The 56,561-nt window shown below is 36.2% G+C and overlaps 1 protein-coding gene across 1 annotated transcript; it reads left to right on the top strand.

Annotated features, from left to right (window-relative positions):
* The first annotated feature begins 4,027 nt into the window (after positions 1 to 4,027).
* LOC140136963 (golgin subfamily A member 2-like) lies at positions 4,028 to 50,914 on the top strand. The gene is made up of 21 exons (XM_072158627.1): positions 4,028 to 4,073; positions 4,610 to 4,673; positions 5,080 to 5,151; positions 5,809 to 5,889; positions 7,708 to 7,746; positions 8,899 to 9,055; positions 9,797 to 9,903; positions 10,654 to 10,712; positions 12,111 to 12,171; positions 12,919 to 13,092; positions 17,993 to 18,100; positions 18,864 to 19,085; positions 20,506 to 20,724; positions 34,100 to 34,213; positions 35,693 to 35,851; positions 38,728 to 38,901; positions 41,026 to 41,155; positions 44,596 to 44,784; positions 44,966 to 45,072; positions 46,386 to 46,578; positions 47,400 to 50,914. The coding sequence occupies exons 2-21, from the start codon at positions 4,665 to 4,667 to the stop codon at positions 47,711 to 47,713; spliced, it is 2,688 nt and encodes an 895-aa protein (XP_072014728.1). The 5' UTR covers positions 4,028 to 4,073; positions 4,610 to 4,664; the 3' UTR covers positions 47,714 to 50,914.
* The last annotated feature ends 5,647 nt before the right edge of the window (positions 50,915 to 56,561 follow it).

Here is a 56,561-nt window from a genome sequence, read left to right on the forward strand (position 1 = left end):
TTTGTCAAATGTGTGTATGTGACACAATAGGGTCCCAACTTAAAAAATGTGACCATTTGCCAATAGTATGTTTAAAGTTGTAATTTTGTGTTTTTGATCGCAAAGATCAGATATTTTTGTTCCCGATTTGAATTCTGAACCCTTACAAGGGTGCCGATTTCGCAGAACTTTGACGATAATTTTGCCTTTTGGACACTAAAATGCATTCGATCCTTAATTTTGTTTCAACTGAGTCTTAAATTAGCAAGCACAATAAGGTTGGTACCACTTTTAGGCTAATGAAAGTCGATTCCTTGTTTCCCGTTACCCTACTCCGCTCAAAACCAATTGCTGGCCAAATATTTCATTATTTTGAATAAAACATTGATTTCTAACAAACTTTGACATACCAATATAAATTGTGGTTTTAAATATATCATAAATCTCTTTCTGTTGATTTTCAGGGAGTTTCTTTGCAGTAGGAGCATGGTATATGGTTAATAATAATGATTAATAATGAATACCTACTCACTTCTCTGTCATGCCCTTCTTGATCTGCTCTGATCTCATCATGTAAAAAATATTGTGAAACTTTTGATAATAGTTGTACTTGTAATCACCTTCATGTGGTTGTAAACTACATCTGTAAACTACAAACTGTGATTTATCACATGTATACATGGGTAGTTATTGGTTTACACCTGTAACAGATGCAATAATGAAATGGTATGAAATAATGAAAAATTGTGTAACGGGAAACAAGGAATTGACTTTCATTGGCCTTATATAATACATTGATGACATTTTTAAGATTTTTTTTCAAGTTTCTAACCGGCGCAAATCGTAAGTGTGTATTTCCCATTGACATCCAAAATGGCGTAAGCCAGTCCTTAATATACATAGGTACGGCGTATATAGGACTGTCAAGCGAGTCGAGTTGTGACCAGCTATTCAGATTTCACCTCTAGAGAGCTGTAGGTTAAATATTTTAAAATCATGCAGTCTGCAATGTTAGACTACATTTTTAACACAGAAGGGCATTTTTTCCAGTCGTTTTATAAAAAAGAGATCATAGTTCATGAAAAGGAGCAAGTGGTTTGTGGTAATATAATGTATCAAGGAATACAACAACATTTACTTTTTGGTGGGAAGGGGTTCATCGGACCGTGGTCACAGGTTTTGAACACAAGGGTGCCACCAATGTCCATGTTATGATTGTACCTGCATGTATGTATTGATGGTTTCGATGTTTCTAGCTCTAACTTGATTTTAAGGCAAGCCTACAAAAAAGAGGTCAATTGACGTCAGGTGCAGTGCGGAGGTCCCGGTCGAGTTGGTTCCATTCGCGCATGTCATGTATTGTTACTTTAATAATAGTTTTGTTGTAAGCTGTTTTTGCTTCATCTACTGGCGTTGACACATGCTTAAATATAAATGTGTTGTGTACATCTATTCAAAACTAGAATGTACTTGTCGGCTGCTACATATGTGTCTCTTTGTACACATAGCTACAAATAAATACCAGACTCATCTCAAGTGGAGGTCACTCCAAATAATGTTAGTGATAATATGACATTTATAATTTCCAATTTCTTTACACATTTAGTTGCAGCGATTTCAACAAAAGAAAACACCATCAAATTCTCCAGCCAACGTTGCTGCTAAAACCAAGAAGAGCGCCAGTGAGAGGCCAGCCAAAGTAGCCAAGAAAACTACTGACACTTCATCTCAGAATGCAACACCAAATTCCACGAGGCCAAACCCATCTGTTGCAGCTGCTAGCAAGACCCAGCCTCAACCCAAGACTACTTCCAATTATTTGGTATGTTTTTTGTAAAATTTTTCTGTCAAGGCATTGACTAGTAAGGCCAGCGTCGGCAGTATTTTGCCTTGTTTTCTTGTGTGGGTGTACAGTACACTTGATCACTTTGTGATCGCTATGGAGACGGCCATCTTGAATTTTGCCGATGGTGTTTATAGATATTTTTAGGAAATTGTTTACAATTTTCCTAAAATCATAAAAAAAGAAAGTCCTGGCAAGTTTTGACAGTGTGTGTCGACGTCCAGGGTCACCAAGGGGTCATCTGAGGTCAAATTAATAAAATTGGTCGTATGGACTTGAAACTTGGTGGGTACAATTAACATATGTGACACGATCAAGGGGTACAGTCAACATTTAGAGCCAAATTTTTGAAAGGTTATTTTGGGGTCATCCAGGGTCACCAAGGGGTCATCTTAGGTTAAATTGTTCAAATTGGTTTTATGTGCTTGAAACTTGGAGGGTACAGTCAACATTTAGAGCCAAATTTTTGGAATGTCATTTCAGGGTCATCCAGGGTCACCAAGGGGTCATTGCAAGGTCATTTTGGGGTCATCCGGGATCACCATGGGGTCATCTGAGGTCAAATTAATAAAACTGGTCGTATGTGCTTGAAACTTGGTAGGAAAAGTCAACATTTAGAGCCAAAATTTTGGAAGGTCATTTTGGGGTCATCCAGGGTTACCCAGGGGTCATCTGCAGGGACTGCCTTTTGCGAAAGTTGCAACTTTTCTACATATCTATGGAATTCCCTATACACTATTTCAACCTTATTTATGTGACTAATATTTTTGCCCATATTTTTTGTGTTTGTTTGTTTACCACTCAGTTGACTTTTAGCGTTATAAGATTTGTACACATTTAAATCGCCCCATGGTGGAGGCATCCCATTTGACGCCTTGCGTCGAAAACCGCGACGTTTCTAGTTAAAAATTTATATTATTATGGGCTTTCCAGTTAACAACAAAAACTGGATTTCCAACTCCATAGCTACAAATGTATAGACCAGGGAAGCATCCAAAAGGACTAACTTGAAGTTGCTAGTGCAATACAGACTTTAAAGAGGAAGGCCCGCCAGAGATAATCTTGTCACTGGTAAAATTTGATAACCAGGCAGGTTTGGTTCACCCCAGAAGAACTGCTCTGTTGGGGCTTCCTCTGTAAGCTCAATTTTCTCATAATGGCTAAAATGGAAACAAGATAGTAATAGTATATTGCTCTGAGCCCTCGAGAGCCATAGAAGTGCTGAAATGAATCTTACATATTTATTAATGAAAAATAATTTTATTCCCTTTCAGAATTCAAATAATCCGGTCCGAAGTAACCCAATACCAAGTAACCATAGCAATCATCAAAACCAGGTAAGGTTATCACCAATGTTTAACCAAGGCTCTGACTGTGAAACGCATACCAGCCAATATTTGCATGCTACAAAGCCTGAAAAGCATCCACAGCGAATCACAAAATTTGATGCATGTTTAACCAAGGCTCTGACTGTATGTGTAGCAGCCAATAGAGAGTTCCTGTGTTTTCAAGCGGAACGGACTACAATAGTGTTTATAACGTGATTCGCACCGCCGTATTCCTCATTCCTTTGATTTGGTCAATGACCCTACTGGTGCTACATTCTACAAAATAACATTTGCTAATTATTGCGCGAGTGTTGGTATTCTGAAAATTGTAAACGGAGTTTAGGTTTCCCTCCAAGATGGCGGGTAACCCAAAACACAGGAACTCTCTATACTTGCATGCTACAAAACCTGAAAAGAACCTGCAGCGAATCACAAAATGTGACGCACATACGTATGGAAGCTGCCATTGGGAAGCTGAGATCGCGTATCTGGGGTGCTGAGATCGTGTAGTCAAAGTGCTGGTGACGATTTGATTCGTTCCCGGTGTTAATGACCCACAAGCTTGACGACAAGTTCTGAATTGACTAGCTCCAAGTCTTGCATAGCAGGACATATTATGATTGGAATTTTGAGCAATTTCTCTTGAACAAACCAGTTAAATTAGGCCTCTAATCTAGTCTAAGAACTATTTTGATTGGTTACAAAAAGGGCTGTAAGAAAGGTAGTAGTTTACAACAGATAATGAAATGTTGGGTTCATATTTTAGTCAAAGTTCTCTTTTATCCTATATTTGTTTAATCCATCTTGGTTGAGCTCCTAAATTGTTACTATCTTTATTTTGATAAAGAGTGTTGATATTCTTTTTCTTTTTAGGGTCATCCTATACATGACACACCAACAACTTCAATTGGTGCAGGGAATAGGCAAGTATATTTTCCCACATCTGTACTGTATTATAAAACGTATTGAGTGAGTATACAAATGTACATGCGTGTATAGACCTTACTTGAATTATAAAATGGCCTTGCAACAACTACATGTAGCCTGTGTTGAAGTCTTATCATTTGATTATAACTGAAAATATATGTGTGCGTTTGTAACTCATTCAAACTGTGGAGGTGTGTGTGTTTTGCCACATACCAAATGTGGAGTCTGCTAACAACCGTGGAGCTCCACAGTTGGAGATAACCTCAAAAATGGTGTTTTTGAGCCATAGAGGGGGGGTGGTATACCACCAACCATTTTCTGATTTGATCAACCTCCAAAGTATGGCAGTTGCTGTCAGATTTGTGTAAAAAAATCCCCTCAGTTTGAATGTGGGTGGGTGAATCTCCCCAGTTGGGAGCATTTACAAGAGTGGGTGTGTGTGTGCTGTGCATCCACAGATTTGTTATTTTGACTATCTACTAAGACAAACTCTCTAATTAGTTCTTTAATCTGTGTTGTTTTGATCCCACAGACCTATATCATCGGCTGAGAGTTTAAGGCAGCTTTCTAGGCAACTTAATGGGTTGATGTCAGAGGTAGGTGTTATATTGTGTTAACCTTGGCTTTGAATGCAAACTTTAGTTTGAAATGCAAAGTGTTACTTATCTTACTGTTCTTCTGTACCATGTTACTACAATTAATTTATTCAGGCCTTTGGATGTGTTTGATGAAATCCACTGTGGTGTAGTATTATGCCTTGTTTCACCTTGCGTTCATGTCAGTTTGCACTTCAAGTGTGCCATCAAAGCATAAGTCCTTGGTTCCTATGCACATCTCTTGTCAAATGTTAAACTACATACTATATGAATGTGAATAAAATCTCGAGGGGAAACAAATTGTGCTGGACTCTTGACTTGAGGTAAAATAATCTGACTGACTCAAGTGATAAATCTAATCTTTGACAACAATTTGCAATCTGTTTTTATTCTCTTATATTTATAGGCCTCACTAGTGAATGGAAATGGCGGAGATGAATCGGTTGATTCAGCCAACTCTGGCATTCGTGATCTTGAAGTAAGTAATAAATTACCAGCATTGAAAGTTATAACACAGAGGAGTTCAGAGATAAGATATCAGTCCAGTGTTCACTCTGAGGCCACTTGTTAACCCCATGAGCACTGCTGTCTCCTTAACAGTGTTTCTGATTGGTTAGTTACATGATATTCTTATCTAAGTAACTAATCAAAATAGAGCTTTCTTCAGCCCTACTCACTATTCTTATCATTTCTCTGATTGGCTCAACACATGATAAAGGCCTCCTTGTAACCAATAAAAATAGCTCTATATTGGCAAGTAGTGCCCATGGGTTACTGATTTGGGCCACTATCTTTGCCTAATTGTTAATTTTTTGCCATCTTGGGAAAAAACTTCATTTGTGCACCAAAATATTCTATCCCTCTTTGAAATAATCAGTTTTGTCTTGTTGTAAATATTAATTGAATATTGATTTTAGACTAACATTTCTTTACTGTTTAAATCAAATTAATTTGAAAGCATTTCTCATTCTAATTTAAGCTACAATTAAAGTTGGCAACAACAACAACAAAACCGGTGTCATTCCACATCAATTGGATTTCAACATCTTCGCAAGCTCTGAGACATACTGTATTTTGTCTGATAAAGTAATGTTGATGTGTATAATTATTTGTGATATTGTTTTTTAAATTTCAGACTAGAAACCAAGAATTAGCCGCTACTGTGGACCAACATGTCCAGATCAATAGGCAATTGACGTTACAATTGCAGCAATTGGTAAGTACACATGTAACCGTTACAACTGCTGGCATTTTCACTTTTTGAGATATTGGACAGGTAAATTTTTCTCAAAATATTAGCTTTACAATGATATTGTATGTCGCTGTTGCTTATGCAAGGTAGTAAAAAGCCAGTAACAGTTTGAGAAATCCTTTGTTTTCAACTGTTTTTTTGTGAATTTCAAGTTTTTCAATGTAGTCTTTAAACCCACTGAATAATGAAAATAGGCATTTTTTTATAGTTGGACAAAATGTTAGATTATTACTTTTTCTACTTTCAAATTTGTGTATGTCTAGTACTGTAAATGTGGACATTTTTCGCATGTAATTTTTTGCGCTCTGCCAATTCCGAACCATTTTGTTTGTTTTTAAATTCGCAATTTCAAGCTTCCATGCTTGGAACACATTAAACACAAAAGGAATATATTTGCACATGGTTATTTTCATGGTAGTTTCTTGGAACACCAAAAATTTGTGAAAATAAATGAAGTGCGAAAATTTCCACTTTTATTACTTTAATTGGTATCAGATGTGAATCATGTCAGATATCATTGAAAATATGCCCATGTTATATAACTTCAGGCAAATATGGAAAATATGATCTTATCTACTCAAAATATTTTTTTTAATGAATGCATTTTGGTTGGAAATTTTTCCCAATCAGTGGTAGAAAATTATATTTTTCATAAAATAAAAAAACTCATCCATGGGCATTGCTTGAAATGATACTAACTAAATGCAATATTTTATAATAATCTGGTATCATCATATTTCTGGTTAGTTCATTAATTTCTGTTGCTATATGGAGGAACAGCTGTTACATGATACTGTGTACATACAAAGTGTCAATAGCTTGCTGTGTTAATTTCATTGCTATTCAAATCAGGATAAATTATGATGTGGTACATTTTGACATTGGTTGGGATAATTTGAAACAATTTTTGATGATTTTTTCTTATTTGTGAATATGTGACATGATCAAGGAAATTAGTCACATGTTGACCCTGGTCGAAAATGAGTTTTACATATTTTTCTATAGAGGACATTTAGAGCTTTCAGAAACTGAAAACCCTATGTTGATATGACTTTTCTTTACAAAGTTACGCCAGTTTATCAACCATTGAAAACAATATAAAACAAAAGAATTTTAACGCTTTCTTTGCCAACATCTCAAAATCAATATTAGCGACATCCGACTCATTTCCCTTGATCGTGCCACTTATTTGACATTGGTTAATGCTGCAAAACCAGCTCTTGTACATCTTGAAAGTTATTTAACCACAAATTAGGGACATAAATGGTACCACCACCCCATAAGACTAACATAATTTTGAGTTCAAGTTAGTCCTGGGTCATATATGAATATTGACCAACTTGTATTAAATTTTATTACCAAAAACAGTTAACCAAAAAAGGAAATGTGATGCGATCAAGCTAATGGGCGTGATGTCGATCAAAGTCATAATTCAGTTTTCAGTTTCATTACATGAGCCATTCTCAGACGTTTATTCTGTTGAAAACCTTATAATTAGACTTGGTTCCAGAGATATGGCCATTTTGGTGTTGTTCAGAACAGTAAAATACAAAGGAAGTTGAAAACTATTATTGGCTATATCTCAAAATTAATATTTCCTGACATCCGACTCATTTTGCTTGATCACATCTCAAATAGTTATCAAGTGAACATAGTATCTTTTTATTGTAAACAAATCCATATGATTAAAATATGATCTTATATTACTTGATAAATCTAGATGATTGAAATATAATTTAACTTGAATTATAAATTTGATTTCATTTCACCCTTACTTTGCAGCAAGCTCAATGCAAAAGGTTTCAAGAGCAGCTAGAAAAAGTAAGTAACACACTATAATATGGTAAAGATGATCAAATTTGTAATCAATGCACATGTGTATGTTCACAAGATAAGTGTTTGTATGTTTGTGAGACAGGAAGTCTACTGTTATCAGGAAATAAATTCCTATAACAGGAAGTATGGTTCTCTAAGATTTCTGTAGAAAGACTAACAAATAAAGTGATTTTGGACATAATACAGTGGTAGCTGCTGATTTTAGGGACAAAAGGAAGTGTATATTAGGAAAACAATGCTAAGCTGCCCTCCTTAGTAAAAGGCACTAAAAGTAAAAAATACAGTACCAGATGTGTTATTTACTTGTAGATGCTTCATATTATAATGTGACCTGATTTAGTCCACTCAGGCTAATGTCGGTAAATGCTTGAAACTGAGATATAGCCAGAAATCGGTGCCAGGGGTGATTTTTGAGCCAATTGAGATTTTGATTCAGTGGTGTAGCCATATATTTTATCCTTGCTTTTTAAAATAAAAAAATCACATCTAGCTTAATTCCAGAAATAAATGCATGAGAAGGCATTTACATTTGTCATTTACATCTTTAATGCTCTGTGTGCTAGCATGCATAAAAAGTCCAGAGTTTTGAGATATTTTCTCAAAATATCAAGAGCTATCTTAAGAACCACTGAACCAATACTAGGCTTGTTTGTACTCATTTTAATGCATTTTTCATGCTCATCCCAAATATGGTCATGATAATTTGCAACTCTGGAAATTTTTGAATTAAAAAAAATTGAAACTTGTTGTCTGCAGTCAACATCCACATGGAGAGAGTTACAGATTAATAATTACAAATCAATTAGTTAATCAAAATGGAGACAAACAAATTGCCTCTGTCTTAATTTGTAAACCTCAACACAGTATGTATTTATTCATTCAAAGCCATGTATAGGAAAATGAGTAGCAAAAGAACTATTTTTGGCCCTTAATTTCAAAACTAGAAATGATTCAAAAATTGTTTGTTTGTTTAAATTTTCCAACTTTAATCCTTTATTGTCCAACCCAACAAAGGATTAAAATAAAGCAACATGCCACATTCAAATTTTTGTAAACTTTTTATTTGGAAGAAATAGGTCTGCAATTTTCTGTAATGAAGTAATAAAATTATATTTGAACTTGTTTTTGATTTTTCAGGAAAGGCAAGAAGTAGATATCCGATGTAATCGTGAGCAGGCAGCCTTGAAAGAACAGCTTCAAGTACATATACAAACCATAGGAATTCTAGTGTCTGAGAAGTCTGATTTACAGAGCGCTGTAGCGCAGTCACGATCAAGTCTTAAACAGAAATCAGGTATATAATTAATATTCATAATTGCACTCTAGCTCAGGGGTGGCTAACCGTTTTGTGTCTGTGGGCTACATTGGTAATTCTATTACTCTCATGACCCATTGTTGAATATAATGCACTGTGAGTAGTCAAAACGCGTCATGGGAAAGCTATATTTGAAAAATGTGTTGATTGCATATGGAACGCAATAAGAATGCACAATTCTATGCAGAGCAATATGCAAGGTTACGCAAACAATTTTTCTGTGAAACTTGTTGTCATTTGCGCTGTGGATAATGTGTGCACACTTTACCTTCATGTAAATAACCTCAAAATATTTGAACAAAAAAGTGATATTTTCAATTTAAATTGCACTATTTTTGCAGTAAAGAATATTAGAAAATTTGCTGCCTTATCTTTTACACCCAAATGATGTGTTTTTGACATTAAAAAACGTTTTTAAGCATTTGACTGTCAAAGACACATTTAAAAATAATGAGTTCTGCTGAGCCTCACCCCATTATGTATGTTTTTACTGCTGTGGACACATGGTGTAAGGATAGGGCATTGCCATTTATTTCATAAGTTTATAGACTGCTTAATTGACATATTAGAGTTTTACCAACTTTTGTTTATTCATTGTAAAAAAGGCATTACAGGGAGCATTGGGCGTTGTCGAAGGCTGCAGGGCTCAACTGATTACACATTTAAATGTTGTGATACAACTAATTAGCTAAATATTGTGGGTTGTTTTCCTGTTTTCAGATGAAGCTGATCAATTATTAAGTAGGTTACAGGCATCTAGACAAAGAGTAGCAGAATTAGAAAGAAACCTATCCAGTGCAACATCATCTAGTCAACAATATGAAAAAGTAAGTCACAAATTATAGTTACAAGTCGGATTATGATTTATATTTGGCTTTGAACTGCTTTGTGCTTTGTGATTGCAGATGGTGATGCTGTGATACTATCTTCTACTAATCTGAGACTGAATCGTGATAAAGAATTGAATCTAGATCCTATCTGGAATAACCTACTGATGCCCAGGGAGGGTGGTGCAACATCATCACATCCTTCTATGACGTCAATCATATGACATCATCCTGTCAATCGCATGACGTCAGACATCAGAATGGACTATCTCGATTGTAGACAAGATAGTATATCAGCATCTGCTGGAGATGCTAGTTAGGCTAGCACAAACACATTTCAGGCTAGTTTTAAATAGATTTTCAGATTTTCAATGGCGTATACAGAAGTGAGATTCTGATTGCCTAATTGAATCGTGTCATCATCACATCATTCGCTGGTCAAGCTGCGTAGCAATATGTGTCCTTGTTCTTTTTACGCGATAATTAGACAAGGCAGACGGAATGGTATATTGTAATGTTGAAGTCAAGATCTTTAATCATTTTATACACGTAACTTAGAGGAATAAATGAGTGATTGACTGTGTAAATCAAAAAATAAATCATACATAAATCGGTATACTTGAAATAAACAGATGTAGATGGACTTCAAACTTTTTTCCTTTGTACTTGATTTACTACAACTTATCTATACCAAGCTACAATCCATCATGTCAATAATATAATCATGTTTATGTCTTGTTTATTTTTCAGTCTAGTAAAAGTCTTGACAAGGAAAGAGATACCCTGAAATTAGATGTATATAAATTAAAGTAAGTAATAATCAAAATCAAGATGATATTGTGAAATGAATGTAGGGCTTTTGAAATGTGATATGATTATGAAATTAATCATGGTGACAGCTGAAAGCAGAAAACAAGGAAGATGCATTAAAGGAGTATTTTGTGATTCTGTCATCCTCTTTTTACGGTATGTTTCAGTAGATATTTACACACAAAGCCAAGTCCCAAAATTTCAGTTGATTCGGGTTTTACGTTTGTGTGATACTATGCATGATTATGTGTATTAGATATGCTCTATAGACCACTTGACGTCATTGTTTATCAACAAAGGCGAGGGACAGGTCTCTCGATATGCTTGAACGAACCGCTACACTGTTCAATGGCTTTCTTTTACTAGATATGAAATGTGGTGGGCGATTTCAAATGCATTTGCCCTGAGCAAACTACGATGCGTACGCACACTGCAGGGCAAAGAACAATGTAAATTGCCACAATGCGCGCGCATACTGCCGGGCAATGACGTCACATGTCAAGTGGTCTATAGGCGACTGTGTTTTATAGAACATTAATACAATTTTGATTATATTTTTGCCAAGCGAATGAATCGGCAAGAACTTTTTTGCATGTGTACTTTATGTAGCCAGAGGTTTCCGATGGTATGAAAATCTCAACCTTTTTCTAAAAAAGTGGGGGAATGAGGCTGTGAAAATACCCCTTTGATGATAAATAACAAGTGTACATGCCTTCACATAGTGCGATACTTGATTATTTCTACATATAAAAATGTGGAGATCTAGAGATAACATATTAAAAAAGAAGAATGTGGTGGTTCAGTGGTAGAAAGGTGTATATCCATCACCTGCTAGGAATTCACATAGAGCTCACCAGTGCAAAGACCATGTAAACATGTGAAGAGTAATAATATTTTATGAAAACAAAAACCAAATCACAGAGATCCATGAAAGCCCCGGGCTATCTACAATCATGGGAAAAAATGTTGGCACACTTTGTCTAATGGTATAGCTCTGCCCCTGCTTCCCCAATTAAATGTTTGACAAAGTCATGTTGTCATCCAGTCTGTGAGACCCTTCAACATTGAAAGATTGGGAGTGGGGACAGTTTGGATACAGGGCAGAGTTTCTACTTCAAATTCAGGACAGACCTGTATCACTCACCTCCATACTATATGGTATGACATGCATTTGAATTGTTTTGAGCAAGTGTGCCAACAATTTTGTGTTTACTGATTGGAGATGCAACATGTTTAAGACAGCTAATGGACATACATCTTTGTGCTGCTTACCCATTGAATGTAAGTCTGTGTGAAGTACACTAGGACAGAAGAATGCAAGGTTCAATCAAAACTTGTATGCGAGAAATAATGTCTTGGTTATTAATATGTTTTGAATACCTACGTTTTACCGACAGAAAATCTAAAGAAGAATTATCACAGCAAAATTCTGAATTATCAAACCAACTCAGGGCAAAGGTAGGTACTGGTTAATAAACTAAATTGTATTTCAACTATTTTAAACTATTATAAATATTTCACTATTATATACAACTTCTGAGGTTAATCATGATTTCATATTGGGCTATTCCAGTTGAAATCCATACACCCCTATGGAAAACACAACCTTAATCTCCCACACAGGGGGTGTAGATTTCAAATGGAGTCGCCTATTCAAGTAACCCCATTTGAAATTCACACTCCCTGTGTGGAAGATTAAGGTCATGTCTCCCATAGGATAGGTGTGTGTGGAGTTTTACTGGAATAGCCCATTAGCAGTCCAGTTTAGAGCAACTGACCTTTTCGGTAAATCCCATAAGCCTTTGCTAGTACACCTGAGATGTCGTCATTTGATGTCACGTCGACATGCAATGTTCAGTAACAATGTTCACTAAACGATGTTCTCATCGGTTTGATGCGTACTGACGTCAAATGACGACCTCTCAGGCGTACTCGCAAAGGCTTATGGAATTTACCGAAAAGGTCAATCAGCATGGCGCTAGACTGTGTGCATGATAATTAGAGAATAAACGATATGAATTTTTGTTTTTACTCTTCTTTACCATGTGATAGACGACAGGCAGGTCAAATATTTTGAGTAGTGGATTTCAATGCTTGGTCCCATCATGGATGATACAAGAGGTTTGACTGTAGTTTTATAGCATGCCCTGTTAGCAATATGTAGTAATTTTGTTGTTTTACCCCTCCACCTCATTTTGTCACCAGACCTCAGAAACTAGTAACCTTGAGCAAACTCTAAATGAGTTACGCGAGAGACTGAGTATGTCTGAGTTGAGAGTACAGCAGCTAGCATCTAGTCAAGGAAATCAGCTGGACTATCAGCAACAGCTACAGCAGGTACAAGAGGAGAAGATAGCATTAGAAGATAAATTAAAACAAGTGAGTAGTGTATTTAGTTAATGGTCTTAGTATGTATGATTAAAACAAGTACAGTTAAATGTGAGTTATGTGAGAGACTAAGTTAAGTGAGTTCTGTGCGAGACTGAGTTAAGCGAGTTATGTGAGAGAGTGAGTTATGTGAGAGGCTGAGTTAAGTGAGTTATGTGAGAGACTGAGTTAAGTGAGTTATGTGAGAGACTGAGTTAAGTGAGTTATGTAAGAGACTGAGTTAAGCGAGTTATGTAAGAGACTAGGTTAAGCGACTTTGTGAGAGATTGAGTTAAGTGAGTTATGTAAGAGACTGAGTTAAGTGAGTTATGTAAGAGACTGAGTTAAGTGAGTTATGTAAGAGACTGAGTTAAGCGAGTTATGTAAGAGACTAGGTTAAGCGACTTTGTGAGAGATTGAGTTAAGTGAGTTATGTAAGAGACTGAGTTAAGCGACTTTTGTGAGAGATTGAGTTAAGTGAGTTATGTAAGAGACTGAGTTAAGTAAGTTATGTAAGAGACTGGGTTAAGCGAGTTATGTAAGAGACTAGGTTAAGCGACTTTGTGAGAGATTGAGTTAAGTGAGTTATGTAAGAGACTGAGTTAAGTGAGTTATGTAAGAGACTGAGTTAAGTGAGTTATGTAAGAGACTGAGTTAAGTTAGTTATGTAAGAGACTAGGTTAAGCGACTTTGTGAGAGATTGAGTTAAGTGAGTTATGTGAGAGACTGAGTTAAGTGAGTTATGTAAGAGACTGAGTTAAGTGAGTTATGTAAGAGACTGAGTTAAGCGAGTTATGTAAGAGACTAGGTTAAGCAACTTTGTGAGAGATTGAGTTAAGTGAGTTATGTGAGAGACTGAGTTAAGTGAGTTATGTAAGAGACTGAGTTAAGTAAGTTATGTAAGAGACTGGGTTAAGCGAGTTATGTAAGAGACTAGGTTAAGTGACTTTGTGAGAGATTGAGTTAAGTGAGTTATGTGAGAGATTGAGTTAAGTGAGTTATGTAAGAGACTGAGTTAAGTGAGTTATGTAAGAGACTGAGTTAAGCGAGTTATGTAAGAGACTAGGTTAAGCGACTTTGTGAGAGATTGAGTTAAGTGAGTTATGTAAGAGACTGAGTTAAGCGACTTTTGTGAGAGATTGAGTTAAGTGAGTTATGTAAGAGACTGAGTTAAGTGAGTTATGTAAGAGACCGAGTTAAGTAAGTTATGTAAGAGACTGGGTTAAGCAACTTTTGTGAGAGATTGAGTTAAGTGAGTTATGTAAGAGACTGAGTTCAGTGAGTTATGTAAGAGACAGTTAAGTGAGTTATGTTAGAGACTGAGGTAAGCGAGACTGAGTTAAGCGACTTTTGTGAGAGATTGAGTTAAGTGAGTTATGTGAGAGACTGAGTTAAGTGAGTTATGTAAGAGACTGAGTTAAGTGAGTTATGTAAGAGACTGAGTTAAGTAAGTTATGTAAGAGACTGAGTTAAGTGAGTTATGTGAGAGACTGAGTTAAGTGAGTTATGTAAGAGACTGAGTTAAGTGAGTTATGTAAGAGACTGAGTTAAGCGAGTTATGTAAGAGACTAGGTTAAGCAACTTTTGTGAGAGATTGAGTTAAGTGAGTTATGTAAGAGACTGAGTTCAGTGAGTTATGTAAGAGACTGAGTTAAGTGAGTTATGTAAGAGACTGAGTTAAGTAAGTTATGTAAGAGACTGAGTTAAGTGAGTTATGTGAGAGACTGAGTTAAGTGAGTTATGTAAGAGACTGAGTTAAGTGAGTTATGTAAGAGACTGAGTTAAGCGAGTTATGTAAGAGACTAGGTTAAGCGACTTTGTGAGAGATTGAGTTAAGTGAGTTATGTAAGAGACTGAGTTCAGTGAGTTATGTAAGAGACAGTTAAGTGAGTTATGTTAGAGACTGAGGTAAGCGAGACTGAGTTAAGCGACTTTTGTGAGAGATTGAGTTAAGTGAGTTATGTGAGAGACTGAGTTAAGTGAGTTATGTAAGAGACTGAGTTAAGTGAGTTATGTAAGAGACTGAGTTAAGTAAGTTATGTAAGAGACTGGGTTAAGCAACTTTTGTGAGAGATTGAGTTAAGTGAGTTATGTAAGAGACTGAGTTCAGTGAGTTATGTAAGAGACTGAGTTAAGTGAGTTATGTAAGAGACTGAGTTAAGTAAGTTATGTAAGAGACTGAGTTAAGTGAGTTATGTGAGAGACTGAGTTAAGTGAGTTATGTAAGAGACTGAGTTAAGTGAGTTATGTAAGAGACTGAGTTAAGCGAGTTATGTAAGAGACTAGGTTAAGCGACTTTGTGAGAGATTGAGTTAAGTGAGTTATGTAAGAGACTGAGTTAAGCGACTTTTGTGAGAGACTGAGTTAAGTGAGTTATGTGAGAGACTGAGTTAAGTGAGTTATGTAAGAGACTGAGTTAAGTGAGTTATGTAAGAGACTGAGTTAAGTAAGTTATGTAAGAGACTGGGTTAAGCAACTTTTGTGAGAGATTGAGTTAAGTGAGTTATGTAAGAGACTGAGTTCAGTGAGTTATGTAAGAGACAGTTAAGTGAGTTATGTAAGAGACTAGGTTAAGCGACTTTGTGAGAGATTGAGTTAAGTGAGTTATGTGAGAGACTGAGTTAAGTGAGTTATGTAAGAGACTGAGTTAAGTACAGTTAAATGTGAGAGACTTAGTTAAGTGAGTTATGTGAGAGACTAAGTTAAGTGAGTTCTGTGCGAGACTGAGTTAAGCGAGTTATGTGAGAGAGTGAGTTATGTGAGAGGCTGAGTTAAGTGAGTTATGTGAGAGACTGAGTTAAGTGAGTTATGTGAGAGACTGAGTTAAGTGAGTTATGTAAGAGACTGAGTTAAGCGAGTTATGTAAGAGACTGGGTTAAGCGACTTTGTGAGAGATTGAGTTAAGTGAGTTATGTAAGAGACTGAGTTAAGTGAGTTATGTTAGAGACTGAGTTAAGCGAGTTATGTAACAGACTGAGTTAAGCGACTTTTGTGAGAGATTGAGTTAAGTGAGTTATGTAAGAGACTGAGTTAAGTGAGTTATGTTAGAGACTGAGTTAAGCGAGTTATGTAAGAGACTGAGTTAAGCGACTTTTGTGAGAGATTGAGTTAAGTGAGTTATGTAAGAGACTGAATTAAGTGAGTTATGTAAGAGACTGAGTTAAGTAAGTTATGTAAGAGACTGGGTTAAGCGAGTTATGTAAGAGACTGGGTTAAGCAACTTTTGTGAGAGATTGAGTTAAGTGAGTTATGTAAGAGACTGAGTTCAGTGAGTTATGTAAGAGACAGTTAAGTGAGTTATGTTAGAGACTGAGGTAAGCGAGACTGAGTTAAGCGACTTTTGTGAGAGATTGAGTTAAGTGAGTTATGTAAGAGACTGAGTTAAGCGACTTTTGTAATAAGAGACTGAGTTAAGTGAGTTATGTAAGAGACTGAGTTAAGTGAGTGGGCGTATGTAAGAGACTGAGTTAAGTGAGTTATGTGAGAGACTGAGTTAAGCGACTTTTGTGAGAGATTGAGTTAAGTGAGTTATGTAAGAGACTGAGTTAAGTGAGTTATGTGCGAGACTGAGTTAAGCGAGTTATGTAAGAGACTGAGTTAAGTGAGTTATGTAAGAGACTGAGTTAAACGAGTTATGTAAGAGACTGAGTTAAGCGAGTTATGTAAGAGACTGAGTTAAGTGAGTTATGTAAGCGATTGAGTTAAGCGAGTTATGTAAGAGACTGAGTTCAGTGAGTTATGTAACAGACTGAGTTAAGCGAGTTATGTAAGAGACTGAGTTAAGTGAGTTATGTAAGAGACTGAGTTAAGCGAGTTATGTAAGAGACTGAGTTAAGCGATGCCCATGTTAATAGCCCATTGGTGCGATGGCACCAGTGGGCTATTCCAATTGAAATCCATACGTCCTGTATGGAAGATGGACTTTAATCTCCCACACAGGGGGTGTAGATTTCAAATGGACTCACCCAGTCATGTAACACTATAGGCCTATATTTAAAGTCACATTTCTTATGTGGAAGATTAAGGTCATTGGAAATTGCCTAATACCTGAAGAAATCTACATTTTATTATTATATCTTTAAAAGTATTCATTGTATGAAATAAAGTTTAAATTGTATTTTCTAATCTCAACAGCTTTATCAAAATCTCGAAAGAGTAAATTTTGATATGTGTCTGGTTACGACCTTTGTGATATAGAATACTTCAAACAGAGATATTGGGCTATTCTATTTATAATCCACACTACCCCTGTGGAAGATTCAGCTAAAGCCTTCCACAGAGGGAGTTTGAGTTTCGAATAGAATAGACAATTGGGTAGCTTCCATTTGAAACACTCACTCCAGTTGTGGAAGATAAATGTAAAGTCATAATACAGGGGGAGTATGGGTTTCAAAATGATTAACCCTGACCAATTACATTTGAAAAACATGCTCCCCTGTGACAGATATTTCAAATATTTTCCACAGGGTTAGTGTTGATTTCAACTGTAATAGCCCATTGTCACTGTCAATAAATCGTCTGTCTCATGATATATTTATTGACTTGGTGTCAAATTACTTCAAGGTTTGTTTACCAACTGCACCTATCAATTTCATACTGTCAGGATTGCCATACCCACGATTTGGAGCCCAATTTGGCGACTAATGAAGATTTCCCCCGCAACTTTTGACCATTTCTTGTCCGATAGAAACCAATGATTAAGAAATAAATTTGTAATTTTGATTCCAAAGAATCTCTGCAGTTAGATATTATTGTTGCCTTCATACTACTATGATTTTTAAAAGGTCATGAAACCATCTAAACAGATGCTGTCCGTCTCTCTAAAATAAGCAAGAATATGTAGGTCATTGTATTTACAATTACATACCAATGTCAGCATGTTATTATCAAGTTTGTTATTTCTGCTTTACAGTATAATCAATCATTCCAACAATTAACCGCAGAAAGGGAGCAACTAGCACAGCAATATCAGCAACACATGGTACAATTACAGCAGCAACTACAGCAGTTATCGACACAGGTATGTTGCTGTAAAATAGTTGACTTCTTTCTAAATATGTGTTGAGTAGCTGACCCATATTGATTGATGGGGGGGGGGGGGGGGGTGACATGAAGGGGAATGTTTACTTCAAATACATGGCGGACTTGTGAAACTGCAGAATTGTGACAGTGCTTATTTGAAAACTACACAAGTATGCAACTATTTTTCCCTTGTTTGTTTGTCAATATGTGTACTTTTTTTGAAAGTGTAATCCAAATCATACTGTTTAAATGCCCAAGTTTTGGTTATCTTTATAAGAGACTTAAGATACTTACTATTGTACACATGGTATGAGAAATGGAAAAAATGAATTGCAAAACTTTAATTGAGATTTAGGGTCATCATTAGTGCACTTGAGCAGACCTGACAGATTCCTGTACCTGTGAGGCTTGTCAAACTAGTGCTACAATAAACAAGCAGATTATGACTTCCACTTGTCACCACAGTTTATTGACATGTTGGTTTTAAGGTCTGCAGACAAAATGGCGTCTGCTGCAGTTATTTTGCCGAGATTACCAGTGGATAATAACACGCATGCTATTGGATGACTTGACTACTTCCCTCCGCTGACACGTCGCAAAGTAGTCAAATCATCCAACACCTTGGGACCAGTAGTTTTGAATACTGTCTCGAAATGGAACATGTTGTATTTGTATACTTCTATTACAGTTGGTCCCCTCAGTGACAACACTTAGACGGATCACTTATTTTTGACTTACCTTTTGCCTTGATTTTACCATAGTTAACTGGTGTAGCACAAGAGAGAGATCAGCTTGCTGCCAATCAAGTAACACTACAAAACACAATTATGTCTCTCCAAAATGCCAAAGAAGAAGAAAAACCAATGGATGTTAATAGCAGTCAAGGTCCTAGTATAAGTAATGAAGAATTGGACAGATTACAACAGAGAATACAGCAGTTAGAGAAGGAGCATCAATCCATGCAGTCACAATATCAGGCACAGGTAGGTTGAATGATGACCCAATGGATGTTAATAGCAGCCAAGGTCCTAGTATAAGTAATGAAGAATTGGACAGATTACAACAGAGAATACACCAGTTAGAGGAGGAGCATCAATCCATGCAGTCACAATATCAGGCACAGGTAGGTTGAAATTAGAAGGTGCTTGTGTTGAAATAAAGTGACATAGTGAGTTTACTCTGGCGTGTTTCATGTGCACTTGTACATATATCTGAGACTGAATGAAAGACTAGTTCGTCATCTGTCAATCAAACAAAATGATTTGTTTATGAGTTGTGATGAATGAAATTTCTGAACATATCTCAAACAGTGTGCCTTATGATTAATTTGGTCTTCAAACATGCAAACCATCTCAAAAAATTAGGTCTTAGTAATTGAAAACTTCCCTGAAGGCACCATGTCAACAATGCCTAGAAAAGTTGCTCTTTGCCTTGTAAAAGTACTGTAATTTTTCGTCATTTTATGCAATTCCTTTTCTCCGATGAAGGCACCAGATAAATTGTCCTTCCTTTTACGCACTACTAACCAATAAAGGGTTGCAGGGTGTTTTGAATGGCGTAAGACACAAACTAGTCTTTTTAATTTAGTCTCAAGTTATAGTATTGAAATACAGTGACATTGCAAGTTTACTCTGGTGTTTTGAGTACACATTTAACTTGCCAATAACTAATACATTTAAACTGTAACCTACTAACTAATCAGGTCAATGGACTTTATACAAGGGCCGCTGAAGTTATATGAACTGATTTTAACAAGATCTTTGTGGTATGTACTTTTATCCCATTGTGGTGTTGGCATCTGAATGGATGAAATAAACACAATTTGATTTGTTCTGTGTAACAGAAAGCGTTCTGAAAGCAGCATAATTAGTTCAGGGTATGCGCCGATGGTGATCATCAAGCCCCCAGAAGAGGGCAATTCTTTGCCTCTTCTACATGCTATAGTAACCAATATGTCTACTGTCGTCTTAAGGGGGTACTACACCCCTCGATAAATTTGTGTCTATTTTTGCATTTTTCTCAAAAACTAATAACACACTGGTAACAAAAGTTATGTATACTATAGGGGCAAGGAATCCAATTACTACACTGGAATATCAGTGACCCAAGACAAGCGGTTTGTTATTTATGATACGAAATAAGGTACCGGTAGGATGTACCTCATTTCCTGTCATATAAACTGGACCGCTTGTCTTGAGTCACTGAAATTTCAGTGTAGTAATTGGATTCCTTGCCCCAAAAATATACGTAACTTTTGTTACCAGTGTGTTATTATTTTTTGAGAAAAATTCAAAAATAATCACAAATTTACCACAGGGGTGTAGTACCCCCTTAACCTGATTGTTTTTTAAAAAATACACATTTTTTATACTAATTGGTGTTTCTTTTCATACCAATTCATAGGTGAATGATAACTCCCAACTGAGTAGATTATACCAGGAGAAAGAAGAAAGAGTAGACCAGCTAGAGGAGACTTTGTCTAGATTGAAAGAGGAGTCCTCAGATAGAGCCACATTATTGGAGAGTATTCAGAGTGACAAGGCTACCATCAGTAGGGCACTGGCACAGAATAAGCAACTCAAAACGCAGCTGGAAGAACTGCAAACTGCTTTTGTCAAAATGGTATGTATGCACATGTATGATTATGTGCTGTATCGTTATATTTGAGTTATTGTTTTTTAAGAGGAAGTAATAGAATGACTGTGAGTAAAGGCCATCTTTTGTTATCAACGTAGTAGGAGGTATCTTGGCTTCCTTTTCATTTTTTTTTAGTATGGTATGATAACTGGTGAAATAATATGACTAGGAGGGTGAGTTTGTATTTTTTCGCACTATCACAAATCAAGTAAAGCATATTTGTGACCTGCTCTGACAAAACCAGGAACAAGTCGCATTTTTGACATTTCATGATTTGAAAAAAAAAGCATGGGACAATAAGCTTCAAAACGATACTAAAATTATATACATAGCATCAATACTTTTCAAGATATGGATAATTTTGTAAATGATACCTTGATATTTTTGCTGAACTGCTGTTCTGAGAAATGGGGTAATTAGTTTCCTGCTTTACACAAGATTGAATATATTAGACTTTATTTCAACACGGAAAGCCCAATTCAACAAAAGTTGTTCTTCCTTGGGGCCGTGCATAAACAAACATACATGTACAAAATAACAAATAATTACAAAAGCTTATTATCTAGACTTAAACATATTACAAACTCAAAATTATTAATTGTCAAGTCAAAATGATACTTATGGTTACATACATTGTATATTATGCTTACATGTACAGGCATGGCTTTATGATTTTTTAAGATTATTTTTGAAAGTATACAATGGGCTATTCCATTTGAAATCCACACCCCCCCTGTGGAAGATTTACAATGCTACCTAAATTCCAGTTGGGCCAAATGTACAATCCGGTTGGAAATAGTCCCATATTTCATTGTAATTCCAGCTGAATCATGTAGAAGATTTACAAATTTAACGCAATTCCAGCTGGATACCCTATGGAAGATTTGCATTTTGACCTCAATTCCAGTTGGAAACATTTACATGTTTTGTGTGGAATTCTAGCTAAAAACTTCATTCCAGTCAGATACCCTGTGGAAGATTTTCATGTCGACTTCAATTCCAGTTGGAAACATTATCGGTGGAAAATTTAACTTTCAGTCGGATACCCTGTGGAAGATTTGCACTTCTACCTCAATTCCAGTTGGAAACATTTACATTTTGTTAGAATTCCAGCAGAGAAGGTCTAAAACAGGGTAGAAATTCGGGGTCACTCCCATTGTGGCCTGTACACCAATTCACGATAATCAACTTTTGAAAAGCACCCTAAACAAGGATTTAACCGTTGGCTAAAACAATATCCTAAACAGGTGTTTTTACACCATAAACAGGGATTTTATTCCTTGCATCAAATTTCATACCCTAAATTTCATTTCCGCGTATTAGCAATTGCAATTTTGCTACCCTTTTTTCCAATATTTCATGTTTTTGACACCCTAAACGCTACCCACGAAAAACTACCCTTTTTACGCTGCTTTCATTATCGCGGATGGTGTACAGGCCACAATGGGAGTGACTTCGGAGAAATTCCCTGTGGAAGATTTGCTTGTTTTCTGAGTATGGTGGAAATTTAGAAATAATAAAAAATGGAAGAAAAAAAAAACATGTTTGCTTAAAATATTATCATGCTGAAATTTCCAACAATAACCGACACATTTTGAGTTGGACCATCATGGGAAATCCCCCACCCATTGGCTCATAATTATTGCACAGCCCCTAATGAGAATATTTGCCTGAATTTTATTTTGTTGTCCAAATTTACGAATTTTTTGTTGTTGTAAAAAAGGATTTTTAATAGATAGAATTCTTGACAGTTTCTTCAGATTTTTATTTTGCTATACATTCATTCATTCAAATACCAGATAGACTTTATAGCCAACTTTAATAGACCTCAAGTGACAAAAGATCTATTTTGTCTGCATTGTGAAGTTTTTGTTTTAAGAACAGATAATTGCAAAAATATAATGCCACATAAATTAAACCATTAACATTCTAAAACCTATTTTTAGGATGGGTGTCCTTGGCCCAGTGGAATAGTTTTGTAAAACCACTACAAGTTTGTGCACAGAAGGTGTGGACCAACAGTGGACAGTGTATGGAGCATAATTTGATTATGATCTTTAGTCTGGGCTTTTCTCAGGATATGCCTTGCTTCATGTTTTTTTCTACCTGGTTACAGATTTTCACATAACAAATTCAAGTTTTATATTGACATGTGAATTAACCCTTTTTACTGAAGTTCAAGTATAACGAATCTTCTTTTTTTACTGAAGTATAATGCGTCTGATTACCACTTCACTTTTTGTATTGATATTTTCATACAGATAACAATATAATTTAATTAATATAATTGCCCTGGTTGCTTATTTCTATTCTCGGCTTTCTAGAGTTCAAAATCGTAAACATTTTCAAACAAAATTGCCTGCATTTTTATACCCAGGACATTTTAATTTTAAGGTGTCATTTTGGTGTCTAAAGGTGAAATTCCAAGCAGGTTGGACATTAACATACAGCCTGTCTCAAAAAAATTGTGCAAGTGAAAAGCGCCCTCTGTGGCAATTAGAAAATACCGTTGTGACATAATGCTTACATCGGTGTCAAGGGCATAGTCTTAGCTCTCAAATGCCGTTTAGTCTGTTCAATTTGCTTGTTTTAATCTCGAGATATGCTTACTTAACAACGAAAGGGTAAAATCACAATTGTGCCACTTTTACTAGGGAAGATGGCTGTACATGTAAATCAATGATAGCATCAAGAGAAATCAAGAGAAATCAAAAGAATGCATCAATTACACAACAATACAAAATAGTTTTTAATGTTTTAGCATGATAAAGGTATAATGATTCTCTTTTTCCTCTTACGACAAATTAAACGATAAATAAATATTTCACATTCTGCTGTAAAATTAAATACATAACATTTTAATAAAATTAAATGTCAGTGATTTCACCATGGTAAATACTGTTCTTTTTGTCATTCAAGACATGTTACAAGACAAACAAATATTACACACTTGTAGGTTAATGAACTTTGACATGTTAATCGTTGATTCAAATTTGAATAATTAATGCAATTAGACAAAATAAAGCATGCGCACTGGTGTTGATGCGTCTAATGCACGAGCCACCCAAGGGGGGAGTGCATTAGACGATCAACATAAGCTATCATTGATTTACATGTACAGCCCTATTCCCTATAGTAAAAGTGCCACAATTGTGATTTTACCCTTTCGTTCTTCACTAAACATACAGGGTGTCCCAGAATGATTTGTACCGTGTTTGCAAAAATAACTAAAAATAGAAGACGGGCAGTGTATCTATTTTTGATACCTGCATTATAATGCTGGACATGTCTCCTACTTATAACTGTTAATTTCAGCACGCTACCTTTATTTGTTTTGGCGTGGCATGTAATAATGTAAAATCGATGAAAAAACTGCTTTTCATTTTCAGCGCAAACGACTCGCATACCCTTGAAAATGGCACTATGATTAAATAAAGAACGTGGGATGTTTGGCACAGCATTTCGACGACAACTACTGTTGGGGTTGCGCCTTAAAGCTTGCCGGACAGCTGTAATGTTCGCTCTAGTTCTTACAGTCTTACGAGCACCTGAAGCTTCACTCTGGAGCTTCGATTCCTGACAGTTCTGTGCTCGTCAAACTTCTTTTTACGTTATACACTATCGCTCCTTTGACTGGAATGCGTGCTCGTGGAAATTGTCTAATGAATCTTCTTTGCGTCTGAACATAGCTGCCAGTTTGCCAGTAAGTTTTTGAAAGAAATCCACGCTGTTGTACAATAAATTGAGGAGCTATCTTTTCTGTACCACAACCAGTTCGACCTCTGCAAGCATTTCAAATGACATGGACCTCACACCACAATAACTAAAACTACCGCCAAAGAGAGAATGAGATTAGGCCGCAAATCCGTAATTCCATATAATGATGGCTTCGTAACGTCATAAATAATAGATAGATATCGGCTATTTAGTGGAAATTTGAACAGGGCACAACTAAAATACCTGCATAACTTTCTCCAAATAACTTTGTGCTGAACGGTTAGTAATCCTACAGATTTTCAAAATAGGTTGCGTTGTCAAAACTTAGAATTCACCATTTTTACACAATCTTCTATAACTTCTACTAGAAACGTCCAATTTTTAAAATCTAAAAAATCTGAGAAAGCTAAATATATGTAAAACTTAAAATGTAAAACAATATGACCATTTAACATGCCCTTCATACCTAAAAAATTCCATCTTTCTCGGTATAGATCATTCTGGGACACCCTGTATCTCGAGATTAAAAAGAGCAAATTGAACAGAACAAACGGTATTTGAGAGCTAAGACTGTGCCCTTGACGTTGATGTAAGCATCATGTCACAACGGTATTTTCTAGTCGCCAAAGAGGGCGCTTTTTACTTGCACAATTTTTTTTGAGACAGGCTGTACTTAGATGGACAAATTAAATTTGGCTACAATATAATTTTGAATTGATTTCTAGGCTGATTCCTATATGTATCGTGCCAATGTCTCAGATTCAAATGTCAAAGAACTTGCCCATATGAAAAAATAAACACTTAAAAATTCCACACCACATGCTCATTTTCTGATATCAGAAAGATGAGAATTAAAAAACTCATTCTTAATTAATTATTTCAAGATATTGGAGATATATTGAAATGAGGGGATTTTTTTCAGCTTTGATCGTTATCAAAGCAGATGGACATGAAACTTTTATACCAATTACCTTTTCCGAAAAGTCATTGATATATTAGATGGGCAAATGGTCTTTTGTACTGAGTACCCCCCTAGCTGTTTATACAGGCTATTTGAACCATCAACCATGCCCCCGCATATTTCATTATAGTTATTAGAGCATGACAGTATCCTGCTATGACTATCACCCTCCACTTTGTCATATCATAGGAACTAATATTTTTCCCCTGGTCTGTTTTTAAGGGGAAATACCTCGGGCCCTTCTTGATTTTGAGTTTACAGTTTCCTGCCCGCATCCAAAATGATTGAGAATTGCAAAATATTTAGGCCTAATTATTTCATTTTTATTTGATATTTTGATCACATTTAATAGCTATGATGCTGAACAAACAAATAACATCCCTGCATTTGTGTGAAATCAACCATATTAAATTGCAATATAATTAAACCCGCAGTGCCAAAATGTACCATTGATATGGCATATGTGACCACTCGTTTCAAAAGAAAGAAAATGATATATTAATTAAGAATAAACTTTTTGCAGTTCACATTGTTGATTTATTCATTCAAGGTTTATTTTGATTCTCATTTAAAATGTATACTATAAACAGTTATAAATATGCTCTTGTAATGTTTTCCGTTTGATTCGTCAGTTTACTCTTATTCATTTGCTTATTTGTAAGACAAATGTCTCGTTCAGAAAATGATTCTTCAAAAACTTGTTCTGTTCTGTTATCATGCTCCCACTTAATAAAACCCAACAACAATAAATAATTATGTTGCCCTATAGGTAATTTTATCAATGTTTAGTCATATCAAGCATTTATAAAATGTCTAAAATTTACATTTTAATAAAATTACATTCTCTGTTAAATTTCTTGTTTTGACTAATATAAATTTGTTAGTTTACTTTATTTGTACACCAAGCACATGAAGTATAATTAATTCATCATTTAACAAACAAAATATGGCCATACATACTGTCTTAGTTGAAAAATTTGTCATGCATGCACAAATGACAAATTTTAATTTATCGTGAAAAAGTTCCTTATTTGACAAATTCAGAAAATTTCAGAAAATTTTTTATTGCAAACATTTTGATTTTAATAAGATTGTCACTGAAGTTTGTTAGGCTTATGTGTGCAATACCATGTCATTTTATTTTTTATTATCGTAATATTTGTCAATCAATCGAATTGGTCGTTCATTTTAATGCATACATCAATTTCACTAATTTGTATTGTATTTTGTTTTTTGTCATAAGCCTGTAAATATTGTCAACTGAGAAAATATGGGCAATTCACTTGCTTGACTTATTTCTGCACAATGTTTAATGACTTTTTCATCGAAAGTAATATGTTCAATGACAAAAAAAATATTTTAAAAAAAACTTACTTATTTTAAAAGTTGTACTTCTAAACATTTCAATGTGATATTCTTTTAAACTTAAAATGAATGTCAATAGCCTTTTCAATTAATTAGTTATCGCCAAGTGGATATTTGATGAATATCAATGCCATACAGTCATACCGTCATGAGGAAATATTTTGAGTTTCTGTGGCTGCAATATTTTTGGAATTGGAATATCTTTTCACAATATCAATGACAAGTGCGGAATTAACTAAATTAATCAAATATTTCATAAAAATAAAGGCATTATGAAGATTGTTAAAATAAAATGAATGCCTTTGATTTTCAAATTGTTTTGCAGGTTGTAACAAATATGTCACATTTTGCTTTGCAGCCAGCCATATATTTCTGAAAGGAGAATTTGTATCAATTATTCACTCTCTTTCTCACATTCATTGGCATGTTTGAGAAAAGATTGTAAATACAAATATATAAATTGGGACTCATTTCCACAAAACCCTGGACATGTTGACAACCCTTCTGTTGAAATAAAAAGATATGTTGCGCTTTATCATGTTCCTTCCTGTATTCTACGGGGATCCCTTAAGATTAGTTTACTATTTGTGTATGCAGTTTTCTATTGTCAATATATTCCCGCAACTATTATTTATCTCCCCTCAAGCATGACTTTGATGACTATTTCCTATGATAAATACAGGTTTGTACTTTTGAATTACGTAATCTCATTTGTATCAAGTCAATTATGTACACTGACAACTGTCAACGTTGGTGGGACATTTGAATTGCAGTTACAGAACATGAGAGAAGGATAAGTAAGTACCAAAGCAGTTTGCAAGCCCTGTTTTGGTATGAGGTAATCTGAGTATATTCACTTGATACTTGTGAAAGAAGATTATTGAACACACAGACGAGGAAAGGTGCAGTCTTTGAAATTCATCAGAAATAGGCCTTAATGACAAACAAAATGGTGTGAAAATCATGACAGACGAGCATACAAGTTAGACACAAGAATAAAAAATATCTCCAAAATGAAACGAAAACAATTATGATTATTGGTATGAAAGATCATAGTCAGGACAATAGAAATTGTTGCAATAAAAGAAATAAATATGCGCATGTGTGGGTGGTAGGCACAATTAAAAGTACCAAAATGTATGAAAAAGGAAAATTTAGGCAAAAAAGCGCTATAAATATGACTAAATACAATGCTGCTGGACGTTGTGAGTTAATTGCTATACTAAGTCTCAGAATGCTGAAATTAAACACACCTTTTGAAATTAAAATTTCTTTTTCAATTCAGAGCCTCTCTATGGTGTGCTGCTTTGATTACATAAACATGACATTTTGAAAACAAAGGGTTTAAAAAGGAAGAAATGTTTGCGAATTCCCCACGGGACCTCCCATTTTACCTTATCGAACCAGGTACCATTTTAATCTTGCTATTTCTTATTATGTAAAGAACAATGCGTGATAACGCCTACTCAAAATTGGAGATATTCAACATGATTCCCTATCTCTAATAAAAATAGTATAGGTCTAAATAGAGTATAGCATCAACCCTGTGTTATCGGTCTACAAAATTGCAAAACCGCACCAGATTCCATACTTTTATTCTCGAGATATTTAGAATTATGTAACAATACCTCAATTTGACTCATTATTTTCTCCACTATTTTTCACCACTATGATATATCAGGCAGTGTCCATATGCTATTGTGTTTATGCTAATGTCATTACGTAATCAAGGATTCGACTTGGCTAATACACATTTGTTTTGAAAGACAAAGGTACAAAAACTGCAAACTAGTCATCAAAGTCATGCTTAGCAGAGATAAATAATAGTTGCAGGAATATATATTGACCATCCCTCATATGTTGTTATTTGTGATGGCAGAGAAATTTGAATAAATAAATAAATACATGTATACATGTACATTTGTAGGCATATAAGAAAACCATGCCAATAGCACATTTTTGTGAAAGCAATCTGATAAAGACCAAATTTGAAAAGCAATTCTAGGATAAGTTGTTGCATTTTGAAGCCAATGTTCAAGATTATATAAACATTTTGGGGATTGCTATATAATTTTATCATGAACAATTTTCCAACTGTGCCAAAGGTTGGTCAGTTAATTACCTCCCCCCCCTTTTTTTTTATAGCATTATGTGTAACTTTCAATATTGTGGTTTCTCGGAAAAGTTCTTTGAAGAAAAATAAATTATCTCGCTATCTGAGGGGGAAAATAAATTAGCTCCACACCTCCAAAAAAAAAAAAAAAAAATATTTTAAAAAATAGCTCCACATTTGGTGTCAAGGGTGAAAACAAATTCATTTTCATCATTTAATATTTTAGCTTCGTACATGTATAATTCCCCAATATTTTGATAAGAGGGTATTATCTATACAATCCTCCCCATGCATCATGTTGATATCTGTATGCGGCTTTTTGGCCTAAAAATAGCCTTTGCGTCTATTTATTCTATTTTTGTATAAACCATATTTCACACAATTTAGCTTCAATATAGACTACCCCGTAGTCCACTTGCCCATTCTGCATATACTCTGGATATTGTATAAGCTTAAAACTCTGATTTAATTAATGTGTGTACAATTGATAGATTTTCACATCTGATCTTTTCAGTCACCCTACACCCTCTGTTTGTTAGCTCCCAAGTGGACTACTGACATTGGATTGCGGTTTTCATGCTTAACACGGCTGTCTATGAGCTTCTATGGATGAGATTGTTGGAAATCTGGCCTACTAAAATTGGCCATGATGTTATGCATCTTTAAATGGATCTGGCTTGTGATTGGTCGCCCAGATCTTGTTATGGCTTAAATCCTCCGGGTACCTATCATTACCATTAATAACTACATGGTACACAAGTATGCCGCCATTGTGTTATGTAATTGCATGAACGCGTCAATAAGTGCATGAGCCTGTATTGTTTTTGCTTGCGGTTAAATTTGATTGATAAACAAATATGATTGACAGTGTGAGTGTTAGGGACTTTGCTAGACTACCCCGTAGTCCACTTGCCCATTGTGCATACTCTGGATATTGTATTTAAGCTTAAAACTCTGATTTAATTAATGTGTGCACAATTGATAGATTTTCACATCTGATCTTTTCAGTCACCCTACTCCCTCTCTTTGTTAGCTTCCCAAGTAGACTACTGACTTTGCCTTGCGGTTAAGATTTTTAACACGGGACTCTATGGAGAGTTAGGCCAATTTCTGGCCTAACTAAAATTGGCCATAATGTAATGCATCTTTAAATGGATCTGCCTTGTGATTGGTCGCCTATATCTCGCTATGGTTTAAATCTTCTGGGCCCGCGCCATTTCCATTAACTACACGTCTGTGGTATTTGCGGCGCTTTTTTGTTGACGTGAAAGTTAATCTCTCATCAAACATCTAGCGGCGTACTTGTGGTTAATGGACTGATAAACAAGTATGCTTGACAGTGTGTTTTTAGAGAGCAAAGTCCAGGGGTAAAGTTCTGCTTACAATTCAAAGTTCATAGTCAAAATTTCGGGGTTCGCTATCAATAAACTGGTAGATTCCAAAATCAAAATTGTTCAGTATTAAAGTGAGCCATTATAATTATGCAAGATAATGTTGCATTCAATTACTTTTATTGTCACTAAACATTTGATATTTTTAACTCTTTATGACCATTTTACTATTGAATACTTTAATTTTAATAAACATCAGTATAATTTTGAGTTCAACGAAATGGGTTCATCATGACTAATAATAACATATTTTTAATAAAATTCGACTATGGCATAGTCTAGGACTTTGCCCGCTCAATATCCCGTTTAAAATTAAAAGTCCATAGTCTATTTTTAACCTGGAATTTCGCGATTAATAAACTGGTAGATTTTAAAATCAGAATTGTTCAGTGAAGTGCCAATACAATTATGATATGTTGCATTCAATAATATAAGCCAAGTACGTACACTTTACTTATTACTGTCACTAATACAATTATATAAACTTTTTCATAACAATTTTATACTAGTATACATTTTGATGTAATAAATATCGGTATAATTTTGAGTTCAACTGAATGCTTTCACCATGATTAACATTAATAACATGCTTTTATTTATCAAAAATAGACTATGGCATAGTCTAGCTTCAATATGGCAAATATTAGGTGCGAATTTGTACCATAAACGTATTCTGTGGGTAGGTTTAGTTTCACACTTAAAGAATTGTTTTCCAACCCCAGCCCCCCCACCATGTCAAATACAAATCTATACCACTGACTTGGAAGGCCCTGCATTCGAGTCCCACATTTTCCCCCTTTTCACTAAATTTCCACAGCTTTATATTTTTAAATCACATTAAAATGGCAAAAAAATATATTTTTAAAAAAATGGATTGTTTTTGTTTAATATAGTCTCTATTAAATTTCACTATATTTTTTTATAATCTGGCAATAAACTAGTGATTGTATCTGTTGACTTAAATATTTACAATATTATACCAAAAAATAATTTAGGCCAAAACATTAGAACATTATAATTAGGTGTAGGCCTAAGTTTAACTCTTTAAAACTGTTACTCATATTTTAAAAAATGAAGCTTGTTTTCACTATGCAGCAACAATAAGTCATGTATAACAGTTTAGTCAAGAAATGGCAAATGTCTTGTCTTTACTTAAAAGGATGACTGCGGTAATCACAACATTATGCCTTAAATGAAAGAAAAATAGGCCTAATTATCAAGCACGTATCACATGGTTTTATTTAAAACAAACTCATAGTGACCATAAAAACATCCGTCTCTCAACACGCGGTATTCAAAATTTACGGGCGCTGAAATTGCCGAGTGCAATGACGTCCCAGTAATATAATAAAGGCTGACGACAATTGAGCACAAATAACCATTACGTCATTGCACTTAGACAATTTCGGCGCGGGAATTTTGAATATCGCGTGTTGAGAGCCGACTGCTTTTATTCGTTTTTTGTGGTCAATATGAGTTTGTTTTGAATAAAACCATGTGATTCGTGCTTGATAATTATTTTTCTAACATATAAGGCATAATGTTATGATTGCCGGAGACTCCCTTTAATTATGTCTAGAATTTCCTTCGAAGTTTCATTCAAGACATAGTGAAACAAAAGTCAAGAAATTTACCACTTCTTGACAAAACATGGATTTTGTTTTCATCATTTATAATAGTTTAGCTTCGTTTTTATATAATTCCCTAAAATTTTGATAAGGGGTATTGACAATCCTCCCCATGCATCAAGTTGACATCTATGTAGCTTTTTAGCCTAAAAAGAGCCTTCATGCCGGCCTATTCATTCTATTTTTGCACAAACCATATTTCACACAATTTTATATAGCTTTAATATGGCAAATATTAGGCACGTCGCACAAATTTGTACCATAAACTTTTGTTTAAGGGATCTGGAATGAGCGTTTTGAGCGTTTCTACAGTATTTTTTGTGGGACATGAGAGCACATCAGACATATCGAATTGCGTTCTGAATACGAAGAATGTCTTTCTGATATCAAATAATTTTCATTTTTTGAAATTCACGATATAATACACATTTTATGACAAATTATTAAAATTACGCTACAGATCGTGTTTAGGGTGTAAAAGCATGAAATTTTGGAAAAAGGGTAGCAAAATTGCAATTGCTAATATGCGAAATGAAATTTGATGCAAGGAATAAAATTCCTGTTTAGGGTGTGAAACAACAGGTGCGTGTTACCTGTTTATGGTAACGCTTTTAGGCAAGGGTTAAATCCTTGTTTAGGGTGCTGTTCAAAAGTTGATTATCGTGGATGGTGTACATGCTACAATGGGATTGACACCCCCCCAGGTTTTCAGAGCTAAATGCTCAAACAAACAAAACCTGAAAGACAGCGTCAACTTGGTGATAAAATAACTCCAATTGGGCTGAAATTTTTTTCAAGCAACAAAAGTAACTGAAAAGTTTCAGGTCTGGGTTTTCAAATTTCACAACTACCCGCGGATACATGGAGTGCGGGGACTGGGAGCATGCAATCTCATTAGATCCAGCATTTGATGGTTTGAAACCATGATTACTAGCAAATAATAAGATCAGGTATACTGATTTTATACCAATACTAAGGTACTTTGAAAAGCTTGGAATTCCAAACATGCACTTTTCATATAATGAAAATCTGGAAGACTCAAATTGATGATTTTGGTTGGATTTCCAAAATCTTCCACACCCTTTTCAGAGTAAATCTTCAATTCCAGTTGGAAATTTACATGTTTTTGGGTTAAAATATACATATTTTTGAATTACCCTGTGGAAGATTTGTCCTCAATTCCAGTTGGAATATACCTGTTGATTTTGGTACTATTTCAGATGTTTTTGAGTGGGAAATTTAACTTTATTTAACTTTCAGTCGGATACCCTGTGGAAGATTTGCATTTTGACCTCAATTCCAGTTGAAATGTCAACTTCAATTCCAGATCTGGAATGACTCAAACTGTTGATTTTGGTTGGAATTCCAAAATCTTCCACACCCTTGCCGTACTATTTCAGATGAAATCTGACCTCAATTCCAGTTGGAATGTCGACGACTCAAACTGATGATTTTGGTTGGAATTCCAAAATCTTCCACAGGGGGTGTGTGGATTTCAAATGGAATAGCCCAATGTTGGAGAGTTTTGGATATTATTTTCTAGTTCATTCGCAAAGTATAATAGGGATTATCATAGTTCAACTGTCAATTATTGATTAAATAAACCTCTTTTTAACAAGTACTTTCAAGGATTTGAAAGTCCACTCATTCCCGAGGTCAAATAGCATTAAATTAAGAATTCCAAAATTTAATTATGTTTATGGGAATGTCATCTTTAAAGGCCTATAACTCAAAAACATGTCTGGCAACTTGTTTTGGGCTTTGTTGGAGCTGGTCACATTTTTGCGGTATAAAAATTTCTCGATTTGAAGAGACTTCATGTTTCTTAAACATGAATTTTTGTGAAATCGTCCATTCCTAAGGGATTGGATAGCAAAGTTTGCACAGTATTTTTGTGGTACACGAGAGCGTATCAAACACATCAAATTGCATTGTGAATATGAGGAATGTCCTTCTGATATCAAATCATTTTGATTTTTTGACATTCGCAGTATAATACAAATTTTATGACAAATTATTAAAAATTGATGGGAACTATTTCCTATTATGCGCAATACAGCACCGTACCACCACTATGGTTAGAATCTGAGACTGCAATCTTTGTCCGTAACATTATACCTCCATACCCTTTGTGGACTTCGAAATGATACACTATAACACCATATTGTTATTATTATCCTTTCAGAGCAATGATAATATGCAGGCTCATACAGCCCTCTCATCAGAGCAACATATAAATAAAGAGTTAGCCCAGAGACTTGGACAGCAAGAGCAAGAACTTGAGGAGACAAGAACAAGGGTAAGAAGCATACGATTGCGAAGATGTGTTGAAAACCAACCCAAAGGATATTAATTCAAATACAGGTCATGGGGCTAAATGGAAAGGGGTCATGGACATATTTGAAGCACCAGATGTGCTACCGATCTTAGGAACAAAATTGTCCTGTCGGATAGCTTTTGCCTTCAAAGTGATATAGACTTTGTATGAATGGATGATGTTTTAGACTTTTGTTTTTGAATGTACGTACATGTATAAGCTGCTTTGCCAGTATTCTACTTTATATTACCCAGTATCACAATGTAAACTACGCAGACGCGCCGGACAGGTGAAACATGATTGAATCCCTTTCAACAACGAAACAAGCTAAAGATGTCTAATTCACATGATTCTTTCATTCGGAATGTCCATTTGTCATTGCCACTCAACCTTACAAGAAGATCGTGGTATTTCTCTGTTGATATCGGCAATAAAACTAAAGAATAAACATGATAAAGCGGTATTATTTAGCTGCTACCGCCAACATAAGAGAGTTCATGTTTACGCATATACGTTCCAGGCATGACAAATTTTACGCGCCGTCATGCGTAACGCGTACGCGTAATCTTGCGTTCGCGTATACGCTACTGGACTGTGGATTCATCACGGATTAACAATGGTTGGCTCCTGTACAAAGGTATAGGAAGAGTTGTTGAATCCTTTATGAAACATGGGTCACCATTCTTATTCCTGATCTGTATTTTGTTAATGATTGTGCACTTGAGCAGACCTGACAGACTACATGTAGCTGTGAGGCTTGTCAAACCTGTGCTAAAATAACAAGTAGACTATGACTTCCACTTGTCTTCATTTTATAGACTTGTTGGTTTTAAAGTCTACTGACACATTAAAAATAGGTTTTTTAAGAGCATTGTAAATAATTCTTCAAGAAACTGAGTTCCCAGAGATCAAACTGAATTTTAGCATAATTATGAAACGGGTAACAGATGTTGTATCAAGTATATACAGAAAATACAAGCAAAAATGCCATTGAAGCCACCATATCAAGGCTACGGTATGACGTAGCAGTGGCCAGTGGTTGCATACAAATATTGAGACAGACAAAGCTGCTACACAAGAGAAATGGTATGGGTTTTATAAAGGGAATCCCAAGGCTTCATAATAAGGGATGTCATTTCTGCCTCATGTGCATGATTTTTCGTTGGGGGGAAACCCACAACTTTTATCTTGATATATTATCGGGCTTAACTCAAGGGCCGCAAGACATATGGAAATATAAATGTGATTATCGGTGTCCTCGACTCATTTCCTGTATGATCAATGTATTAATATTAAGAAGTACACAGCAGTGTTTCGGTAAATGGCGAAAAATGGGAAAATTCTGATAAATCTCAAGAAAAATGTCAAATGACTAAGTTGACTAATATTTTTTCCCAAAGTGTATGTGTGAACCGAGTCAGCTACCTTAAGCTATATTTTTTATTTAAATTTTCTCAACAGTTATCATCTAATGAGCAACAATGTGAAAATCTGAAATCCCAAACGTATGAACTTAACAAGCAGTTATTACAGCATGCCCAAATAACTGATAGAGCACAACATATTCAAGCCCACGGTCATATAACGGAACAATTACAAAGAGACTTAACTTCTTCTCAGGTAAGTGCCACATGACCTGTGCATCATAATTTGTAAGGGGGGAAAAGAAGAGGTTTATCTTAGGAGAGTTCGCTCATAACCTTTAAAATTTTAGTGCGTAAGTTTTTTCTTTGTGTTGCGAGAAATCACAAGAAAATTGCATACCGTTTTCCCCCTGAGACGAACATTTTCCTTTGGGGAAGGGGGAAAACCAAGTGTTTGTATGCATATGGATGATATTTTTTCTTTTCGTATATGAAAGATTAGTGAACTTGTGTGAAAGAATAAGGACAGATATAGCTCCATCAACTTAGATTCAGGGTCTTGATTAGTGCACTTGAGCAGACCTGACAGTTTTCTGTATCTGTGAGGCTTGTCAAACTAGTGCTACAATAACAAGTAGATTATGACTTCCACTTGTCACCATGCTTCTTGACTTGTTGGTTTTAAAGTCTGCAGACAAAGAATTCTTAAAATGTCCTTAAAGGTGAACCTCATTGAAAATAAAGTTATATATCAATGGAAAGCTTATGATGTCAGGATATTAAAAATTATTTTTTCCGATTTTTTTGATGACTAATAAAGCTGAAAAATTAAAAAAATGATTGAATTTTTGGTCTTTTTAAGGCGCCCAAAAGCACCCAAATCAATCGTCTATGACCTTGGGAATGCTTTCGTGGCGTAAGCTCAGGGTTCGAGTCACGTGATCCTACTCGGAAACATGTAAACAAGACTTGCTTCCTGTACTTTGCAAGCTGCCCGGCAAGTCTGATTTTCACAATAAAGCTTGAAATTAGAGGAATCTTCAAATTGCTGGTTCCTTCTATATATATTAGAAATAATAGAATTATTGTCAACACATAAATTTTCCGTACATTTTTGACAAAATCAGTCATAACTGGCTGGGTATAACTGGGTAATTGAGTTTGAATTTCGCTGGGATCAATCCCATGCGCAAATGCTACTACCGTTCATGTCATGGACTGAATAAACATGATCGAATAACAAATTAAATAGTTGTTTGTGACATTCCCTATATATTCTTGATTCATTTTAAAATGTCTGATTTAAAAAAATATCGTCTTGCAGTAATTAAAAAATTAATAAAAACCGCCGATCTCATCAAATCCAGCCCATAAAAGGTTTTCATATTTAGCGTAATGCGGTAATACATTCTTTCCACACAATCGCGATTGAAAGAAACAGATACTCGGGCAGATACTTTATTATAAAATAAATACAATTTAGGCTTAGTATGCCGTTATTTGATGGAATTCTGAAATCTGAATAAAATTAAAATATTGTCACTTGTGTCATGATTCTTTAATGATAGTACAATCAGTGTCCCGGGATCAGTGTACGGTACTGAAAAAGTGAAACATTCATGTTTTATGGATTACCGAACACGATGCGTAAATTGCTGCTGAATTGCAGGGACGGATATGCACAAACACAGCGACTAAGCTTCGGGCTTCGTCCTCCGTGTTTCATGGGGTGTTTCAGCAGATTTGATCAATCGTTCCCTTATATTTGGAACATTTACAGGAATAAATTTTGCTGATGAAGTAGCAATAAGAATGTGAATATCAAATCGGTCATTTTGTCTGCAAGTTCAGTACAGTCGCGGATACTGAACACTCGGCGTAGTGAGACTCAGTGCAGTCACTGAGCTCATCCCGTATGTATCTATATACGAGTTCGCCTATCATACATGACCGGCCATGACTGGTTGTAAAGCTAAGAAATAATTAAAATTCTAATCCTTCATTTTCTCATTGTGATAAGTTCATCTCAACTTGGTGTGACGATCTGTACTGGTAGCACTAGCAGTTATTTTTTGTAATCTGTTTTCATTCCGGTTCTTGGCTAATCTTACGCTCTTCGTGCTTTACTGTAATATTCCCTATGCATATCGTGGATGGCTTGGCCTATCCCAAATCACCCCGACCAGCACTTTTCCCATTTTTAAATCCACACTTTATTCAAGAACTTCATTCTTAATTTGATCATGATATTTCCTTCATGTTATTCTTATTTTATTGAAGATAGTTTTCATGTAAAGTAAGTTGACAATGACTGAATTAGTGCATTGGCCCGATGCATGCCACAGTAATACACGGACATTGTGTTTACAATCAAACCGGAAGTAACTGTGTGTCCCGGGCTGGCGTCATCAACGAAAGCGCCCAATTTGAACGATTGCGTTGTGGAATTTACGGGGGGGGTGCCAATATCCAATCTTTGCATGGCGATTATGTCTAGCCTGGTACGCTATGCAAATAAAAAATATTCTTTTCTGCTTCCTGACATCATAAGCTTTCCATTGATATATAACTTTATTTTCAATGAGGTTCACCTTTAATGTATGGACAGCTAAAACATTTTAAAGAAAGAATAAAACAACAACCAGGTTTTATCGACCAGAGTACAACATTTTAATCATCAAATATCAATATTTTTGAAGAATCAGAGACTAACAAACAATGTTATCAAAAACTTCCTTTGCCCATTGGAATTTGGGGAGCTGCACAGATAATTGATGGATGTTACAATCTAAGTGCGGATGGGTTTGGGCTGGGTTGATACGATCTGATTGTGATGATTCATCAGTTTCGACAAAATTACAGCACTTTGAATCCTCCAGAAAAATGCACTACATAAATCCAAATTTATTTATTTGTTTATTTATTTATTATATATGAATCTTACATTTTTTGTATGCAAAAGAAAGGAAAAATTTTTTCATAACCTACATGTACTTTTCTGAGTTCATGCAATGCACTATGGTGCTGGGAAAACATTTTTGTGTGTCTTTGACGTAGTCTTTTCATTTTGTTTTCTATTTCTCTGTGTATTGCTTTTGTAATGGGGTCAATTCCTTGTTTTAATCCTTACAGGAAAAGGTACAAGCCTTAAGTTCAGAAAACAGTGAGCTGAGAGTTAGAATAGCTAATTTAGAAACCTATAGACCACCACCATCAGCTTCTTCAGTAGATAATCCAGATTCTAGTCATAATCCTGGTGATTCATCTGTGGAAGATGATAGTCTTCAGACATCCAGAGGTGACATGGTAAGTATTATGTAGCTAGCTATATCAGAAGTATTCACTCATTCTTGGCACATTTATCAAATTTGCTGATGAGATGACAACAACGGTTCAAAAGAAGAATGAGATTGATGAGGCGCAATGAGTCCAAGTCTTGCGCGGAATAATCTGTGACAAACGGGACAAGAAAGATTTGTAGGGATTCTCACTGTTGTATTACTGGTGCCTCGGGACTTGCATGCTGTCTTTTGGTCATGTCTTCCTTGATCCTATTTGACTCTGAAGTGACAGCTTCATCTATGATTATACTCAACATTGAAGCCCTCTTGTCACTCATAGTATTTACTCCTAGTCACCCCATGTAAAAAGTGCCAGCCAAAATTAAACACATCACAAACACCGCAACTCAAAATGAGCGCATGAAATTTCCAAACTGAAAAATGGCAAAAAAGGGACACAAGTAAAAATACACAACAAAATTATTGAATAGAACTTGCCTTTTTTGCCCATCCATGTGTAAGATCGACATATATTGTAAAAAAGATGATAGTAGTTTTATCTGAGACTCTAAGGCAGGGTGTCAACAAGCCACTCATCATTTTGGACAGGCAGTTTGCTCTTGGGACAGGCAAAATTAATGCCTATGACATATGCTAAATTCTAAAAATAATGCTTGAATAAGTTCTGTGAACTCAAAACAAGACCAGACTAATAAATGATGGCGATCATTATTTGAACTGACTGAACCCCCACAGCTGGAGACTCCCTACTTTTAACCCTTCAGAACCCTTAATTTTTGGTCATCTCCTTGAAAAGGAAATGGTTTCGCCCATTAAGATGTACACATTTTGACAAATCTCCCTGATTGCAACAGGAAATCTCCCTTTTTTTCAAGATTCAAATGTAGGCAGCTCTGAACCCCCAGAAGGAGAGGAGGTCTGGTTTATGTTTCGGTGTTAAATTTTGGACAGGAAGTTTTGGAGAAAATGATGGGCACTTGTCAAATCCTAGCTAAGACCCTACTCTTGGGTTCATGTTTAGTGCACTTGAGCAGACCTGACAGATTTCTGTAGCTGTGAGGCTTGTCAAACTAGTGCTACAATAAACAAGCAGATTATGACTTCCATTTTGCAAACTGAATAAAGGCAAAATGGCTTTAAGGTCTGCAGACATTAACTCATTTAATTTCCGTAACTATGGCTTTGAGTAGCTGAAACATAAACAACAAAATTTGGTATGTTATGAAGGTAGCTCATATTAAGAATAATTGGATTATGTTATTAGCATCTTTGCTCAGAAGATTGGAAAATAGCTTTCCAAGTATAAAATCAACCAGATATTTAAAATGAATTAACAACACTCACATCATTTATCCTTCATCAGCAGTGTAATGCTGTTTGTTGACTGACTGTTAAATATACCCGCTACTTCCTCCAGACATAGATGGGAAAATTTCATGAAAATATTTGGATCAAATGTTTGTGTTGCTTGCTACTACTGCCAACACGTATAAATCACTTCATTCATAAGCCTTCAAAATGTTGCCATGGCAACCCTTTGAATGGAAAAAAGATGCTGATTCCCAAGTTGGTCTGTGAGGCTACTCAAGCCAGTGTAACACATAGATATATACTGTTACAAATTTGAACCAACTTTGTGCTGTTTATTTTCCTTTGGGGCTATTTTAGACAACAATTATCCTCATTTTGGCCCATTTAAACAATAAATTTGCAAATATTCATACATGCACATCATTTCCTTCATGACTAGTTATGGATGACAAGAGATGCAAGCAACAAAGGTATTGGGTTTAACTAAATTTCAACACAGTTCTTATTTCTCCAGGATCCTGTTTTATAAAACTTTAAGATACCGGTAGCTTCTCAAGTTGGACTTCAGAAGATTGTGTTGGAACTCTTCGACATACAATAAGCTAAAAAGAGTTACTGAGATTTCTTCCAAAGTTGCATTTTATGAAATACAATGTAGGATCCCAATTTCTAGGTTACTTGATGTAAAGTTGAGCCTTGTAAATCTAAATCTTTTTTAAATTTGCAAAACAGTTCATTTCACCCCATTCACATGACATAATTTGTAGTTATGGTCCATTTATTTGTGATCAACATTTTGTTTTCTATGCTCTCTTAGGTTGATTCATTATCAGCAGCAATTCGTCAGCTGGAAATGGAGAGGGACCAATTGTCAAGGTCTGTGAGGGAAGAACAGGAGAAACACAGGAGATTATTGGCTGAAATGGAGGTCAAGCAACAGCAGGATGGTAGGTTGCTGCCGTTGCTCACAACCATGTCAGATTAGATAAGGAGGAGGATGCCATTAATTTCTGAAATAGCTAAATGTACAGCTGTGGCAATATAGTGTGAAAATCTTCAGGAAATTCCCTGATTTCAGGAAATTTTGCTTGGATCTTCCCTGTACAAAGTATAGGGAAATACACATTTTCAGGAAATGTTAAGGAAGTTTCAGGAAATTATGTCATTGCTTGTTTTCATCCCTGTATGATGATAGCAGTTTCATCTGAGATTCAGGGTCATAATGAGTGCACTTGAGCAGACCTGACTGATTTTATATCGGTGAGGCTTGTCAAACTAGTGCCAGAATAAATTAGCAGATTATGACTTCCACTAGTGTAAAAGAATAGTTTACCTTGTGGTTTTAAGATCTGCTGACAGAGGCAAATGTGTATAAAAGTCCTCATTGGGGTTTCTGACTTTGATTATTATGTTTACTAGTGCGCCTGTTGCTGTAATAGCCCTTTAGCTATTAGGGGATATGTGGGCACTTATTGGGGTATGTGGGCGCTTATTGGGGTAGGGGCGCTTATAGAAATCATTTTCAGCAATGAATGCTGGGAAGACACTATAGCATATTTGCAGCAATGCATTCTGGGTAGACATTTACAGTGCATTTCAAATTGGGCATGTAGCCAAAAGCTGAATGGAATCTATGAATGAATGACCTTGTTCACCGGCTTGGGCAGCTTGAAACTTGTTGTAGATCGTCTACTGGATTCTTTGTATCCATGTGCACTTGCTGCTTTGTATCCACGTGGGGTATTTTCCCCCATGACCTTTGACCTTGACCTCCGATGACCTTCAAAACTACCCGGTAAACAGCGCACGCCCGATACCCATTTATGTGTGAAATATCGGAACGCTGCGTCTAAGCGCGGCGGAACGCATAGCCGGACAGACAGACACACACACAGACAACTACTATTATTTTAGTAGTACTAGTGCACCTGCAGCTGTGAGAGCCCTGATGCTGTGAGAGCACTGGCATGAGAGCGATACTGTTTGACCCCAGATGACCGATGACCTCGGTGTAATTTTTTTCATGCTCCCCTCATAGGAATGATTCCACCTATCAAGTTTAAGGCCAATAGGGCAAAGTTTAAATTCAGCCCCTACATGACCTTTGACCTTGGTTGACCTCAATTTTGTTTTGCGCATATATTCCTCTCGTATCAAGGATTCCACCCACCAAGTTTGAGCCCGATAGGACAAAGTTTGAAAACCATGACCTTTGACCTTTGACCTCGGATGACCTCCATATAATGTTTTTTTTTTTTTCCTCATACGAAGGATTCCACCCACCAAGTTTGAGCCCGATCAGACTCAGTTTGAAATTTGACCCCTCCGTAATGACCTTTGACCTCGGTTGACCTCGATTTTATTTCGGGCATATATTCCCCTCGCATCAAGGATCCCACCTACCAAATTTGGGCCCGATCGGACAAAGTTTGAAATTTTGACCTTTGACCTTGACCTCCGATGACCTTCAAAACTACCCGGTAAACAGCGCCCGCCCGATACCCATCTATGTGTGAAATATTGGAACGATGCGTCGAAGCGCGGCGGAACGCATAGCCGGACAGACACACAGACACACAGACAGAGCTTATGATTATTATAGTATAGACTAGTGCACCTGCTGCTGTGAGAGCCCTGATGCTGTGAGAGCACTGGCATGATAGCGATACTGTTTGACCCCAGATGACCTTTGACCTCGGATGACCTCGGTGTAATGTTGTTCATGCTCCCCTCATACGAAGGATTCCACCTATCAAGTTTAAGCCCAATATGGCAAAGTTTAAATTTAGCCCCTACATGACCTTTGACCTTGGTTGACCTCAATTTTGTTTTGCGCATATATTCCCCTCGTATCAAGGATGCCACCCACCAAGTTTGAGCCCGATAAGACAAAGTTTGAAATCCATGACCTTTGACCTTTAACCTCGGATGACCTCCATATATTGTTTTTCATGCTCCCCTCATACGAAGGTTTCGACCCACCAAGTTTGAGCCCAATCGGACAAAGTTTGAAATTTGACCCCCTCCGTAATGACCTTTGACCTCGGTTGACCTCGATTTGATTTCGCACATATATTCCCCTCCTATCAAGGATTCCACCCACCAAGTTTGGGCCCGATCGGACAAAGTTTGAAAATTTGACCTTTGACCTCCGATGACCTTTGAACCCACCTCAAGAACAGCGTACGCCCGGTACCTATCTATATCCGAAATATCGGATCGATCGTCGGCGATGCAGCGAAAGCGCATAGCCGGACAGACTTACAGAGACCGCTCATTATTTTAGTATACTAGTGCACCTGCAGCTATGAGAGCCCTGATGCTGTGAGAGCACTGGCATGATAGCATTTCTGTTTGACCCCAGATGACCTTGGTGTATTTTTTTTCATGGCCCCCTCATACAAAGGATTCCACCTATCAAGTTTAAGCCCAATAGGGCAAAGTTTAAATTTAGCCCCTACATGACCTTTGATCTTGGTTGACCTCAATGTTATTTTGCGCATATATTCCCCTCGCATCAAGGATTCCACCCACCAATTTTGAGCCCGATAGGACAAAGTTTGAAATCCATGACCTTTAACCTTTGACCTCGGATGACCTCCATATAATGTTTTTCATGCTTCCCTCATACGAAGGTTTCGACCCACCAAGTTTGTGCCCGATCGGACAAAGTTTGAAATTTGACCCCTCCGTAATGACCTTTGACCTCGGTTGACCTTGATTTTATTTCGCGCATTATATTCCCCTCCTATCAAGGATTCCACCCACCAAATTTGGGCCCGATCGGACAAAGTTTGAAATTTTGACCTTTGACCTTGACCTCCGATGACCCTCAAAACCACATGGCCGACATGCTTTTCCCAATACCTACCTATATCCAAATATTCAGCCCGATGCGTCGAAGTTCGGCGAAACGCATAGCCGGACAGACAGACAGACAGATAGATAGATACACAGATACACAGATAGACAGATAGAGACCGCTTATTATTTTATTAGTATAGATTAGATAGATAGCATTGTTAATAGTAACAGTAAGTAAATGAAATGAACCTCTGTTCACAAAAATGCCCATCTCTCTTTTTAAGGGATTGGGCTAGACTCCTCCATAACATGATGCTGCGTGGGGATTGCTACACCTCCCACAGCGAGTTTATTACTTTTCCGGCATTAAATAAAGCCGGTATCTATTTGTACACCTGGGTAGGGAGAGGAAATAGGGGTGAAGAGCCTGGCCTAAGTGCACAACACATTGATGCTGCAGGGATTCGAACCCACAACCTAGAGTTACCTTGCAATTATAAGTCTTAAACCACTGTCTTAGTAACAGTGGTCAGTTTCATTCCTTCATTGACCCTCTGTCATACCATTTCATTGCTGTTCTCAGGCCCAGCCATTCTTCAAGCTGTAAGTGAGAATGCAGTGACAAGGGAAGCACTTGAGACTTTGCAAGAGGCTATGGACTTACTCCAGACCAGGTTTACCCAGGTGATGAGGGAGAAAGCAGATATAATAGACAGGTGCCAGGAATTAGAACATCAAAATCTACAGCTAGCAGGGGAAACAGAAACAATAGGTAAGAGGCTGGGTAGGGAAAGATTTTTTGAACATTTGTGACCTGCTACCACGAAATGATCATCAAGTCGCAAGTTGGTAGTTTTGAGACATCTTAGCTGCTGAGTAGGAAAATTATTGTAAAAGTGAATAATCATTGTACTTATATTTTTGAATTTGTTTCTCTCCATCTATTTTACCAGGGGAATATATCACATTATACCATAACCAAAGAGACATGATGAAGAGACGTCAAGAAGACAGGGAGAGATATGTAGCCATGTTAGCAAATGAGAAAGAAGACATGCAGGTATGTGTGTACACAAAACAGGGGGAAGGGCTTTTCAGGGATTGTTGGCACATGGGGCTTGAAAATGAGCATCAACAATTCGAAACTAGCCAGAACTTTTGGGAGTGATTTTGACTTTGCACTCGAGAAAAACATGCACAAAAATCCAACTTGTTATGCTTAGGACAAATTTCAAATGGTGGGAGGAAGTGACAAGTGGGGGACCTGCCAAAATCAACTGAGATAAAAAAAAAACCTGCAATGTTTCTAATAGTCGTGGGAAAGCATGTTATTTTTTCCAAAATGGTGACATACCATGATAACGCTGGACTAATTATCAAGCTTGATGAATCTATTCAATGAATTGAAGCAAGTGTTATCATTTCAGTAGTTAATAGAATTATGCTTAATGGGCAACTTTGTTTCCAAGTAGGATAATAGAGTCTAGAGCATTAAATTAGTGCACTTGAGCAGACCTGACAGAGTATATGTAGCTGTGAGGCTTGTCAAACCTGTGCTAAAATAACCAGTAGATTATGACTTCCACTTGTCTTCTTTTTATAGACTTGTTGGTTTTAAAGTCTACTGACACATTTAAATTGTATTTTTAAAATAATTAGAAATCATTGTTAAAACACAATCAATAAATTTGAGTTCCCATATGGCAAACTTTAAAACATTCAAGCTGAAATTTCATATGTCAGAGACTTGAAAGTTGCAGGACTTGATTAATCTGAACTGCATGAATCTGCAACACTTGAGTGTTTTACAAATTGTAGCAGCTAGAACAAGTTTCTGGTGTCAGCTGAATCTAGTGTGCCTGAACTGTGAAATACATTACATGGAAGGGTTTGGGATATACATTATATGTGACCTGCTACCACAAAATGAACATAAAGTCTCAAGTTGGTAGTTACGAGACGTCCTGGCTGCTGAGTTGATGTTCTTTGTTTGCTGCGCACCTTTGCAAGCCAGTAGTATGTCCTACATGAATGGTCCATTGTGCCCCCATTCACAAAGGACATACAGACATACTATTGGCTTGAACATGTGCGTGTGAAACAAAGAACACCAACGCAGCAGCCAGGATGTCTCGGAACTATGAACTTGCGACTTTACGCTCATTTCGTGGTAGCAGGTCACATATGGAGGAAAGTAGTGGCTAAGCAATAATGACACATTCCATAATCTAGTGTGTGATTTATTTCAATACCTCAAAGCATACAAAAAATAATAATAACACAAACAAACAAAAACAGTGGAAATGTCCATGGCTTTGAATCTGAATGTGATTGATTAGTATTATCATTTTGTGACTTTTCCTTATATTTCAGGCAAAATTGGAGCAACTTCAGAACCTAGTCATGCAACTTCTGCAGGAGAAACAGCATTTACATCAATACCCACCAACGCCTAGGTTATCACCCAATATGACAAATTCCATCACCCCAAGGGACCATCCAAATGCCTTCAAAGTGAAACGAGCCAAGGAGCTTGGTGGAAGCATGGATAGCTCAACACTGGATGGTGAGTTGGAATGCTCAAATTACTGTAAATAACTTAATTTCATGAGCAATTTAATTTCACGGGGAGCTCAGATCCACAAAATTAAGTTGTTCCGAAGTTACATTTGTGAAGGTAGCAAAATTGATGCCTGTAGCTTCAGCAAGTCACCGATCATAATAGGTGTATTAAAACCAAACTGAAGTCAAATAATTCAAATAACATATTATATGGCAAGCTAAATGGAACCCACTTTTCTTGATCAGTTTTGCTGCATATTTGAATCCCATTTTAAAAAGTGAGATTTCCTCCAAAAATAGGATGATATTTAATTAATATGAAGCTCAAGGATTGTGGCGACAGTGCCATCACACAAATTGGTCAGCTGTCACAACTTCATAAAGCTGTGCTGTTTCTATATGTTGCATAAGTAATATCTGCATAACAAAAGTTAGTAATTGTGTCATAAATGTGTTTGATTCAAACTTAGCAACGCAACGTTACTTATCACAGTCTCAAACAATCATATAATTATACTACATAGCAGGATATTTTAGTGGTGTTAAATTTTCACAATTTTAACTGTTCTGACCAGTTTGCTGTTCTTTATTTGTGGTTTCAAAACAGCTACACAATGAAACCTATTTGAGTTAGGCATATTTTTGTTGACTTTTAAATTTGCAGGTTGTAAATTAACCATAAAAAATACAAAAATCAACATGTCACAAAAATTTCCCATTTTACAGTGTTTGCTAATGTTTTCCCTAAACATATAAATATACGGTTATGTTGACAAAACCTATAGCAATTCAACATAATTTTTGTACCCATTTCCGTTTTTTTAGACTACGGCGACGATTGGTCATCTACCGATTCAGATCCCGACATGGGAGAGGATGCCGCGATGGAAGACGACGATAGTAACTATTACCAGATCCAACCGCTCACACCGAACAGCACCTCACATCCTGCTGACAAACTAATGCATAACCACCATCACCATGAGCACAACCACGTACCAACAGGAGAACACACAGCGCACCAAATCATTCAATTACTGCAACAAATGGGTGGAGCAACGGAAATTGACAGGAGTTCAATATTGGACCATGAATTAATGCCATGTAAATGTTGTTCTGGTGGGCTGATTACTGTATAGCACAAATTGTATATGCCACAGGTGTGGTGTGTGTTGTAGCTACACAGTCAGATTCTATTCGTTTTTGTTTTATGGGAAAAATGGGCCATATACTGTCTCTCTTGTCATGTATTTGTAAAGAGCCAATCAGCCATATAGGGTCAAAGAAAGCCTTTGACCCTTTATGAGTGTATTGCCCCTTGGAGCCATTATAGATAACTGCAGTATTTGCAAACAATAAACATGTGGTCCATAATTGTAACATTCCATTGTTTATGAGTTGTAGAGTTAGCAAGCTGCTTTTTGAGGTATTTGTTGTTCAGCGGATTTATTGTTACCGAGATAGGGACCAACAATGCATCCTTTTAATTCTTGTTTGGAAAAGGAATTTGGGATGTTCAGTACCGGTACCTTAAAAGAGGAAATAATTGCAATTTTAACACCAAACCTTTTAGAGGTAGATGCTTACCTATATCTATGGTTCATGCGACCAGGCAATGTTTTTTTCTATTTAAAACATCAGTATAAGTCTTGCTGGCCTTAGGCAACTCCAAAAGCAATGTATTAGCCGCAACTTATAATCCAGAATGTATGGTACTATAATTTTTCTAAACATTAAAATATCTAGAATCTGGCTGTGTACTTTATAAATGAACAATGTTTGTGCTGTATTAATAATTCTCTACTGGAAGGTTATTTTTCTACACCCATGGAAGCAGTGTGTGACCTACATAGCTTTCCTATTACATGCCCTCATCATCGTATGTGCTGTAGAACGTACCATCAGTATGGTGTTAGGAACGGTAACCTGCCGCAAAACTTTGCCAAAACTATTTTAATTTGGATGTGGTGGAGGTGGTTTAACGATATCATTCTGTGCTCCTCCAGTTGCGGTGTTATATTCTAATTTGCATTGGTTGCAGACTCTGCATTGATGGATGTGTTTAGTTGGATTGCGAGTATACGGATCCTCAATTAGCTACAAAGTGAGCAATGTGAATATTGTTATTATAATTAATATATTAATGTGCATAGCGGATAGGATATATATTTCACTATACCAATTTTCACCTTGATATGGCAGTGACGTCAATGCATTGAGAGAGCTGTTTTGCGCACATACCTATGCAGTGTCTTTAGCATGTGCGTGTGTACGCCAGCAATTTGAGCGAATGCTAGAGATTTAAAGCTGCCTCCAATGTAATACGCGCTGATGTCGCAGACATATTAAGATGATAAAGCGCTGACATCACAGACATATTAAGGTGATAAATGGTGGGTGATGCTGGATTCGCATTAAAAAGCATTCCTGTTATGTGTGTCATGAATGCCCTACATGCACACAGTATCATGCCATGAACACCCTGCACACATACACACGCACCCCAACACACAAGAAACAAAATATTTTATCAATACTGACAATTGAATGATAAATTAAGTAAAATTAACATGTTCCTTAAGTTGAAGTGGTGGGCTCTGGACAGCATTGAAATTTTAATGGTGGGCTCCTGAAGTGTGTGGTGGGCGACCTGATATGTAATACAAATATCTGAAGTGTTGCATATATAATAATGCTCAAATATCAACTGCTTATGAGTGCAATGATACATATCGGGTGCATTACATACTGACGGATGTTAAATCCAGCGTGCATTACATAGTGACAGATGTTGATCGCAAATTTATCAAAAAATGGTCATCGGGACAACGTCGAGTAGGTAAATTGTATTGGGCATAGATTATAAACTTGCCATTAATGTTCAGCAATTCATGTGTCTATTAAAAGTAGACCCTTGAAAGATATTTTCAAAACATTAAAATGTAGTAAAATCATACATCTCATATATTGAATAGATTGCTAAAGTTATTAGTCACTATGTCTTGGCGCAATTTTTTTGAGAAGTCAACATCTGTCACTATGGATTTTACTGTAAAGTGCAGATCCGTCACTATGTAATGCACCCGATGATATATGCTGTCCTGAATTGTAACTTTTAAGATGGATTATTCCATTTCAGTTCATATATGAGTAGAAATGGGTTTAATCCATCAGTCAGTGATGAAAGTTACCTATTAAAATTGTGCAAATATAAACAGTTGATAATGTGGCAAACATAACACTAGATTTGCATTAACAGAGTTAAAGACGCCTATTACCTGAGATTTCTCACCGTTTGTAAAATTGAACGCAAATATCACTCTACTTTTCACATAGTGAATGTGCAGGTAAATGGGTCATAACATTCCTCTGTAGACCCCAAATTGGGCTATTCAATTTGAAATCCATACACCCCCTACAGAAGACATGACCTTCATTATCCACACAGGGCATGTGAATTTCAAATGGGGTTACCTGAATGGATGACTCCATTTAAAATCGACACCCCCTGTGCAAGCGATTAAGGTCATGTCTTCCATAGGGGATGTGTGGATCAACTGGAAGAGCCCATTGCAAAAGGCAGTGTTAACCATCTTCTTGCTCAGCAGCAGCTGAAATAGAAGCTTAATGTCCCTTTTTATTTTGTAAATTATTTTCTATGTGTGCTCTTTTAGACTTCATTATGACCACTGGTTTGTGGTCACCAAAGATGCCAATTCGGTAATATGAAATTGCTCTTAGACTTCAATTTGACCACTTTTTTTGTGGTCACCAAAGATGCCGTTTCGGTAATATGACACGGTAGCTAATATTTGCACTTCTAATAGGAAAGTTGTGCAAGATCTGAAAGTTATGAAATGATTATTATCAATTGTTGTCAATGCTATTGTTATCACAGTTAATAATGGTCTAGAGCAAGAACAAAGTTCATCCGGGATGAATGTTGTACACAAAGCTAATCTAGGAGAGACCCGACTCCGCCATGATTGCTTGTTGTTCTGGAAATGTTAAAGGAATTTAACAACCTATATATTTTTTTTCTTTTAGTATTATTGGTAAAAATATGTTTACTTGTTACAAATCAGCATATGTAAACCTGCGATATGTCTTGCAATGAGGGTCATTAATTAGAAATGATTGACCACGAGACCATTTAAAAAATTTATTTAGAGAATGTGACATCGTGCTAGCCCTACCAAGCTGTCTGTAGCACAGAATACAGTAAACACTTGATGGCAGTGTCTGGTTTGTCATTCAATTCACTTTTTTCTGTAAATCCCATAAGCCTAAAGCCTTTGTGTAAATTTTACCCCTTATGGTGCACAGGGGAGGGGGGGGGGGCAAACGGCCCCCCGTCAGAACTCTTGCCCTTTTATTGTCCCCCCCCCCCAGTAAAAACCCAAAATTATGAAAATTTCCACTATTTGCTGCAATTTTCTTCCCCATGCTCTCCCCAAAAAAATTCCTGGTGCCGCCACTGATCATCAATGATTTGTGCAGTAAAGATTTGCTTATCAATGATACATCATCAAGGATAAATATTCAAAGGCTTCTAAAAGGGATTTACCGAAAAGGTGAATTGGATGTACAGCTACTTAATGTATGAATGGCCAGGATGATATCACATTTACCCGACAATATTGGAAAATCAGTCATTTTTCATAAATTTTATTTAAACAAGACTTACAAGAAGATTATATGTGGTGAGTTTTAGCATAATAAACATATCTTTATCAATATAATGGAGGCAAAATCATGTTGTTTTTCTTTAATGATTGTTTTATATTTTACATTCCAGTAATTCAATTAACACATAGCCCTTTGTAATTTCCAAATTGATGAAAAATTAAGCGTGAGCTCTGATAACATCCATCATCCGTACATGCATCCTCATTGGTACCTGAACCAATGGTAGTATATTTGTACAGATACAACTGCATGGTTCGAGGAGAAGTAGTGCAAACTATTTTTTCCCAAATTACTGGCTACGGGCCTGTCACCCTGAACTATGGGGATAAGGTTGTACCTGTGTGTCAAACATGACACAGGTAAAGAGTCTGTGTCACTTGTGATTGACCAATGAAATGACATGATTTATAGCTCATGAATATTTATAAGGTGTAATAAGTTTACTTTTATGAGTGCAAGTATTCAATATGAAAGATCCATGTCCCTGTTACACAGTTAAGAAACAAACCAAAAGTTCTATAAAGTCCTTTCGTTGGGGGGAAGGGGTCAAAAATCTTGTTTTTAAAAACTAGTTAAAACATCAGTCAGTTGATTTTATGGGTTGCAATTTTTAATATTTCACACTTTTGTTTCAGGGAGGGTGGGGGAAGGAGGTCGGCCTCATAATGAAAGCACTTTTGTTTATAGGTTATAGGATGTCATTGAACTTTTGATTTGTTCCCATGATCAAAATGGATTGATTCAACCAGTATATTGTATTTACTTCATGCAGCTTAAGGGGGTACTACACCCCTGGCCAATTTTGTACCTATTTTTGCATTTTTCTCAACAATTATAGCGCATTGGTGACAAGTAAGATATGTATATTATAGGGACAAGGACTACAACTACTGTACTCAAAATTCAGCAACTCAGGGCAAGTAGTTATTGATTTATTGATAAAATATTGGTTTCCCCTCATTTTTGACTGTAACTCCACAACTGTTGTCTGTGCTGAAATAAAGTTTCCAGTGCAGTAGTTGTAGTCCTTGCCCCTATAATATACATATCTTACTTGTCACCAATGCACTGTAATGTTTGAGAAAAATGCAAAAATAGGCACAAAATTGGCCAGGGGTGTAGTACCCCCTTAATAAAATGGGAATCAAATAGTTTTCTGTTCACTGGATAGTTCTATTTTAGTGAGAATGTCAACTTGTATACACAGGTTTGTTTTGCTAGTACAAGAAAGATAAATAGCTGCCCTGTGTTAGGATGTTGAAATTGCATTTGCAGAGGAATCCATTAACTTGACAAAAATGTTTCTCTCGTTAGGGCATTGGGTTTTGAGATTGTTTATCGGGTGATTAAAGTTACTTGGAGCATCTCAAGTCCCATTACCCTCCGACATAACACCTTAACTGTCGGCTATTACACATACAACACTCTTGCACTAACATGTTGATTTGGTTTGGTACCCCTCTCCACTCAAGTGGAACTGGCCAGTATATTGAGTAAAATTATGGATAATGACATGACCGTATTGTGAAACATTCATGTGTAGATGATTTTTGTACAGAATTTATCCCAGGTTGTTACACCTTGGGAAGGGAAAAACATTTTTTTTTTAAATCCATAACCGTTAATTTAAAGGGGCATTTAAGTGATCCACAGCCTCATCCCCCACTTTTCTCAAAAAAGTTTTTTATATCACTGAAACCTCTGGCTACATAATGTTTATGTACAAAATATTTCTTGCAGATTAATTTGTTTTGCAAAGATATCGTGAAATTTGAATTTCGTTCTGGTGCACCAGAACAAAATTACAACGCATTGTCTATGGAGCAGCGTAATACACATAATCATGCATAACTTCAAAGCGCAAAAATCGGAATCAACTGAAATTTTGGGAATAGGCTTTTTTCGTGGATATGTACTGAAAAATGTCATAAAAGAGGATGCTAGGATCACGAAATACTCCTTTAAGAATTGAATGAATTATTTTTTATAGAAACATGGAATATGTTGTGGTTTCACTGAATGCAATAAGTGAACAAAAGTTTTGCTGTTGTAGATTGGTGCCAATATTTTCATGATCTGGTCGCTAAACAATGTATGCATTGATGCAATTGCAATGATGTCTTCCATACTGAAGGCCGATATGCATTATGTGTAAAATATAAAGTATTACCCACAACTTTCATGCATTAGCCATGACCTTTAACCTTTCCCTGAGTACTGTATGTGCTATTATTTTCATTTACAGAACTCACACAATTTTGAAATTTGGGGAAATTTCACAAGTAGTTTTAATGTTTATTTCATAGAATTTATGTTACATTAATATATTTTCGTATGATGCGTGCTACATGTAGCTATACAGCTACTCATAGCAACCTACACAATATGTTAGGTAAATTACCTTCATGTAAGCCTAGTACTGTTAATCTAGAATCAAGACAGTGATTATACAGCCTATGGAATACACTATATAATCCCTCAATGAAGTCTTGGCAATAGGCTAATTTGACGTAGGCTAACATGAACAATATAATCGGTAAAGACGTTGTTGGTGTAAAATTGGCCTTTCTTCTTGCGTACATACATGTGCAACTTTGGGCATATACCTTTGTAGCAAAATTTGGCATCATTTACTTATGTTAGTCGCTAGCAGATGCCTTGTATTCTAGCCAGTTGGGGCTTCATGAGAGGGTGAAAGATGTATATGCATTCATCCCTCTACAATGGAATCCACAGTGGCGTTATTTATTTAGGTTTTTAAAAATAAATGAGATTAACCTATTATTTTGATAATCGGCACAAAAATATTTCAATTGTTTATTTTATATGCAGGCCAGGTTAAATGCAAACCCCTTGTAAGTCTCATGTACGTAGAGGGTTAAAGATTATTGGACAGGTTGCACATGGGTCAGTGCTGGGTATGGCAGAACTAGATTCTTCAATTCAACATTATTTAAAATAATAAAAATATTAAGAGATTTAAAATTATGTTTCATTTTCTTACATGTAGATTATTTTATTTACTAATAATTATGTTTATGCCAGTGTAAATTGCCTTTTCTGTTTGTTTATGCTTGATTCCAAATATATATTTATTTGTCACTATTCTTTTAATTCAGTTTTAGCATAAATAATTTTTGGGTGAAATTATGTATTAATTAATAACTGTTTTCATTTTGCTTGTGTGAATTTCTAATGGGGTTACTTGAATGGGGTGATTCTATTGGAAATCTACACCCCCTGTGTGGGAGATTAAGGCCATGTCTTCCATAGGGGGTGTATGGATTTTAACTGGAATAGTTATGCATTATGCAAAGAGGTTACTCGGACTGGGCATGTGGATCAAACAAAAATTGCGTAATTAAATCGGGTTCTCAATTATATTTGGTCGGGGGCGAGTGAGGGCCAAAATCATTTTCAAGATGTGTTTTTAGGGGCCAAATATTCATTTTTTTTTCAGTTGTGGCACTATGGGGGCAAGGGTAAATTTGCCCTCATGTTTTTCTTGCCCCCCCCCCCCTCCAGTTTGCAATCCAAGGTTGTGCATTAGCGTTGTAGTTTGTCAAACAGGCACCCAGGCTTTTTTTACCCCATTGTTGCCCAGTTTTGGCTCCTGGTGTATCCAATATTTTATACTACAAACTATAGGACCGGGAGCCATCTTTGGGAACAGGAGCTCATTTCAGCTCATGGTCCAAGCATACTTAATATAAGGCCTGTTTGGGGCATACATTTATATACCCAAGTAAAGAGAGAGAATAGATTTGAGGCCAGTGCTCAGTGCAATGATTCCACAGATGTCTAGACCCGCTACCTTGTGCTCATAAGTCAAGGTCTGTACCTTGCCCTACCATACTTTTGAATGAAATGTTTCTATTTTGCACAGTATTCTTTTGTGTGACTCATTATTCGTTCATTCCAGAAGTTTGTGTACACATACATGTATATATGATCTTGTAGTTCTGTGACCTGTGTGGGCTATTCCAGTTGAAATTCATACACCTGGTATGTAAGACATGACCTTAATCTTCCACATGGAGTGTGAATTTCTTTTTAAGTAGAGTTACCTGAATGGGTGACTCCATATGAGATCTAAACCTGTGTGGGAGATGAAGGTCATGACATTCATAGGGGGTGTATGGATTTCAACAGGAAGAGCCAAATAAGGCCTAAAGTAGTGTGAAACATACGTGGTGTACGTGCCGTCAAGACATGCCAACGGGCGGAGCTAACTAGTATTGTTCTCTGTCGGCAGATCACAAAGCTTTCGTTTGGCGCCACTGCATGATAAGACACAATTGAAGTACCCGATCTTGTAAACAGAACTTGGGACTTGAATTGAGCTCACACGAAACGCTTACATGCTTGGCGACACATATGCCTTGTTTATCGCACAAATAGAGCTGGGTTACATCATGGCCAAACAATGCAATTGGGCTATTGCAGTTGAAATCTATATACCTTAATGTCCCACACAGGGCTGTAGATTTCAAATGGAATCACTCATTAAGGTAAGCATGGGAAGAGGCCTACGCATCATACACTGAAATACGGGACCATTTCACACTCCCTGTGTGAGAGATTAAGGTAAAGCCAAGAATTCTCCGCGTTGCGGAAATTCCGCGAAAATCACGGAATTCGGAGGTAAAGCGGAAAACGCATTTCTGAGAAAAAAGTATAAAAAAATAAGCAAAAATGACCTAGAAAAAGAAATAAAATGCAATTGAAAAGAAATAAATAAAATATTAAATGAAATGGGTCTTCAAAATTCATCAAAATAAAGTAAAATCCGTCATAGATTTACCGTACAATCTTGTCCTACCTCCTTTACAGCCATGATACCAAATCACCCACTCTAACTTTGCAACATCGCAATGATTCTTGTGAAATTTTATTATGTCAAAAATGTGCTAAAATTACAAAGCGGAGAAAAGCGGAATTTAGCATTTGTAAAGCAGAAAATTATTGGCTTTAGATTAAGGTCATGTCTTCCATACATGTAGGGGGTGTATGGATTTCAACTGGAATAGTCCATTGTGCTTGTGTTGCAAATGAGGTGGTGACATTTCATCATGCAGATATAATGAAGCCAAATGGGGCCACTTTTCTGTATTTATACAGTATATGTGCTACATTGACAAACAAAAGTGCAAAAGAACTCTTATAGGGTGTGAAATAAGCATTATTTACTCAAATTTAACATTATTCAAACTAGACCAAAAATGCAAATTGAGTTGCATAACATTTATGTACCTTACGGCGAGTCGGAGCCATCGGCAGCGTTCGAAATAGGGCCGG

The sequence above is a fragment of the Amphiura filiformis genome, chromosome 17 (assembly GCF_039555335.1).
Source record: "Amphiura filiformis chromosome 17, Afil_fr2py, whole genome shotgun sequence".
Taxonomy (NCBI): domain Eukaryota; kingdom Metazoa; phylum Echinodermata; class Ophiuroidea; order Amphilepidida; family Amphiuridae; genus Amphiura; species Amphiura filiformis.

What these genes read in the sequence shown, in the direction of transcription:
- LOC140136963 (XM_072158627.1), top strand. An exon ending in CGTTACAATTGCAGCAATTG is followed by an intron (nt 5,890 to 7,707) that starts GTAAGTACACAT and finishes CTTACTTTGCAG; the next exon opens with CAAGCTCAATGCAAAAGGTT. An exon ending in AAGTCTTAAACAGAAATCAG is followed by an intron (nt 9,056 to 9,796) that starts GTATATAATTAA and finishes TCCTGTTTTCAG; the next exon opens with ATGAAGCTGATCAATTATTA.